This window comes from Thalassophryne amazonica, chromosome 3 (genome assembly GCF_902500255.1).
Source record: "Thalassophryne amazonica chromosome 3, fThaAma1.1, whole genome shotgun sequence".
Classification (NCBI taxonomy): domain Eukaryota; kingdom Metazoa; phylum Chordata; class Actinopteri; order Batrachoidiformes; family Batrachoididae; genus Thalassophryne; species Thalassophryne amazonica.
The window spans coordinates 70314586-70366867 of NC_047105.1; the positions used below are offsets into that span (position 1 = coordinate 70314586).

The window sequence follows — 52282 nt, forward strand, 5'->3', positions numbered from 1 at the left end:
AAGTTGCACAATCACCGTCTCCTATTCCCTGTATTCTAATTTACTAATTACAGTAACATAAGCACCAGTTGCAGAAGCACATGCCTTTCTCACTTTTCCCGTCACATTTTATCACAAATATAGTTTGAGGAATGATAACACAAATCTGCATATAGTCTACAATTAAGGCTTTCATAACCATTATGTGTGCATCTGTAGGGACTATTTATTACATTAAAAAGACACAATAATACATATGACATTTTTTTTAATTATTATTATTTTTCAAGAACAAACCACATCAGTCATGAATTAATGCAAACATTTGTCAGGGCACTCGCTCAAGGTAATTCTCAAAGCAATCCAGCAGATGTCACCCTTCAAACTGTAACAAACGTGTCGAAGCAGTGGGTCGATTTTCAGCCAGTTGTGTTGCAGTGGCTCATTGGTTCATGAGGCTTCGAAATTGCCATCACTAGGGATCTCACAGAAAGAGGTGTTTAGTAGTGCTGAAACAACTAATCGATTTAATCAATTATTAAAATATTTATCAACTAATTTAGTCATCAATTAGTTGTTAAATAACTTTGTTTTACCACAAATGTTTTGTTTCTTCCATATAAATCAACCGTTTCTGCAGCGCCGCTTTGCTTTGAACCTTGAACCAATCGAAGCAGTGCTTCTGATCTGATTCAGTATTTTATTTTGCTTAATCTTAATTTTTCCCCACTAAAACCCCAAAGAGCATATGTCTGTAAGTCATATTTACCTTTTTATGTTAATCTGACCTGTTATGGTCTTCTGAAACAGTTGATAGATGTATTTTATAACTTAAAAACGGGACTGACGCTAACACGTTAGCATGTCTATGGCGTTTTCAATGTTGAAGTTAGCATTAAGCTGTTGCAGCTGTCAGCACATTTGTTTTCTGTATAATAATTCATGGCTCAGCGTTTGTCGTAAAAGAGTCACATGTATTACAAATTGTAATATTTTATTCATTTATTTTTATTTATATATCAATAATAATAATAGCAACAACAACAATAATAGTAACAATAACTAACAATGACACAATACAGTTTTAGAGAAACGGACAAAATAATCTGATAAAACAAAACAGAAAAGATTAAACCAACTAACAATGAACATAAATAAATAAAGAAATAAGTATTTCCTGTGAACACCTAGTGACGCTTACACCTCCACTTCATCCCTGTTTTATTTAAGTTTAATGACAATTTGTTTTGGTCAAACCACATCTAAGCTGTGTTTTTATACAAGAAAAAAATAAAATGCAGTAAACTGCACATTTGTGTCTTTTTTCATGAAAATATCTTATTAAATATAACATATTACACTTTTGTCAGGTCTTTAAAATACTTTCGTGGACTCTTGCTGTAATATGTTGTCAGTGGTTGCGATAGTTGCTGTAGGCATCTAAAAATGCTCATAATCGGGTGAAACCTGATAGAAATCTCTTTGTGGTGTGTCGGTGATGTATATGTGCAAAATAAAACAAAACACTACTCGAGGCATGTTTTTGACAAGAATATAACATCATAACTTTGTTACAAGCTCAAACATTGATGCTGTGTGAAGAAGCCTTTTAATAATAACTCACTCAAACAAATAATGGCAAAACTCACATGAAAGTAAAAAAAAACCCAAAACGATTAATCGAAAAAAATAATCGACTGATGAACTGATTAGTAAAATAATCGTTAGTTGCAGCCCTAGTGTTTAGGCTGGAAGAAAATATGTCTTTCCTAAAAAAATCAAAGTCCGGATTTCAAAAAAGAAGAGAAAAAAGGACAGGGAAAGAAAACTAAATGAGGGAAAGCAGCTGCTTACCAAATTCTTTGAAAAGAGAGGTGAGCTTGAAAGCTAGTTATATTGAGTTGGTGGGTCTGGGGCTAGAAAATGGCGCAATTTGGTCCCCCAGACCCACCAACTCAATATTGCTCCCCGAACTTTAAAAAGGGTTCTGACTCCCAGGTTTGATCTAAGGTATACATGATTTAGACCTGGTTTGACTACGCATTAGAAATTTGGTGTTTGCGTTAATAAAAAAGAACGGGGGGGGGGGTCTTCAATATGGCTAGTACCTTGGTGCTACGCCCCTGGGTAAACCCACAAATATATCTAACAAAACCTTTTTCATGCTGTCATTATGGGTTTCTGTGGGTAGAATTTTTGAGGAAAAAATTAATTCACTCCATTTTAGAATAAGGCTGTAACATACAATGTTGAAAAAGTGAAGCGCTGTCTTTCCGGATGCGCTGTAGTTTCTGCTTTCACTACACAATGACAGCTTTTCTGTTTCACTTTGTAGTTGCGTTACTTTTTTCTTTTAATCTCACAGAACATTTAATTAATTGAAACTATCGATCGATATAATTGAATATCCAATACAGAAATAAGTACGTTTTTAAAAAAACTGCTTATTTGTTGTTTTAGTTGAACTCTAAAGTTCGAGCTCGAGGCCCAGTGGAGAGCCCGAGCGGCGGCTCCGAAAAGTTTGTTGTTGTCACGTGACGTGGAACGAATGTGTGTCGATAAAAGTTTGTTTAGATTGTAAAACCGGGTGGCGCTATCGTTTTATCGAAACTTCTTCAGCACCGTTTTCACCGCAATGCCTCAACCAAAACACCGAAAGATTGCTGTATTAGGTTACCGGTCTGTGGGTAAGTCATGCACACCAGCTCGCTGATTGCTAACGTTAGCTGGCACACGGCTAACGTTAGCCCATGCTAATGTCAGGGCTTTGTTTTCTTTGTGAGTGTAGTAGCAGAATGTCAGCGGCAGAGCTAGCACACCTTTGTTCATGCTTGCGTGTTTTGTGTGTCTGTTGGGCAATTGACTGCGAAACTACACGCCTTTGACTTTGGTGGATGTCTGTAGCCACATGTCAGAGGTCGTAACGTGTCCTGTGAAAATAAAGTTAGCTAAAGTTAGCATTTCTTAGCCGCTGTTAATGGTGCCTCGTTTAACGCGTAACAATGCACAGAAAACCAGAATGTTGTCAGTGTATAAAGCGTCTCACTCCTTTTAGACTTTTTGTTTGATCAGTTATTGATGTATGTATGTATATATATATATATATATATATATATATATATATATATATATATATATATAGTGTGTCCATATAGTAAATGGACTGCATTTATATCCGCATTTATATCCATCTCCATAGACTCTCAAAGTGCTTTACAGTTATACCTCACCCATTCTCCCACACTTCAATGTCAGAGTGCTGCCATGCAAGGTGCTCACTACACACCTGGAACAACTAGGGGATTAAAGACCTTGCCCAAGGACCCTTAGTGATTTTCTGGTCTTGCTGGGTTTTGAACTGAGGAAAGCCCAACGTTTAATCATTAGAATAGTATATTGCATCATCTGTCAGACATGGTGGAGGCAATGTTATGGCTGCCAATGGAACTGGGTCATTGGGGTTTGTTAATAGTGTTATTGATGATGGAAATGGCATAATGATTTTTGAAGTCTATACAGCGACGCTATCTGCTTAGATTTTGCCAAATGCTGCCAAATTCATGGAATAACTCTTCACAGTGCAGATTGGTAATGATGTAAAACATGGTGTTAAGGCAAATTTGGCTAAGGAATGGAATTTTTTTCAATGGTTAAGATAGTCACCTGACTTCACCCCAATGGAGCATTCCTTTCACTTACCAAAGACAAAATTTAAGATGGAAAGACCCAACAAAGCAGCAACTGGAGGAAGCTGCGATAAAGATGTGGTGAAGTATTTCAAGGGAGAAACCTCAGCTTTTGGTTTGTTCATAGGTTCCAGACTTCAACCAGTCGTTGCCTATAAAGGATTTTATGCCCATACAAACCTCAAGCCTTATATTTACAATTATTTGTTTTTGCAATTACTTTTGGTTTCTGAAAATGGAGGGACTGATTAAAAATGTCTGTAGTTACTGGTTCTTCTTTTTTATCTCTTCCTTCTTTTGGCTGCTCCTATTAGGGGATGCCACTGCAGATCAGCTGTCTCCATCTCACCCTGTCCTTTGCATCTTCCTGTATCACACCAACCACCTACATGCCCTTACTCAGCAAACCTTCTCTTTGGCCTCCTTCTTCTCCTCTTGCCTGGTGGCTCCATCCTCAGCACTCTTCTCCCTAAATAACGTCATGTCCCTCCCTCATCTGTCCATGTCCAAAGCTGAAAGACTACACTTAAAACACATCTTGATGTGTCCCTTTCATATACAACCCCAATTGCAGTGAAGATGGGACGTTGTGTAAAATGTAAATAAAAACAAAATACAATGATTTGCAAACCCTCTTCAACCTATATTCAACTGAATACACCACAAAGACAAGATATTTGTTTTTGTGCAAATATTTGCTAATTTTAAAATGGATGCCTGCAACACATTTCAAAAAAGTTCAGATGGGGCAGCAAAAGACTGGGAAAGTGGATGAATGCTCAAAGGACATGTAATTGGAAACAGGTGAGTGTCATGATATAAAAGGAGCATCCCCAAAAGGCTCAGCCATTCACAAGCAAAGATGGGGTGAGGATCACCACTTTGTTAACAACTGCATGGAAAAAATAGTCCAGTTTAAGAATAGTGTTTCTCAACATTCAATTACAAGGGATTTTAGGGATTCCATCATCTACAGTCCATAATATAATCAGAAGATTCAGAAAATCTGGAGAACTTTCTACACGTAGGCGACAAGGCAGAAAACCAACATTGAATGCCTGTGACCTTTGATCCCTCAGGCGGCACTGCATTAAAAACCGACATCATTGTGTAAAGGATCTTGCCGCGTGGGCTCAGGAACACTTCAGAAAACCATTGTCAGTTAACACAGTTTGTCACTACATCTACAAGTGCAAGTTAAAACTCTACCATGCAAAGCAAAAGCCATACATCAACAACATCCAGAAATGCCTCTGCCTTCTCTGAGCCCGAGCTCATTTGAAATGGACAGACGCAAAGTGGAAAAGTGTGCTGTGGTCTGATGAGTACACATTTCAGATTGTTTTTGGAAATCATGGACGTTGTGTCTTCTGGACAAAAGAGGAAAAAGACCATCCAGATTGGTACCAGCGCAAAATTCAAATGCCAGCATCTGTGATGGTATGGGGGTGTGTCCTTACTGGCGTAAAGTGCCTTGATTCGACTTTCTTATGATCTGGTACTATATAAATATAATTATAAGTGAATAGTATATTGATGTGTATGTCTGTGTGTCGACATGTAGTAGTGAATTTATATTTATGTAAATATGACTGATTAGAATTGTTGGACTTGTACTAGCAGGGGTGGGCGCTAATAAGCTTTGCTTCAGCCCACACCCTTTCGGACTCACTAGTGTTTGTTTGTGGAATTGTTCATTTTTTTCTATTTGAATATTTTGTGTGCCGAATTAAAAAAAACTTTGTCACTTGTCACTTGTTAGTGCCCATGGCATGGGCAGCTTACACATATGTGATGGCACCATCAATGCTGAAAGGTACATCCAGGTTTTGGAGCAACACATGCTGCCATCCAAGCAACGTCTTTTTCAGGGACGTCCCTGCTTATTTCAGCAAGACATTGCCAAGCCACATTCTGCACGTGTTACAGCAGCGTGGCTTTGTCGTAAAAGAGTGCGGGTACTAGACTGGCCTGCCTGCAGTCCAGACCTGTCACCCATTGAAAATGTGTGGCTCATTATGAAGCACAAAATACGACAACAGAGACCCCGGACCGTTGAACAACTGACATCCTACATGAAGCAAGAATGAGAAAGAATTCCACCTACAAAGCTTCAACAATGTGTCCTCAGTTCCCAAATGCTTATTGAGTGTTGTTAGAATGAAAGGTGATGTAACACAGTGGTAAACATACCACTGTCCCAGCTTTTTTGAAAGGTGTTGCAGGCATCCATTTCAAAATGAGCAAATATTTGCACAAAAACAATAAAGTTTATCAGTTTGAACATTAAATATCTTGTCTTTGTGGTGTATTCAATTGAATATAGGTTGAACAGGATTTGCATATCATTGTATTCCGTTTTTAATTTATTTTACACAACGTCCCAACTTCATTGGAAGTGGGGTTATATATGCATATATATATATATATATATATATATATATATATAAAATAAAAAATCACACAGAGATGTCATTGCATGTTTGACGATTCTTTGTTGTGATTGGTTTGCTCTGAGTCTACTTTTACTGAGGTTACTTTCTGTAAATCAGAAAATGCATTGAGGGAGTTTTTCCTTGCCACTGTTCTCAGTATGCTTGCTCATAGGGTCGACGGTTAGACCATGCTCTTGTGAAGTGACTCATGCTGTCATTTGGCACTGTATAAATAAACTGAATTGAAATTGATAGAGCTGTGTGTTTTCATCAGTTTGACTGACTGTTTTTAACACGCCATTGTTTACAGTATTCATACATTGCATTACACTAGATCATTTTTAGAAAGGAAGTGCTTGTTTAATGTGAACAAAATATTCAAAAGAAAAAATATAATGTATGTTCTCCCTGAACAGGAAAATCATCGCTTACAATACAGTTTGTGGAAGGACAGTTTGTTGACTCTTATGATCCTACAATTGAAAATAGTAAGTGCCGTTATTAATAATAATAAAAGTCACTTTTTTTCTTTTAAGAAATGCTTCATGTTATATCAAACATTTTTAACTTCTCCCCAGCCTTTAATAAAATGGTCAGTGTCTGTGGCCAAGATTTCAATCTTCAGCTGGTGGATACAGCTGGACAAGTAAGTTTTTCATTCACTATCACAACTGACACACAAACTTTTTTTTTCCTTCCATTGAAAGATTCACTGCACCAAATTTCAGCTGAAATTTATATATACAAGGGGCTATTGAGAAGTTTTGAGCCTGACCCAGAAGAAGTAGGTGGTTCTCCAGCTTTTGCATTCTGAGAAACCAACATTTCTCAACATTGCATCCAGTGAGTCAAAACTACACACATTCTCAAGAAATATTGGAGAATGCAAAATATGGAGAACCACTCCCTACTTTTTCTGCCTCAGGCTCAAAGTGGCTCATTCGCCCTTTGTGTGTGTGTGTGTGTGTGTTGCTATTTGATTAACTGTATGCTGTGTTTCATGTTTAATGACATTATAATATTTCTCTGTAGGACGAGTACTCAATTTTTCCACAGTCTTACTCCATGGACATCCATGGCTATGTCCTTGTATATTCAGTGACCTCTGCGAAAAGGTGAGGGGAATGATAAATTCACATGGAATAAAGTTACTTGATTCATCAGAACAAACATCTTACTTCATTCTGTGTGAGGCACTCTTAATACAGCATTGTCTTACAATTGATATTGTTTATGTTTTTGATGTACTAGATGTACACACGGGTGGGTGATTGTAATCACATTACAAAAGGTGCTTTTTTTCTCTCTTCAGTTTTGAAGTTGTGCAGGCTCTACATGATAAATTGCTAGACATGGCTGGAAAGTAAGTTTACTCTGCTCTTTAAGTTTAACTTTGTTGGTTTTGTGATGTTTTCTTTTTTGGGAGGGGGTGGTGCTGGAGGGGTCTATGTCTTTTTTCCTTCCCTTCTTCCTTTAATCGGGATGATTTACTTTTTAGGGTTCCAACTGTTCTTGTTGGGAACAAAAAAGATCTCCACATGGAAAGGTATTCAATTGAAGTTAAAGTCTCCATGAGTATGATTGTGCAATGAGAATTCACTTTTCTTCATGTGAAGCTTCCATTCATATTTTTTTCTGCAGGGTTATCAAACCAGAGGAGGGAAAGAAGCTTGCTGATACTTGGGGTGCTGCATTCATGGAGTCCTCAGCTAAGGAGAATGATGTAATGATAGATACCTGCTCACGTAGTTGCTCATCTGTATAATGTACAGTTGGGGAAATAAGTATTTGACCCACTGTCAGTTTTGCAGGTTTTTCCACCTACAAAGAATGGAGAGGGCTGTAATTTTTATCATAGGTACACTTCAACTGTGAGAGACAGAATCTTAAAAAAAATCCAGAAAATCACATTGTATGAATTTTAAATAATTAATTTGCATTTTATTGCATGAAATAAGAATTTGATCCCCTAGAAAAACAGACCTTAACAGTTGGTACAGAAAAATTTGTCTGCCATTACAGAGGTCAGACATTTCCTGTAGTTCTTGACTAAGTTTGCACACACTGCAACAGGGATTTTGGTCCTCCTCCATATAGATTTTCTCCAGATTTTTCAGGTTTGGAGTTTCAGCTCTCTCCAAAGATTTTCTATTGAGTTCAGGTCCGGAGACTGGCCAGGCCACTCCAGGACTTTGAAATGCTTCTTATGGAGCCCCTCCTTAGTTGTCCTGGCTGTGTGTTTGGGGTCATTGTCATGCTGGAAGACCCAGCCACGGCCCATCTTCAGTGCTCTGAGGGAAGGAGGTTTGCCAAAATCTCACAATACATGACCTCATCCATCCTCTCTTTAATACAGTGCAGTCGTCCTGTTCCCTTTGCAGAAGAGCACCCCCAGAGTATGATGTTTCCACCCCCATGCTTCACGGTTGGGATGGTTTTCTTTGGGTTGTTCTCATTCTCTAAACATGATAAGTGGAGTTGATTCCAAAAAGCTCTATTTTGGTCTCATCTGACCACATGACCTTCTCCCATGCCTCCTCTGGATCATCCAGATGGTCACTGGTGAACTTCAAATGGGCCTGGACATGTGTTGGTGTGAGCAGGGGCACCTTGCTGCCCTGCAGGATTTTAAACCATGACAGCATCATGTGTTACTAATGTAATCTTTGTGACTGTGGTCCCAGCTCTCTTCAGGTCATTGGCCAGGTCCTCCTGTGTAGTTCTGAGCTTTCTCAGAATCATCCTTACCCCACGAAGTAATCCCAGACCGAGGGAGATTGACTACGTTTACATGCAGCCAATAACCCTTTCATAACCAGAATATTAGCAATAACCCGGTTGCGCACGGCCATATAAACACCCGCAAAAACCCGAATATGCTCATATTCCGGTTTTTAAAAACCCGAATAAGACCCCTGGGTTACTCCTTTTCTAACCCGAATATCAGGTCAAATAAATGCGCATCGGGATATCCCCATAGAAAGGAACATTATTTTGTGTTCTGCGCATGTCCTATCCGCAAGGAATCTTGGTCTTTTGAGTACGGCAATTACTTGTATGCGCCGCGTGCAACCCACTGGACACCACAGAAGCAGATGTAAACGGCGCATTGTGTTCTGCGTCCTTATCAGGCGGGCTGGTCGCTGGCACCGGTCAGCATATCACCGCGATTGCTCTCACTACCTCCGATGCGCTTACCGTGTCTGTGGGTTCGGTAAACGCCGCAGCGTGCCACTCCCACCGCCCCCCTCTCTGCTGTGCGGATCTGCGTGAAATCTGGCAACAGATCCAGAGACTGCGGTCGCTGCTTTGATGCGGAGGCAGCCCGCAGGAGAGAAAAGTGAGAAAAATGTTAATGCCTGTTTGAGAAAAGTGTGTAGTGAGGGGTTTTACACGAAGCAGGATTTGCACGAACGCCAGACCAAATCAAGCACCGGTAGAAGACGTGCGTCGCTGTTTAGATGGGGATATTACAAATGATACCAATGACCATGTATACAGGAGTATACATAACTCTGTCTGCTTAAGCATGTAAACGGGTTATTCCTAATGATTCAGAAACCGAAATATTGACCTTAACCCGAATATTAACGGCATGTAAACGTAGTCATTGACAGTCATCTTGTGTTTCTTCCACTTTCTAATAAATAATCATAATAGCTGTCTTCTCACCAAGCTGCTTGCCTGTTGTCCTGTAGTCCATCCCAGCCTTGTGCAGGTCTACAGTTTTGTCTCTGGTGTCCTTAGACAGCTCTTTGGTCTTGACTGTGGTGGACAGGTTGGAGTGTGATTGATTGAGTGTGTGAACAGGTGTCTTTTATACAGGTAACAAGTTCAAACAGGTGCAATTAATACAGGTTAAGAGGGCTTCTTAAAGAAAAATGAACAGGTCTGTGTGAGCCAGAATTCTTGCTGGTTGGTAGGTGTTCAAATACTTATTTTATGCAATAAAATGCAAACTAATTATTTAAAAATCATACAATGTGATTTTCTGGATTTTTTTTTTTAAGATTCTGTCTCTCACAGTTGAAGTGTACCTATGATAAAAATGACAGACCTCTCCATTCTTTGTAGGTGGGAAAACCTGCTAAATTGACAGTGGATCAAATACTTATTTCCCCCACTGTATATATTATGTGCTCAAAAAGACTCACTTATTCTTCCCTTACTTTCATTTGTTTTTCATTTTGCAATAGACTGCTGTTGAGGTTTTCAAGAGAATCATTTTGGACATGGAGAGAGCTGATGGAAATGTACCTTCAGAAGAGAAAAAGTGTGCTGTGATGTGAAAAAGAAAATATCCGAGACATCAGTCAACTCATTTGTTGAAGACAGGAGACCCAACCTCACCAGCCTGCCATTTGTGACCTCGCCAACACCAAAGCACGACTGTGGAAATGAACTGCTCCATTGTGATTCCAGATCGATTTACATACTAAAGCACCTCTCCCCACAATTGATAAACTGGCCTGGGATCAGATTATTTTATCTTTAGACAAAATAGTATCTTCATTTGGACATTCTTTTTTTCAATGATAAAGTGTCTGTCTGTGCATTGGAAAAAAATTGACATTCATACTTAAACCAAATGTTCAGAAAACGGTGTCAAATATTAATCCCTTAATATGTCCACTCTCCTGTAACTATTAAGATATTAATTTGACTTTTTGGATATATCATTGGCTTACACCTACCATCTTAGAATAGTTGATATGGTTGAAAACACCATTGTTGCACACTGGTCTATTGACTCCAGCATGTTTTGTTTTGTTTTTTTTATTATGTGAAGCCCAGTCAGCATTCACATTGCTTTAAAGATGGTGTTAAAATATGACAAATAGTAGATTTGTTATACCCTGGACTGAGATTTCACACAAAAAAAACTTCAGTAGCTTGATTTATTTTGACTGTAATATTTATCAAACCAGCTTCAGGTACCATTCAATAATGAACCATCTTCGTGCTTGAGAAAGTCATTTATAAATGAGTCTTCTTCCATTTAATTTCTCCAACTTTAATGAGCTTCTTTCAGACGACCCTGAGGGAAGTTTGGTATAGAGCGGAGTGGAGCTTTGGTATTTACCAGTGGTGGCCTTTTTATGCCACCTGAATGTGCTTAGAAATAGGTTTGATACTTTTTGGTTGTATGTTTTGAGTTATCCAGGTTTTCTCTTTCAGTGAACTATTTGAGTATATGCTAAAAGTGTATTATAATTATGAGCATTGTTCACTTGCAATTTTTAAATTGCATTTTAAAATTTGGCTATGAAAATGGCTGAGGGCCACTGAATTAATTTTGTAATGTATTTGAACTGATCTTGATTAGTATGCAGTCAGTGTACAGTTAAAATGAACCACTATCAGACATTTAAAACTTTTTTTTTTCTTTTGGTAGCTGCTGTAGTAAGTTCTAATTGGATTTTGCTGCATAATTCTCATGTTGCACCTCTACTGGTAATTTTTTTTTTTTAATCAAGTGCTTTGCTGAGTAGATTTATTAGATAATTAATGGTGGTTGAGCAGGAGCTGGTGTTGCCGTTTCTGGTGCCTTACAGTTCAAACTCCCTCTTCACTTCGTCACGGTTCTCTTTAAAAGATTTATTTTCCCCTCACCCGTCTATTGACTTGATTCTGTGGTTGTAGCTGGTGGCGTACACCTGAGCACCAATATTTTCATGCTGGTCAACTTTAATTCAGAAATATTGCTGTAAACAGTTTTGTACATAAATAAATCTGTCACTTAGTCCGGAGTCGAGAAGTTTGTCACGTGCACATTTATGCATGTATTCACTTAAGTGAAATGTGTCAATGCTCCTGAGATTGTGATTTGCTTAACTAACTGTAAATTTAAAACTAATAATGTAATGAAAAATGTAATACTGCAGTAACTTATTTGATGTCATTACTTCACTGATTTCAGATAAGGGTTAGTGAACTAAAATGGTCAAAATTACTTACAACAGGATTAGTGGTGCAGCTTTGCTAAAATTTCCAAAACAATTCTTCACTTTGTCACTAGCATGAAATTTGGCACATATGGGGAGGTGATGGTCTCATGGTTAAGCATTGGGCTTTTAGACCAAAGGAGCCTCTGTTGAAAACCCAGCCAGACCGGAAAATCACTAAAGGGCCTTTGGACAAGGTCCTTAATCCCCAAGTTGCTGCCTTGTATGGCAGCACCCTGACATCGGTGTGTTGAATGCGAGGCATAAATGTAAAGCGCTTTGAGCTTCTAATGCAGATGGAAAAGCACTATATAAATGTAGTCCATTTACATATTCTAGATTAACTAATACTTATTTTCAGATGTGGAAATCCTGGAACTGACCTCTCATGACCTACAGGGGTCAATGAAGAATTACACAGGGGTCAAAATTTAAAAAGTTCCCATCATATTGAGAGGTATATCACATTATTTGTCTGATCATAATGATTCCAAAAAGGTGTAGTTTAGACTGTCTTTCACCAAATGTGGAGTTACAGGGTAAAAACAGCAAAAATGGTGGCAAAGGTCAATTTCAGTTTGTACAGAGGTCAAAAGATAAAGTTCCAATTTTGGCAATAAAGTGATGCACATTATTGGTTAACAGGGTTTCAAAAAGGAATACTTTGCATCATCTGTCATACTTGCTTCGTCCATCTCTAGATTGGACTACTGTAATGTATTTTCTGGTTTACCGCAGTCTAGCATTAGGGCTCTCCAATTGGTTCAGAATGCTGCAGCCAGACTTTTGACACGAAGCAGAAAGTTTGACCACATTACACCCATTTCGGCATCTCTTCATTGGCTTCCTGTCCCAGTGAGATATTTTAAGGTTCTGCTACTAACCTATAAAATTATTCATGGACTGGCACCTCCCTACCTAGCTGACCTAATTAAACCTTACGTACTGGCCCGGGCTTTACGTTCTCAGGGTGCAGGACTACTTTGTGTCCCTAAGGTGAATAAGAAGTCTGCGGGTCACAGAGCTTTCTCTTATCATGCCCCTTCTGTGAAAGGATCTCCCTGCATCAATAAAACAATCAGATTCTGTGGAGACTTTAAAGTCCAGACTTAAGATGCACTTACTTTCATATGGCTAGCATAGTGGTGCAGTTTTGTTTTACGCTTTTTACTCTTTTAATTTATGTTATTAGTAATTGAAGTGGGCCGCGGCCTCAACTTCACCTAAATTCTGGGTCTTTTAGTGAAGCTTAGGGCTAGCGGCCGGCATCACCTTAGTATTTCTTCTGTTTTTTTTGTTGATTAATGCTGGCAAATTATACAGTATTTTTTGTCTTTCTGATGCCTGATTCTGTTTTTTCTCTAAGGTGCAGCTCCATCCAGAGATGGGAGTTGTATTCGTGTTGGCGATCCTCTTGTCCTGTGCACCAACAGCAATTCTTGTATATTCGTCCCTGAATTGTTCTGTGAATTATTTCTGTATTTTATGTTTGTAGCATGGCCCAAGCAGAGGGTCACCCCTTTGAGTCTGGTCTGCTTGAGGTTTCTTCCTCAGAGGGAGTTTTTCCTTACCACTGTTGCTCTGGGGGTTGGTAAGGTTAGACCTTACCTGTGTGAAGCGCCTTGAGGCAACTCTGTTGTGATTTGGCGCTATATAAAGGAAATAAATTGAAAAATAAATTGAAATAAATTGCTTACTTATAGGGTAACATGTCAGAATCCAATGGACATCGATCAACCTTTTTTGACCTTTACTTTGGAGACCAAGCATTCAACACAGACAAAACTATTCTGTTTATTAATCCTATTAGCTCAACCAATAATCTGCATCACTTTATTGGCAAAATTGGTGCAACTTTATCTTTTGACCCCTGTACAAACTGAAATTGACCTTTGTCATCGTTTTTGCTGTTTTTACCCTGTAAATCCACAACATTTAATCAAGGATAGTCTAAACTATACCTTTTTGGAATTGTTATGATCCACCAAATAATAATATTGGAACATTTTTAAATTTTGAGCTCTGTGTAATTCTTCGCTGACCCCTGTAGGACATGAGAGGTCAGTTCCAGGATACCTCCACATCTGAAAATAAGTACGGTATTACTTAATTTAGAATATGTGTGCCAAATTTCATGCTTTAGGCACAAAATGCACAATCATTTTGCCTATCTGCTGGACTATATGTGATATGACTTAAGTCAAAATACACACTGACCCGAAGCTCACTATTGAGAATGAAAATTCTGCAACAGTAACAAATAAGTAAATTTTGACTTTAAAATGATGATGTATCTTACTGCTGTCTGCATGATTACACCAGGGTATAATCATAAATTAGAGCGCTTTTCTCTCACATGGTTTACTTTTGCCGATGAAATGTTTGACTTCTAGATATTTTTAAACCAATCATAGAATAATTTATTCCAACCAGAGATGTTAAAAGCTGAGCTTCTGAATTAACTGTAAATTGTGTTATTTTTTACTCAAACCTACACAGAATCTCATTTTATCTTGGAAAATGTTAACTTCATCTAATTTTGGCTCATAAATTTTAAATGTAAACTTCTATTAAATAATTTCGATTTACTCGGATTAAAACAATCAAGTCACTTAACTGTTTCTAACATCAAACGGGCTATTTTTACTAAATTAAAGTCTAAAAGCCTATAACACATTAACATGGGGGGTGTTAACAGTCTTGGATCAGATTGATCAGAAAACAGTGTTGCCAAATTCGTGAGTTCCCGCCGAATTGGGCTGATTTGGAGAAGGGTTGATTTATGTCAACACGAAGTGGTTTTGTTGGAAGCAAGGTGAAACCAGTGTTCGTGAACTGTCTTTCACTGAAGAAGATTTGATTGTTTTCGTGGCTTTGTATCGGGTGTGTGTTTCACAATAGAGAGAAGTGACATTTTAAGACAAATTCCGTATGTATAATTACAGATGGTTTTAATTTTAATTTAACCTTTATTTAACCAGGTTAGTCCCATGGTGATTAATTCTCATTTGCATGTGTAGTGTGGAAATATTTAGCGATTACTCTTCTTGTCCGGTGTTTATTAAAATAACCAATCAATGATTACCACAGGCATGTTTTTCGTGAGTTTATCCAAAGTTAAAGCTTTAAGCGGTAGATTCTGACCCCAATCTGGCAACACCGGCGCAGTACAGCCATTCAGCTAAGGTGCCCATTGAAAACTGGACCAGAAAAGTGCAGCTAAAACTTGAATTCACATAGGATATCGACACGGTGAATGGACTATGGACTGTGTAAGTTAACTACGTTAGTTTTGTTTTTAAGACATTTAGACTTTCCCGAACGTGCTAATGTTAGCAGCAGAATTTAAGCTAGCTCAGTTAGAACCACAGTTCAGTCACACACATCTTTTACTGTGAGGAGTGTTACTGTGGGGTCAGTTCTGGTTAACTGTGAAAACCAAAAAATTAGCACCATGACACTGTGTCAGAAAGAGTATTTGATCTCAAAGCTAGGTCCGACATGAAACGCCATCCTCGACTAGTCTGTTAATGTAAACAGTTAGCTGCAGTGCTAATGCTAGCGCTAAGCTCGCACTTACATTTCATTTCAGCGTTAAGTATGAATTCGAATGACGTTAATTTCACATTAAAGACACTTGGTAACTTTTTATTAGTTTAAGCACCACTTGCAGCACGGGCTTCACCTTGCTATGTTTAAAACCGTTTTATAATGACGTTGCAACCTGTAATTTTCTCGATTTGATTTAAATGTATGAAATGTCTGAAAATAAGAAGGTTCTGAAAACTATAGCGGTGTGTAATGCTTTGAATGTATTCAGATGAGTTGTATGTCAAATGTGTATGACCCACTGTGTATATTCCAACGTTGAATGAGATGTATAACCCCTAGCAAGATGGCAGCATATCCTTTCCTTACTATCCTGTCATCTCCTTTTTTCTACTTTACTACTTTACTTTGCACTGAATTGTTTGACACTGTAATACTGCCATTTCTAATAAAAAAAAAAAACTTAGAAAAAAAAAAGATTTAAATGGATGATCCATCCATACCTCACATCTGTTTTTAAACACATTGGCATAGGTGTACCTGCATGATTTTTGGCAAGGAGTTCATTGACATGGGGAGAAGCTGTGTTGACGGTGTAGTGTTCAACATTGTCTTGTGCAACTTCTGACTGGATCCTCTTGCAACACTTGACAAATCACCAATGTTTACAGTTTTGTATAATTCAATAACATCCCCCCAAAGTCTGCTGAAGAGCAGAGTTGGCAAGCCAGGTTTCTTGAATCTTTCATTATACAAAAGATTTAGTGATACCATTAACTATCTTATAGCCCTCCTCTGCACATCTGTTAGTTTGATCTTTGTATAAAATGGGCTCGAAACTGATGAAGCATACTTGCCCATCATTTGATTTGCCTTCGTGTCTTTAGAAGTGATATGCTCTCCAAAGTTTAGTTCCTCATGTATTCAATTCAGTTTATTTAGATAGGTTGTGATTTGGTGCTAACTCCCCCAAGGCGCTTCACAAGGGTAATGTCTAACCTTACCACCCCTGAGTAAGGTCTGTTAAGATCTTAGTGCCTATAGGGATGGCAAGGTCTTTTTTTTTTTTTTTTTTCCCCATTGGTCTTGAACAGTTTAGGAAATGGCATGTTCATGTGATGCCTTTCCTATTTGCAATACTTTGTATTTACTTGGGTGAAATTTGAGCATATTGCAGCATATTATAATTCAAAGGAAAAATAATGGGTTTGGTGTAAATTGGGGATCTCAGTTCTCTGATTTTTGTTGTTGTTGTTGTTGTTCTGAGAGATACAAGTAAGGGCCAGTAAAACTCCTACTTTAAGTCAGTTTGACATGTTTCACATGAACAATGACCATAACCTAAAATAAAGACAGGCAGGCCTATCAGGTTGCTTGTGACATCTTGTTGACTACTTGCAGGGTCTTGAGGGTATTCCATCAGTGTGCTTAAAGTGAAATTCAGGCTTATTTTGATGTCTTGCTTGCATATGTGAGGCTTCAGTTCCGTCATTGTGGCTTACAGAAATCCCTGCTACATATCAGTGGTATCTTATGCTTCTGAACTACTCTGGCCCATAGCAGGCTAACTGTGATGCTTATCCCAAAGACCAGTTTTTATACCCCACTGGTCAAAGCCCCAAAGGGGGATTATGAAGTGGCGATTTCATTCCATCCACCCATCTGTTTGTTTGTCTGTCTGTTCATTCATCCGTCTGTCCCAAAAAGGGTAGAAGCATTCTGAATTCGACTCCTCTCGCACTTTTAGGAGACATTTTGTGAAACTTGGTGCAAGTCCTTGTTATAGGTTGGTAATATGCATATCATCATGTAGTTTGAGTTGGGCCTATCTTACCAGAGCTATAGCCATTGATTAACAAAGCTAGACTACATCAGTTTCATGCGTGGGTGCCTGCATTCTGAAATCAACTCCTCTCACATTTGTAGGAGGAATTTTTGTGAAGCTTGGTACAAGTCCTTGTTATAGTTTGGTAATATGCATAATTCTGTCATTCGAGTTGGGCCACAGTTTTAGCACAGTTATGGTCCTTTATGAACAAATCTAGACTCAATAATTTTCATGAGTGGGTGCCTGCATTCTAAAATCAATTCCCCTCATAGATTTAGTAGGAATTCTGGGAGCGTTATGAGAGTTATGGCCCTTGATTAACAAACATAGACACTGCCAGTTTCATCATGAGTTGGTGTCTACATTCTGAATTCAACTATCACATACCATGAAATGTTATCAGAATGTAGCAAGCACTTGTACCAAAGCAGCATTTTTCAGTGGGGGATATTGTGCTCTCAGAGCACTCTTGTTTCCAATTTTATTATACCCTCCTCCTCCTAAGCATCTTACCTCAGCTCAGTATAAAAAGAACTGGACCGTTACACATTGGTCCAACTACCTTCCAGATTAAAGTCAATTTTGCATTTCATTTGGAAATACACATTTCAGAGCCTAGAAGAGTGGAGAGGCACAGAATCTGTTGCTTGAAGTATAGTGTGAAGTTTCACCAGTCAGTGATCATTTGGGGTGCATTGTCATCTCCTGGTGTTGGTCCATTGTGTTTTATCAAGTCCAAATTCAATGCAGCCACCTGCCAGAAGATTTTAGAGCACTTCAGGTTTCCATCTGCTGTTACACTTTATGGAGATACTGATTTCCTTTTCCAACAGGGCTTGGCACCTGCCAACAGTGTCAAAAGAAGTGATAATTGCTTTGTTGACTATGACATTATTGTACTTGATGTACCCCTTAGATTCTCTGTGGGTTGTTGTCAATACCAACGTGAGAGACGCCTAATGAAACAGACTAACTGAAGGCCTCTATCAGAGCAAGCTGGGCTTCCATAAAACCTTAGCAGTGCCAGAGACTTATCACCTCCATGCCACGCCGCATTGATGAAGTAATTAATTCAAAAGGAGAAACAACCAATTATTGAGTGCATAAATCAACATACTTTTCAGAAGTTTGACATTTCAGTGTTATAAATCCTTTTTTTAATGTTCTAACATTTTGCGATACACATATTTCAGATTTTGGATCTGTAGGCCTTTTATCAAAATTTAAAATTTGCTTGAATCATTTGTGTGTATCTAATGAGTGTAGAATACGAGGTCTGTTAGAAAACTATCTGACCTTTTTATTTTTTGCAAAAACTATATGGATATGAATCATGTGTGCTTGCATCAGCCAAGCTTGAACCTTCATGCGCATGCGTGAGTTTTTTCACGCCTGTGGGTTGCGTCATTTGCCTGTGAGCACACTTTGAGTGAGCACTGGTCCACCCCCCTCGTCGGATTTTCATTGCGAGGAAAATGTCTGAACAATTTGGAGCTTTGCTGCATCAAATTTTTCCAGAAACTGTGAGAGACAGCTAGGTGGAAACCATTCGGAAGATTCAGACGGCTTTCAGGGACGATTCTGTGGGGATCACACAGATTAAGGAGTGTTACAACCGGTTTAAAGATGGCGCACAATGGCGGAGGGCGCGTCGCACTCCGAGCAGCAATCGACAGGCTGAAATGACCAGATCATTTCCAAACTGAACGCTGTGTTGATCCGGGACATCGTCTGACTACTACAGAAATGGCAGAAGAGGTGGACATACCACTTTTTCGGCACATTCCACTGTTACAGGAGTTTTTGTCATGGAAAGAGGAGCGGAGGAATTCGCCACGGAGCTGCTAATGGTGCGGGACAAAAGCACCTCCGTGTTGGCCTCACAGGACATGTTGTAACATGCCCAGCTCTTGCACCATTCGGAAGATTCAGACGGCTTTCGGTGGCTTTCCAGTTGTGTGACTGAGAAATTGTGGACGAGCTGGACATGCCACAACATGTCCTGTGAGGCTTCATCATGGCGTTGCTTTTGTCCCGCGCCATTAGCGGCTCCGTCCCGACGCGTGAATTCCTCCGCATGTCTTTTCATGACAAAAACTCCTGTAACAGTGGAATGTGCCAAAAAAGTGGTATGTCCACCTCTTCTGCCATTTCTGTAGTAGTCAGACGACGTCCCGGATCAACACAGCATTCAGTTTGGAAATGATCTGGTCATTTCAGCCTGTCGATCGCCGCTCAGAGCGCGGCTCGCCCTCCGCCATTCTGCGCCGTCTTTAAACCGGTTGTAACACTCCTTAATCTGTGTGATCCCCATAGAATCGTCCCTGAAAGCCGTCTGAATCTTCCGAATGGTTTCCACCTGGCTGTCTCTCACAGTTTCTGGAAAAATTTGATGCAGCAAAGCTCCAAATCATTCAGACAATTTCCTCACAATGAAAATCCGATGAGGAGGGTGGACCACTGCTCACTCAAAGCGTGCTCACAGTGAATGACGCAACCGACAGGCGTGAAAAAACTCACGCATGCGCACGAAGGTTCAAGCTTGGCTGATGCAAGCGCACATGATTCAAATCCATATAGTTTGTGCAAAAAATAAAAAGGTCAGATAGTTTTCTAACAGACCTCGTATATACAATTTTCATTTTGTGAAATACCTGACAAAAAAAAATCTAACTTTTTCCCGATACTTCAGTTTTTTGACACACACCTATACATGTTTAGTCCTTACAGTTCCATCAACAGGATCTGCTGTGCTGCTGTGAAGAACACAGCTCTTCTTTTCATTCGTCTTTTGATCATACTTTTAAATTCCTATCATGTTTTTGTTTCATGTCCCTTTGAGTACAGTTGAATGATCACTGAGAGAAGGAACGTGTTTGGCAAAGCTGCTTGGATCTGGCCATCATCAAAAACTTTGACTGTACATGAAGACAACTATTGGGGGAAGAAACCAAGACATGCATGACAATTCTGTAGGCGTTGCAGGAGTTTCAGTGGCTGTGATTGGAGAAATGCATTGTGTATATACAGCAACTTGTGTCTGTTTTACCGGTTACAACTTTGTTAGACTGTCATGAAGAAAGCCTTTCTTTGAAAGAAAACATGAGCTCTAGGCACAGGTTTGCTCAAATGCTGGTGGCTTCTTCACTGTTTAGTGTTTGTATGCACTGGTTGTTTGGTAGAGTTGTGGAGACTAGCGGCTTACAGTAGGCGCCTTTGTGAACAAGGAAAGGTTTACTGACCTTGACTTCATGGACGATGCTGTGATCTTGATACCAGCTTTATCTATCCATGAAGCCAGAGGACACACACCAATTAGCTAAACTGCAGGATTGTCTTACAGACATAAAGACATGGATGACCTCTAATTTCCTGCTTTTAAACTCAGATAAAACTGAAGTTATTGTACTTGGCCCCACAAATCTTAGAAACATGGTGTCTAACCAGATCCTTACTCTGGATGGCATTACCCTGACCTCTAGTAATACTGTGAGAAATCTTGGAGTCATTTTTGATCAGGATATGTCATTTAAAGCGCATATTAAACAAATATGTAGGACTGCTTTTTTGCATTTATGCAATATCTCTAAAATCAGAAAGGTCTTGTCTCAGAGTGATGCTGACAAACTAATTCATGCATTTATTTCCTCTAGGCTGGACTATTGTAATTCATTATTATCAGGTTGTCCTAAAAGTTCCCTAAAAAGCCTTCAGTTAATTCAAAATGCTGCAGCTAGAGTACTGACGGGGACTAGAAGGAGAGAGCATATCTCACCCATATTGGCCTCTCTTCATTGGCTTCCTGTTAATTCTAGAATAGAATTTAAAATTCTTCTTCTTACTTATAAGGTTTTGAATAATCAGGTCCCATCTTATCTTAGGGACCTCGTAGTACCATATCACCCCAATAGAGCGCTTCGCTCTCAGACTGCAGGCTTACTTGTAGTTCCTAGGGTTTGTAAGAGTAGAATGGGAGGCAGAGCCTTCAGCTTTCAGGCTCCTCTCCTGTGGAACCAGCTCCCAATTCAGATCAGGGAGACAGACACCCTCTCTACTTTTAAGATTAGGCTTAAAACTTTCCTTTTTGCTAAAGCTTATAGTTAGGGCTGGATCAGGTGACCCTGAACCATCCCTTAGTTATGCTGCTATAGACGTAGACTGCTGGGGGGTTCCCATGATGCACTGTTTCTTTCTCTTTTTGCTCTGTATGCACCACTCTGCATTTAATCATTAGTGATCGATCTCTGCTCCCCTCCACAGCATGTCTTTTTCCTGGTTCTCTCCCTCAGCCCCAACCAGTCCCAGCAGAAGACTGCCCCTCCCTGAGCCTGGTTCTGCTGGAGGTTTCTTCCTGTTAAAAGGGAGTTTTTCCTTCCCACTGTAGCCAAGTGCTTGCTCACAGGGGGTCGTTTTGACCGTTGGGGTTTTACATAATTATTGTATGGCCTTGCCTTACAATATAAAGCGCCTTGGGGCAACTGTTTGTTGTGATTTGGCGCTATATAAAAAAATTGATTGATTGATTGATTGATCTTCATCGAATCAATGGATACTGTGTTTGAAACACTTTAGAAGCTGAGTGAAAATTCTTGTGTGTGAAATTTTTGTCACATCATTTTCAGATATATAAGAATACATAGTAAAAATAGGAAAATGATGGATGTCGACATGGCAAAATGAAGACACGAAAGTGCCCAATTTTGAGGAAATTTAAAACTCGAGCTGGTTTTGAAAATTATTCTGACATGCTTGTATGAATCATAAATATGGTTCATGCGTACACATGGCCTAATGTCATAAATGTCGAGGGGGGAACTCAGTGCTTGATCTAGCACTGTTTTGAGTGAGAAGCTCCCAAAGGGGACATTAGCTTACATTTTGAATTTTTGGCCATTTTTAGACCCTAGTAAGAAGTAATGTACATAAGATGCACCTGATCTTAATACATTTTTTGAAATCTACAGAACAAGTTAGCCCCAATCAGAAAGTTTCAAAGCTGTACATGCTACATTGAAGGATTGTGTTTTCTTTTTTTAAAGCCAAATGAATAATAATGATCTTTTACCCTTCAGATTTCAACAAATCTAGAGGATTTGGAGTGCAAAAAAGAGGGACTCCTAGAAGGCAAGTCACTTTTCAAAATCCATGGCTTAGAAATGACAACAAAAGCACAGTTAACTCGACAGGTGGTCTGAATTGTCACTATTTAATTTATTCAGATCCAGAGCACAATGTGTACACCAGGTTTATGAAGTCCCACAAGTGTTATGACCTTGTACCCACAAGCTCTAAACTGGTTGTGTTTGATACATCTCTCCAGGTAAAAACAAAATGTTCAAGTGTTAGTCATTTCACTTATACCTTTTATTATTAGTAAGATGATTATGTTGCCATTATTTTTCACAGGTGAAGAAGGCATTTTTTGCACTTGTGTCTAATGGGGTAAGAGCAGCACCTTTATGGGACAGTAATAAACAGTGTTTTGTTGGTAAGTGTAATTTTCTTTGTGCTAAGTGTCTGAGTAAAACAAACAAAAACATAGACTTATTCAGTACTATTTCTCCTCCTCAGGTATGCTAACAATCACAGATTTCATCAACATCCTTCATCGCTACTACAAGTCTCCTTTGGTATGATGAAAGAGACCAAAAATATTTCCCTTGAATTTTAATTTTGGGTGCCACATATGACATGTTTATCTGAAAGCTTGAGTTTGTCATGGATAGGATTTTAACTGCAGTGATCCACCTGTATTTGCCCTCTCCTCACTTTGTACACATAATCTTGAATTTTGTCCTTGTCACTTTTAAATTGAAGTTTTCTGTCATTGCAATCTTTCAGGTTCAGATATATGAGCTGGAGGAACACAAAATTGAAACGTGGAGAGGTGAGAATGTTTACTCAATGTGTAATGCATTACTATTTACGCCATTACTCTTCAGAGTACACTGAAATGGTTCTTCTTGTTTGCAATAGAGGTTTACCTTCAAGACTCATTCAAACCATTAGTAAGCATATCACCAAACGCAAGGTGAGATGATTTTTTTTTTTAATGTCTGTAACACATGCAACCATCTCTATATTGTATACAGTTATACATTCTGTTAAGTGACAGTGTCTTTATATTGTGGAAGCACTGTGACATGATTTGCTAACATAGCACAAGATGTTTTTCATGGTGTTAATAACATAATAAGAACAAAAGAATTAATTAATAGTTGGTATACACACTGTTTTTGGTCTGTTTCTTATTTCATTTTTAATACTTTTTAATGCATTTAAAAATAAAATGAAACAGGCTGTTTGAAAGAAGTGCCAAGTTCTGTAGTTTTGTGTATAAGAAGTAGCATACCAAAGCCCTAGGCTTATTTTTGCCTGTCTTATACAATCCATAAGATAACAGAATATCAGCAATACAGCAAAATAAGGAAAGGGAGGACCTTTTCATTTTCTTTACCTGGTAGTCCTTACATATGTTATATTTGGATCATCTTACATTGTAATCCTCACATATTTTGCATATTAAAGCTTTTTTTTTTTTTTTTAAACGCAACAGACAGCTAGACAATTTCACCTCATCACTAAGTAGGGTGTAAGACAAAGTAGCTTTGTTGATTGATATGATTCATCAAAGTTCACTACATCTAATCACTTCATCTTCATTATGTACTGTTTTAATTTGGTGAGTTACAAGATGAGAGCATTTATTGTTTATACAAGGTGGCTGGGATGGACTAACCTAGTCACTCGTCTACATTTAAGCTGTAAAAGCCATACGCTGTTACCAGTGCAGAGAGTAGAAATGCTGTAATGCTTAGAAGTTGCTAGTAACTGTTACAGTGGTTTGTATATGTTTTCGCTTTCATAACGCAGTCACATCGGGTGTACAGCCTCTGGAGTCTGAATACTCTTCTCAAGTCCAGATAAACAAGGAGCATTGAAGCAGGAAAGGCATAGACTGTAAACTCTGTAAAATTGGATGCACAAACAAGTGAATTTGCAGTGCCGTATCTGTTGGTCATTCAGCTGCTCCTGGAGGAGGAGGAGAGTGTGTTTGGAGGCAACACGAGAGGAGGAAAGTTAGATGGGTGGAAGTGAGTCTGATCTTTGAATGTTGGTGTATGACCTTTAAAGGGAGAGAGTTGGCTGATGTGAGGGAGGGGAAAACTGTAGACATGCTGTGTGTACAAGAGACCAAGTTGGAGTGATGTAAGGCCAGAAGTGTCTGAGGTGGGTATGGATAGTGTTGGAGTCATTCTGAAGGAAGAATGTTTCGGACCCCGTTCAAAGTGGGGTTGGCAATCTGGCTGGAATCGGATTTGGGCCGTATAGGGTTTTTCTGAATCTGAACTGCGCAAATCAGATTTAAGCTTGCTTTCTGTTTGTGCGGCTTATAGAAATGGCGATCAGTAAAACGGACTACGTTCTTTCTCTGTAGTGGCATCTTATTGGCACCCACACTCTTTGAGATGTCAGCTGTCATCTGCAGCATCAAATTGCAGGTCGTGAGGCACTCATTTTTTTACCCGAGGCCAACATATGGCCATCGGGTATTGTGAAGACCTGGCCTCCTCTGTATGTCTTTGTACAGCATAAATTCAGTTGTATTACTGCCACAGTCTTCAAATTTACAGGGAACATTCTTGGGACACAGACCTTGAACAAGTTCAAAGATGACTAACCTTAACTTTTTTTTTTTTTTTAAGAGGTTAAAAAGTCACATTCTGTTTGAATCTGTGCTGCTTTGTTTTTGAGTGGCGGGGGATGACAGTTAATCACAGTAGAGCTGCACCTGCTGTGATGGTTTTTCTGATGCCTGCATCTGAATGCAGCACAAGTCCAGATACACACACGCACACAAACATTGGTTAAATTTGGTTTGTGATGGATTGAGTTTGGATGCGTGTGTAGGATGAGCCGAATTTGAAAAACAGGTGTCAACACTATCCAACTAGAAAGCAATCTGGATTTAATCCAGCTCAAGCCAGATTCCCAACTCCAGTTTGAACAGGGTCTCAAGAATGTGTTTGCGGTGAAGTGAGTGTCTGACAGGGTGTTGGGGTGTGAAATTGGAAGTTGAAGGCATGATGATGAATGTCATCCCACTACCGCAATACTATAACATTCACGAGCAAACTTCGAACATTTCAGCATTTCTACTCTGTGCTGGTAACAGCATACAACTTTTACAGCTGAAATTGTTTGTGAGTGAATGGGCTAGTCCATTTCCAGCCAACTTGTGTAAACAATAACTCAAAAATAGTGAATGCTATAATCTTATAACTCACGAAATTAAGAGTACATAATGAGGATGAAGTGATATGGTATGCAGGTAGGTTGTGAGATAAAGAAGATTTCTGGAGTGAGTTCGGTGAGGTAGTGAAGAATGTACCCAAGGATGAAAGAGTGTTGATTGGAGTAGATTTCAATGGGCATGTTGGAGAAGAGAACAGTGGTGATGAGGAAGTAATGGGTAGATGGAGTATCAAGGAGAGCAAATTGGAAGGGTATATGGTGGTGGATTTTGTGAAAAGGATGAAAATGCTGTTGTGCACACTCATAAAGAAGTAGGAGCACAGGATGACCTATAAGTGTAGAGGAAGGTGCACACAAGTGGACTATATCATATGTTGGAAATGCAACCTAAAAGAAATCGGAGACACTAAGGTGGTGGTAGGACAGAGTGTAGCTTGACACCATCGGATAGTGGTTTGTAGGGTGACTTTGGAGATGAAATGAGGAAGAGTAAGAGCTGAACCAAGAATCAGATGGTAAAATCTAAAGGAGCAAGGAATGTGTGAAATTCAGGGAGGAGGTTAGACATGCACTGGATACAGGTGAAATGATTTTGGACAACTAAGGCAGATGTGGTGAGGGAGACAGCCAGGATTGAACTTGGTGTGACATTTGGACAGAGGAAGGAAAACAAGGAGAATAGGTGGTACAATGAACATGTACAGGAAAGTGTGAAGAGAATGAGCTTGGTAAAAAAGAATTGCAAATGTCGGCGAGATGATGAAAATAGACATGAATACAAGGAGATATAGTGCAAAGATTAAGGAAAGGGCAAATAACGAACTGTGCATGAAGTTGAACACTAAGGAAGGAGAAAAGGATTTGTGCCAATTGGCCAGACAAAGGGAATGAGCTGGAAAGGATGTGAATTCAGGTGAAAATTTCTAAATTAAGAAAATAGGAGAGATAAAAGGCTGGATGATGTAAAGAGAGTAAATCAGGCAGTACAGGGGATTAGTAAAGGTGCACTGACACTGATTCACGCACTTGCATGACACGGGTCATGCAGGAGAGTAAACACATCTTTAACAGGTGTAGACTGAACGTGAGAGGGGCACATGCAATTGCGCAAAGAGAATTTTGAAATGTTCAAAAAATCCTTCATGCATAAATGTCGTGCTACGTGGTGCGATCTGCTCGCCAACGCGACGTGCAGCTCGTCAAATGGAGTAAAGAAGAAGCGAACAGAGCGAGTGGTTGCCTCAGCGGATCGCATCAGAGCACAGCTCGTCTGAATGATTATAATAGGATATTAAATCTATCATAAACATACTTTAACAGCTGCAGACAAGAAGGAAAGAACATGCAACTGTTTTATCAAGCCATGACAATGTAAACATGACAAATAATTACCTTTTTCGATGGCTCCAAATGCTTTCTCCAGTTTATTCAGCATGTGCGCATGAATGGTGCTGCTGGAGTGGTCATCTGTGATTCAGGAAGTGATTAGAGCTGTTTTCAACAGACAAATTTCAGAGAAAATGATTAATCCACTACAAAATAATTATTTTATATACGCAGCGTCCAGCACAGAGCACATGGCAGGCGGTGGAACAAAGCACGGCGTCCAGCTGGGAACACAGTGGGTGGGATCATCATGACAGTGCGTGCGTGCAGCTAGTGTCAGTGCACCTTAAGGATGAAGTGAGGACATCTATAAAGAGGTTGAAGAGTGGAAAGGCAGTTGGTCCAGATGACATACCAATTGGAAAGGTTTAGGGGGGATGGTAGTGGAGTTTCTAATCAGATTGTTTAATGAAATCTTGGAAAGTGAGAGGATACCTGAGGAGGAGAGAACAAGCATACTGCCTTCTGATTTTTAAGAATAAGGGTGACGTGCAGAGTTGCTGTAACTACAGAGGCATTAAGTTCATCAGCGACAGCCTCCAGTTATAGGAAAGAGTAGTGGAAGTTCGGCTTACAAAAAGGCAAAGATTTGTGAGCAGCAATATGGTTTCATGCTGTGAAAGAGCTCTATAGAGTCAAAGATTGCTCTAAAAATGTTGCTGGAGAAGTGTAGAGAAGGCCAGCAGGAGTTGCGCTGCGTGCTTGTGAATTTGAGAAAGCTTATGACAGGGTGCCAAGAGATGAGTTGTGATATTGTATGAGGAAGTCTGGAATGGCAGAGAAGTGTGTGAGGGTGGTGCAGGATATGTCTAAAGACAGTGTGACAGTGGTTTGATGTGCAATAGAAATGACAGATGCATTCATGGTGGAGGTGGGATTACATTGAGGATTGGCTGTGATGTCTTTGTTCTCTGTAGTCTCCATTGACTATGATGTTTGCAGATGACATTGTCTTTTGTAGTGAAAGTAGGGAGCAGGTTGATACAAATATGGAGAGGAGGAGATATGCTCTGGAGAGAAGGGGAATAAAAGTAAGAGCAAGACAGATGTTTGTGAATGAGGGTGCCTGGTAAGATAGTGAAGTTATAAGGAGTAGAGGCAGTGAAGGTAGATGAGTTAAAATTCTTGGGGTCAACTGGCTAAAGTCATGTACAGTGTGATAGAGGTGAGGAAGAGTGTGCAGGCAGGGTAGAAAAAAAGTGGCAGGATTTGTGACAAGGATATCTGCAAGAGTGAAAGTTTATAGGACTGTAGTGAGATCAGTTATGTTGTACAGCTTGGAGGTGGTGGCACTAATAAAAAATGACAAGGATGGGCAAGATTAGGAATAATCATATCAGAGGGACAGTGTAGGTAGGACACTTTGAAGACAAAATCAGAGGTGAGATAGAGAAGGTTTGGACATGTGCAGAGGAGTGACCCAGAGTGTGTATATATAGAGAGAAGGATGCTGAAGTTTTCTGAATGTGCTGAGGGAGGACATGCAGAGGACAAGGTAAGATGGAGAGAGCAGCCAGAAGAAGCTCTACGAGGTCTATTAGACAATAAACCGACCCTTTTATTTTTTTTTTAACTATATGGATTTGAATGACATGCCATTACACCAATCATGCTTGAACCCTCGTGCACATGCGTGAGTTTTTTCACGCGTGTCGGTGACGTCATTTCCCTGTGGGCAGGCCTTGAGTGAGATGTGGTCCCGCCCTCTCGGCTGAATTCCTTTGTTTCGCACGCTGCTCGAGACGGCGCGCGTTGCTTTATCAAAATTTTTTCTGGACCTGTGAGGAATATCCGAGTGGACACTATTCGAGAAATTAAGCTGGTTTTCGGTGAAAAGTTTAACGGCTGATGAGAGATTAGGGGGTGTTTCTGTCGGTGTAAGGACGTCCCACGGACCGGGACGTCGTGCAGCGCTTCCAGGCGCCGTCGTCGGCATGTTTCGACCTGAAAACATCCTAATTTAAGGCTTAATTCACCTAGGACGTCGTGAGAGAACAGAGAAGATTCAGAAGAGGCCGGCATGAGGACTTTATGTGGACATTCCACTGTTTAAGGACATTTATTAATGAAAGACGTGTGCGCAAATTCGCCGAGTCGTTTCCGTGACGACTCGGCAAATCTGTGTGCGCCGCGACAAGAAAAACACCTCCGTGTTGAAAACCATTTATAAAATTCAGGTGGCTTTTGATGGCTTTCAACAAGTGAGTAACTGAGAAATTGTTTAACAGCTTGGGCATGTTCCAACTTGCCCGTTAAGGTTTCCAACGGAGGTGTTTTTCCTGTCGCGACCCCCCGCGGTCGGGTCCCGCCCGACATGCGACTCTGCCCACACGTTCTTTCATTACAAAATGTCCGTTAACAATGGAATGTCCGAATAAACTCCTCATGCCGACTTCTTCTGAAAGTTCTCTGTTCTCTGACGACTTACTGGGTCAACAGAGCCTGAAATGTGGAAGTTTTCAACTTGAAACGGCGAGACGCTGCCGCCTCGAAGCGCAGATCGCCGTCAGGCGCCATGGGCCGTCCTTACGGCGACACTACCAGACCAAAATCTCTCATCAGCTGTTAAAATTTTTACCGAAAACCAGCTGAATTTATCGAATGGTGTCCACTCAGTTGTGCCTTACAGTTTTTGAAAAAATTTTTATCAAACAAAGCAGCAGTCTCTGAGCCATTCCTAAACAATGAAAAAACGACGAGAGGATGGGCTACTCCTCTCTCAGACTGCCCACAGGCGAATGACGTAACCAACAGGCGTGAAAAAACTCTCGCATGCCCACGAGGGTTCAAGCATGTCTGATGTAATCACACGTGATTCAAATCCATATGGTTTTTAAAAAAAATAATAAGGTCGGATACTTTTCTAATAGACCTCGTATATTTTGTGAAGGATCAGCTACATTTCTTTTGAAAGCGTAATGAAGCACAATGAGAATTAAGATTTCTCATAGATTAAGCTGCTGGACATTTTATATTTTGGTGTCACCATTTGTCACATTGTGTGGGTGTTGAAGTCATTCCATGTGATGCATCTGACAACCTGGCAAATATGACTAAAATGGATTTATGTAAATTTTCCACACATCCTTTTCTGTCTCAAATAAAGTGATCAAACTGCTCTTTCAATATCTCTGTCGGACAGTTTGTATGATGCAGTATCATCACTACTGAAGAACAAGATCCACAGACTGCCTGTAATTGACCCTTTGACGGGGAACACACTCTACATTCTCACACACAAGAGGATTCTCAAGTTTCTCAAGCTTTTTGTAGGTCCACTTTGCTTCTCCAGTCATGAATACAACACATTTTATTTCAGTTTTCTGTATTTATTCATGACGTCATTTTGTAGAGCTCCAGAACGCTACAAAGATTATTATTTTCACATAGTGAAACAATTAAAAAATAGACATCCAGGAACTTGCAATTTCATCTGAGTGTGCACAATCTGTTGTTGTTTCCAGATTTCAGACATGCCAAAACCCACATTCTTGGGTGAAACCTTAGAGGAACTGAACATCGGAACATTCAAGAATATTGCTGTGGTGCGTTCAGATACACCTCTGTACACTGCCCTGGGCATATTTGTTGAGCAGAGAGTGTCAGCTCTGCCTGTTGTGGACGACAGAGGTGCGTGGGCTGGACAAAATGTGTATGGATAAATTACTGAAGTGCTCCTTCCATTTTGTGCATTTCTCTAATGATGTGCTGCTTCTGTTATGCAGGTCGAGTCGTAGACATTTACTCAAAATTTGATGTTATAGTAAGTATAATTCAGTTTGATGTTATAGCTTGATATTAGGTGAAACATAGTCGTGTGTGTTGAAAGATATAAAAGCATGCAGCTTTTTTTTGAAACTGCTGTTTTAAATGCGAGGCTTTGCATTTCTCCAGAACCTGGCAGCAGAGAAGACGTATAACAACCTGGATGTGACGGTGACTAAAGCCCTGCAGCACCGCTCTCAGTACTTTGAAGGTGTGCTGACCTGCCACAGGCATGAGACCCTTGAGGCCATCATTAACCGGCTTGTGGAGGCTGAAGTGAGTTTAATTGTGCACGACACCCACAGTCCTACATATGGAGCTTCAGAATTCACACTGGCAGTATGTTGGTGCTTAATGGGCTGGTATTATGGAAAATTTGGTTGGATGAGGGTGCTGTGGAACAGAGAAATACAATTTTTTTTTTTCTTTGTTTTGTTAAAGAAAGTGTTATAGAAAGTAACAGACTTTCAGAGCCATTGTAGGTTTACAACTCAATTCCATAACAATCATAGGATAGTAATTAATGAATGAATTGATCGTGATGATGTTTTTATAGTTAACAAAAGATTTAACTTATAAATGTAGGTTTTTTTTTTTCTTCAGTTATTTTTATTGATTTTTCCATTTAAGGGAAGGGTACAGAAAAAAGAGACAAGGATGTTCTGACATGAACCAGTGGACGTAATCAGAATGTGATGAACATTTTACAGTAGACAATGTCTACATTAAGACAGCGTGTTGGGGGTGAGTTCCCCTTCCCTGACACACAATAGCCCTCTCACTCTTACTCATTCATACCACAAGAGACGGAACATACAAACACGGGGGGGTGGAATAATAACTAATACTTATAATTTAAAAGGGGAAAAAAAGAGAGAGGGGAAAAAAAAAGAGGGTCAACAACTCAGTGTTTCATTGGTTTTCAGCATCAATATGCAAGGTATCTATATAATGTAGAAAGGGCTGCCAGGTTTTATGAAAGGCCTGTATAGAGCCCTTAAGGGAGAATCTCATCCTCTCAAGTCTCACACATTTTAAAATTTCTTGAATCCATCTATTATGTGTGGGTGGAGATGAGTGATTCCATTTAAGCAGTATAAGCTTCCTTGCCAGCAAAGTGGTGAACGCAATAATGTTTTGTGAAGATTTGGACCAGCCAAGGGTTGGGGGCAATCCAAAAAGAGTGACAAGGGGGTCAGGGTTCATTGTGCAGCGAAGGACCTTTCCTAATGTAATGAAGATGGCACGCCAAAAGTCGTTAAGTCTGGGGCAGGACCAAAATGTGCATGTGGTCGGCTGGAGACAGTTGACACCTGTAGCAAGAGTCAACTCTGTCTGGGTAAATTTTAGCTAATCTTGCATTAGTGAAATGGCTCCTGTGTAAGATCTTGCACTGTAAAGGTTTGTGCCTAGCGCATATAGAGGAGGTGTGGACTAGACTAAGTATGCGATCCCATTGTTCGTCAGAGATTGTGATCCTGAGGTCCTGGTCCCAGACAGCCCTCAGGGAGTTCAGGGAGGTCGGGTTTATCTTAAAAATTGTATCATATAAGACTGACGTTAGGGATTTTTGTGTTGTTTTGATTAAGAGAAGTGAATCCATCAAGGTTTCCGGGGGGCGATTGGGGAAGTGAGGGAACTGATTTTGTACAAAATGACGAATCTGGAAGAAATGGAAGAGATGAGACTGAGGGAGAGTGAATCTTTTTGATAAGTCTGTAAAAGAGGGAAAAACACTGTCAACGTAGAGGTCATCAATAGTTTGCAGACCCTTGTTTGACCAGGATTTAAAGGCTGCGTCAGAACAGGATGGAAGAAATTAAGTGTTTTGGTAAACAGGAGCTAGTTTAGATGAGGAGTGTAGGCCATATTGTCTCCTAAATTGATTCCAAATTTTTAAGGTCTCCGAAACAATGGGGTTTTGTGCTATACGTTTGGTTGGTAGGGGTAGCTGTGAGCAGACCACTGACCATAAAGCGACAGGTGTGGATGCTAGCTCCATGCTGGCCCATAGTGGGCCATTATTGGGAGCAATCTTGACATTCCAGAAGAGGATTTTATTAATATTACTAGCCCAGTAGTATCGGCGGAAGTCAGGTAAGGCTAGCCCTCTGAGAGATTTGGGAAGTTGGAGAATTGATCTCTTAATGCGAGCTTGTTTGTTGCACCATAAGAAGGAATTAATCAATTGATCAAGTATGGAAAAAAGGATTTGTGGATAAACAGTGGTATGTGTTCAAAAATATAGAGAAAGCGTGGAAGTATTGTCATCTTGACCAGGCTGATACGGCCCAGAAGTGACAGAGGTAGAGTGGACCATCTAGTTAAATCTGATTTACATCGCTCTAACAGTGTATTTAAGTTTTTGCAAATAAATCGGGGAGTGATTTTGTTAGGCCTTGGGTTGCTTTTCTAAAGGAGAAAAGGGTGGAAGGGAGAGTCTCCGCTGAAGAATTAATTGGAAGATACTTGCTTTGAGGCAGGTTAATTTTATAGCCAGATAACCCCCTGAATTGTTCTAAGATATCCAAAATAGCTGGAAGGGATGAGGTTGGGTTACTGACGTAAAGCAAGAGGTCATCTGCATATAGCGAAACTTTGTGGGTAAGGCCAAATCAGGATATCCCTTCAAACATCCTGTCGCTATGTAGCCACAGGGCTAATGGTTCGACAGCGAGAGCGAATAAGGATGGAGAGAGAGGGCATCCCTGACGAGTGCCCCGGGATAACAAAAAAGGTTTCGATTTTATGCCATTAATATTGACACTAGCTACTGGGGAGGTATAAAGAAGTTTAATCCATGATATAAAGTTGGAGTCGAAACCAAATTTGTTTAAATTGAAGAACAGGTAGCTCCACTCTACACGGTCAAATGCCTTCTCGGCGTCTAATGACAGAATGATCTCAGCTGGGATGGAGTCTGAGGAGGAGCAGATAATGTTTAATAATCTTCTGGTGTTGTGAAAAGACTGTCGTCCTGGAATGAATCCGGTCTGGTCCTGGTTAATTAGAGTCGGTGTGACCTTCTGGAGCCGAGTGGACAGCACTTTAGATAGAATTTTTAAGTCAACGTTGAGAAGAGAAATGGGTCTATAACTGTTACAATGGAGGGGATTTTTGTCTTTCTTAAGCAATAAAGTTATTGAGGCTTCTGAGAATGTAGTAGGTAGTCGCTGATTCGCAAATGCATCATTAAATACTCTCGTCAGGATCGGAGATAGTATGTTGGAAAAGGTTTTGAAGAATTCTGCGGAATATCCATCTGGCCCAGGGGATATAAATATAGTTATTTAAAATATTTATTATTGGAGCATGTCTGGGAGCACAGCGTGTCACTGCATACAACATACTATGGAAGCACATTGGCTGCTGGATGGCAACCACCCAGCCTGACAACAGGTGCATCCCCACATCTTGAAAGTAGCCGTCTATCTACAGTAGTCAGCCAAAGTGTGGGTGTTCCCTTGACCTTTTCCAACTAGAAAAGTAGGTATCTGCATGCTGGTTTGTGCACAGAGAACTGCCCCTCGTGGCCTCAACATGCCAGAGGTAGGCCCAGTTCCAGTGTCACAGACTTTGAAGTGCAATTCTGCTAAGCGTGAGGGTTTGTATGTAAAATCATCAAGTGCACAAGGGCTATCGGGTTGATATTTTGAGCCCTTTTTAACCACTTTCCATAAGTCATTTGGCAGTAATTACCCACAGTTCAAAGCGTTGTGACATAAAACACAGGATTACCAGGGGTAACCCAAAACCTAAGAAAGGTTAACATCCAGCTTCAGTCACAAACCCACAAACTATGCTTGTTCCAAAAACAAAACAAACAAAAAACAATAATTAAGAATGCTCGGCATACTGGGTACAGGTGTGCCTAAATTTACACACAAAAAAAACAAGAGTTAAAAATGTAATATACATGAAATCAGAGGAATCATTTTGACCCTGCTCAGGATGGGAGTGGACTATTTCATAGTTATGTGAAAGGCTGTGAAATTTTGCTGACTTTAGGCAGAAAAGCACTAAATAATAATTTTTTAAAAAACAGAAGAAACGTGTGAACAGCCACTCACTGACTTACAGAATGATGTCCACTGAGCTGCATCTGTCAAGCTCCATTGACATTGTCACAGACAATGAAAATACTGTGCGTTCACAGCTGTGCCAAGCATAAAACTGCATCCCATTAGATGGCACAGTTCTGCTGTGGTCAGACAGGACTTTTTGGTAACCTTTTGGAAATGCTCCCATTAAAATAAAAAGAATGAAGCCAGAGTGCTGACGTCGTCCATCCAGCAGGCTGTGCACAGCAGGTGTGTGCTGTCCAGGAGCATTAAACTTAAATTCACTTCTGTCCTTGGAATAATAAATAAATAAACAATAAGCCCTGTTTGTACAGGTTGTCCATGACCAGACAGAACATGTCTGGCTTCACCTGCACGTGGGGTGCGTGCTGACCAGGAGCATTAACCTTAAATCCACTACTGTTCTCAGAAAAATAAATAAATAATGGTAAACACAATGGGCCTCATTTATCAAATGAACGTACGGCAGAAAACATGCGTTCGACCATTTTTACACAAACTTCGGTATTTATCAATTTGGACGTGAGCGGAGGCTAAGACGAGTCTCACGACAGAGCTCACGTCTGTTCTGAGCTCGTGTACGCAAATTTGAGTCTGTGGATTTGTGGCGCAGCACTACAAAATCTGTCTGAGTCTGAAAATAATTATGAAACAAACCTCAGCTGTCATCCAAGCATAAGCAGTCACATACAGCCCCTGGCAAAAATTATAAAGGAGTGAAAATAAGTAAAACTTATTTACTCCCACCCCTTGTCCTTAAGTAACAATCAACTTACACACATGCTATAGTCATTAAATATAAACATACACGCATTAGCACATGTACAGTCCAACATCTAAATCCACATGTACCATACAAACACCACAAAAGAGAAAAGCAAAGTTAGCCAAAGCAAGGAAAGAAAAAAATTGAGTAGAAACAACCAAATTAAATAACTAGACATTTGATTATTTTACTGATATTTTATTCAGAGATATTTTAAAACATTAGAAAAAACGTTTCTTTACCATTCATTTTTATCATTGAAGATCAAAAGTCTGGGTGTGGGACAAGCACAAAACGGCAATATTTGCATATAATGATGCTGAAAAAAGGTGAAAAAGTCATCAGACTACTAGAACAAATTTCTTAACACACTTTCATTGTAAAGATAACTATAAAAGTGTGAAATTTCCCCTTTTTTCTGTTTTTCATACAATATGATCAAAGGACATAATAAGTGCCCGTAGTCTAAGAATCACCCATATGCCGGTCCAGAGCATCCCAAACATGCTCAATGGGTGACATGTCCGGTGAGTATGCCGGCCATGCAAGAACTGGGACATTTTCAGCTTCCAAGAATTGTGTACAGATCCTTGCAACATGGGGCCGTGCATTATCCTGCTGCAACATGAGGTGATGTTCTTGGATGTATGGCACAACAATGGGCCTCAGGATCTCGTCACAGTATCTCTGTGCATTCAAAATGCCATCAATAAAATGCACCTGTGTTCTTCGTCCATAACAGATGCCTGCCCATACCATAACCCCACCGCCACCATGGGCCACTTGATCCACAACACTGACATCAGAAAACCGCTCACGCACACGACGCCACACACGCTGTCTGCCATCTGCCCTGGACAGTGTGAACTGGGATTCATCCGTGAAGAGAATACCTCTCCAACGTGCCAAACGCCAGCGAATGTGAGCATTTGCCCACTCAAGTCGGTTACGACGACGAACTGGAGTCAGGTCGAGACCCCGATGAGGACGACGAGCATCCAGATGAGCTTCCCTGAGACGGTTTCTGACAGTTTGTGCAGAAATTCTTTGGTTATGCAGACCGACTGTTTCAGCAGCTGTCTGAGTGGCTGGTCTCAGACGATCTTGGAGGTGAACATGCTGGATGTGGAGGTCCTGGGCTGATGTGGTTACACGTGGTCTGCAGTTGTGAGGCTGGTTGGATGTACTGCCAAATTCTCTGAAACGCCTTTGGAGACGGCTTATGGTAGAAAAATGAACATTCAATACACGAGCAACAGCTCTGGTTGACATTCCTGCTGTCAGCATGCCAATTGCACGCTCCCTCAAATCTTGCGACATCTGTGGCATTGTGCTGTGTGATAAAACTGCACCTTTCAGAGTGGCCTTTTATTGTGGACAGTCTAAGGCACACCTGTGCACTAATCATGGTGTCTAATCAGCATCTTGATATGGCACACCTGTGAGGTGGGATGGATTATCTCAGCAAAGGAGAAGTGCTCACTATCACAGATTTAGACTGGTTTGTGAACAATATTTGAGGGAAATGGTGATATTGTGTATGTGGAAAAAGTTTTAGATCTTTGAGTTCATCTCATACAAAATGGGAGCAAAACCAAAAGTGTTGCGTTTATATTTTTGTTGAGTGTAACAGAGATCCATCGTTTTATTGTGCCTTATTTGCAATTGATATACTGAGTGAAACCTCCTATATGTGGGCCCAAGTCCACATGATTGAAATCTCCAGAGATAACAATCAGCGCATCAGAGTGTTGACACTGGATCCCTGCCACTGCGTCATGAATGACGTCACACACTATGGAGGGGTCAGAGCGCGGTGGAATGTAAACAATATTGGCGGCGATGTGAGAAAATTTTTGCGGCACATAATAAGGTCTTAAACTCACCACTAGCATCTCCACCTCCCGGGAACAGATCTTCTCCTTCACGGTTATGTGTCCGGGGTGGCACCACTTACTGTTTACAAGCAGCACAAGTCCACCTCCTTTCATTTTCCCAAACCTCTGTGCCTCTCTGTCCGCCCGCACCAGAGTGAAGCCGGGCATATTGATAGCTGAGTCGGGAATAATGTCCGTAAGCCACGTCTCAGTCAAAAAGAACAGGCTACACTCACGGTACGTCCTGTCTGTTTTCAACAGTGCCTCCAGCTCCACACATTTATTGGAAAATGAGTTGACATTCCCCATGATGATCGATGGCAGGAAAGGTTTAAATCTCCACCACCTAGCCTTCAGCTTAGCCCCGGCTCGGCAGCCACGGAATGGTTTTCTCAGCTCACGAGGGATCAGATGCGTGGTTCCTCTTGGTTTACTCTGTAATAGAAGGAGCTCCTCACATTTGTATGTTATAACGCACATCTTGTTTCAAACACTACAAATACAACATTCATCCAGTGCTAACACGGAGCTACACGGGCCTGCAGCCTCTACAGCTGGTGCATACTCACAAGGATTTCCAACCAAGGGTTGGAAATCTGCATGTCACTGTGGCTCTGGTTGATCTATATTCTTACGGGTAAGTTATTTTGCAGTCTGCACAGCTGAAGTACATATGTTCATGATCTCCATTTTTGGCCTTCAGGTGCACAGACTGGTGGTGGTGGACGAGCAAGATGTGGTGAAGGGGATTGTGTCCCTCTCCGATATCCTCCAGGCATTAGTGCTTACTGATAGAGATGAGGGTAAGCACATCTGGATAAGCATAATTGCTCTGAAGATACACATGTCACAACAGAGGCAACGTTACTGCAAATATCATAGGACATTTTTACATAAGAATAAAGGTTAAAAAAAAAAAAAAAAACCTCAGTGTAATAATTTGATGTTTGTTCACAGGCACTGCATAACCAAGTAACTCAAAGAAGCAAGGAGACATTTATCCATGAAAAGGAGACAAGAGCAAATGAAGAACAGATGTGTGATGGGAAATCTGACCAGGGTATTAATGTCATAAATCCCACAGTAACCATGTGTCTGATAGTCACGCAAAGACTCCTATCTCTAGAAAAAATTAATTTGCTTACATTTAAAAACTCAGTACTATATGATGTAGGACATCCATAAACTATAAACCAAGCCATCGTCCAAACCACCAGAGAGCCAAGAGTGGTGCCCACTCAGTGTGGCCCAGGATATCCCAAAATTAATTGTAAACTCATTCATTAATTTTCTGAACATGCTTATTACCAATTAAGGGTCATAGGAGGGGGGATGGAGCCTAAGACTGTGTGTGTGTATAATATATATATATATATATATATATATATATATATATATATATATATATATATATATATATATATATATATATATATATATATATATATATATATATATATATATATATATATAAATACAAGTGAATTAGTAGGTGCAGCAAGTTTTTAGTTACCACGTAACAACACTGTATTTAAAAATTCCCTTTTCCCCCATTGGATTGTCCTTCTGTTTGTGTTTATGTTACTGTAGTGTGATGCATAAACAATGTTAATATTTGTGTTTCTTTATGAATGGACAATGTTCCATGACAAGACTGAACTCTAGAGGCACCTCAACCTTATGAAATGTTCACTTTAAATGGTTCAGTTGTCTCAGATCACCTTTTGAATTCGTGTCACGCTGGCACGTTTCAGCTCATCATTTTTGTTTGTTTGGAGTTAGTGTTATTACACTGATCTTGTAGAACTGCTCACACATTTTGAACATTTAAATGGTGAGATGTTTTTGTTTTTTCTTCATAGTATCATGCATGTTGTGTATACAGTACAGATGCAGTATAATTATGCTGTAAATCTGCTAGTGTTTGTTTCAAGGTGGACATTCATGGAGATGAATGTCATGGCAATATTAGTCTTTGTTGTATCTTTGAACTGTTGTTTTATTGGGCAGAATGTTTATAGCACATCAGTCTTTAATTTAAAAAGAGTTTGTTGCACAGGCTCCAGAATATGCATACAGCACAGGTAATACTTGTTTGGATGTTTTTAGCAGGTTTCGTCTTGACCAGATGCTTGTGGTAGCCAGCATCAAGCTTCTGGTAGATTTCTAGCAGATTTGGATATTTGACCACTCCTCTTGGGAGAATTAGTACTTCATTTGGTTGGTTTCCTGGATGTGGACCCTTCCTTTAAGCACAGTCTAGGTATTTTCAGTAGGATTGACATCAGGACTTTAGGAAGGTCATTCCAAAAACTGAATGTTAGTTTGCTTTATTGTTTTCAGTTTTGGCTTTGATGTCTGTCTGGGCTCAATTTCCTCTTGGAACACCCAGTTGTGCCCATGTTTCAAATGTTGAGCTTATGTTTGAGGTTTTGCTGAAGAATACTGAGATAGTCCTCTTTCATTATCCCATCCACTTTGTACAATTAGCCAATTTCAATGGCAGTAAAACAGCTATAATTATATAATAATAATTTATTAATTTATATAGTGCCAAATCACGAGTAATCGCCTCAAGGCGCTTCACAAACATTTAAAAGCAGAATAAAATGAAATAAGATTAAAACACAACAAAAAAAAATTAACCATAAAAAGGTAAAAGTAAAATAAATAAAACAAAAGACACACAATCATATAAAATACTAATGATAAAACAGGGAGAACAAATGTGTCTTCAGCATGGCTTTAAAAGTCTCCACAGAATCCGACTTGTATCAGCGCAGGCAGATCATTCCACAGAGCTGGGGCGTGGTGATAAAAAGCTCTGTAACCCGCTGACTTTTTCTTCACTCTCGGGACACGTAACAGCTGCAGAGCATGGTGGTACCATCATTGTGCTGCAAAGGTTAATCAAAGTGTCTATTTTTGAGCAGGTGCGTCTTTCTTAGATAGCATCCTCTCAGTCCATGGCAATGTGAAATCTCACTTGACGAAAAGGAGACACTGGCATTCCACCAGCTATCAGTTCATGGACTGACTTAGTGATTCCTGACCATAGTAACTCCCTTCGGCTGCTCCCTTGTTTTCACTCAGGGTCTCCACAGCAGATCCAAGGTGGATCTTGTTGCATGTTGAATTGGCACACTTTTTACGCCAGATGCCCTTCTTGATGCAATTCCACATTACATGGAGAAATATGGCAGGGTGGGGTTTGAACCAATTTCCTATCAGGCTTTTTCCAGATCATGGCAAAGTGGTTACACTTACCAATAACCTGTACTCTGCAGTTGTGTAGAAATGGCTCCAAGAGATACTCCTGACTTAACTCTTGATTGGCTGAGCACATCTGAATGCACTAATCAGCTTTTGGCAATGCAGCAATAGATGAAAAATGCAGTTTAGGGAGTCCCTGAGGACCAGGGTTGGGAACCAGGATCACAGAGCTCCTTGCACTTTCTGTCCAACAAATCATTTAATGTTGTCACAGTATAGTTATCAGTTGTAGTCGGTTATGATCAAAGGTTAAGAGGCCTCAGCAAGTTTAAGACATCTAGGAAGTTTGATCACTCAATTAATAATCGAAGTGAGTGTATGTACAACCCCTGGCAATAATTATGGAATCACCGGCCTCGGAGGATGTTCATTCAGTTGTTTAACTTTGTAGAAAAAAAGCAGATCACAGACATGACACAAAACTAAAGTCATTTCAAATGGCAACTTTCTGGCTTCAAGAAACTATAAGAAATCAGGAAAAATAATTGTGGCAGTCAGTAACGGTTACTTTTTTAGAACAAGCAGAGGGAAAAGAATAAGAACTCACTCAATTCTGAGGAATAAATTATGGAATCACCCTGTAAATTTTCATCCCCAAAACTAACACCTGCATCAAATCAGATCTGCTCGTTAGTCTGCATCTAAAAAGGAGTGATCACACCTTGGAGAGCTGTTGCACCAAGTGACCTGACATGAATCATGGCTCCAACACGAGAGATGTCAGTTGAAACAAAGGAGAGGATTATCAAACTCTTAAAAGAGGGTAAATCATCACGCAATGTTGCAAAAGATGTTGGTTGTTCACAGTCAGCTGTGTCGAAACGCTGGACCAAATACAAACAACATGGGAAGGTTGTTAAAGGCAAACATAGTGGTAGACCAAGGAAGACATCAGAGCGTCAAGACAGAAAACTTAAAGCAATATTTCTCAAAAATCAAAAATGCACAACAAAACAAATGAGGAACGAATGGGAGGAAACTGGAGTCAACGTCTGTGACCGAACTGTAAGAAACCGCCTAAAGGAAATGGGATTTACATAAAGAAAAGCTAAACGAAAGCCATCATTAACACCTAAACAGAAGAAAACAAGGTTACAATGGGCTAAGGAAAAGCAATCGTGGACTGTGGAGGACTGGATGAAAGTCATATTCAGTGATGAATCTCGAATCTGCATTGGGCAAGGTGATGATGCTGGAACTTTTGTTTGGTGCCGTTCCAATGAGATTTATAAAGATAACTGCCTGAAGAGAACATGTAAATTTCCACAGTCATTGGTGATATGGGGCTGCATGTCAAGTAAAGGCACTGGGGAGATGGCTGTCATTACATCATCAATAAATGCACAAGTTTACGTTGATATTTTGGACACTTTTCTTATCCCATCAATTGAAAGGATGTTTGGGGATGATATCATTTTTCAAGATGATAATGCATCTTGCCATAGAGTAAAAACTGTGAAAACATTCCTTGCAAAAAGACACATAGGGTCAATGTCATGGCCTGCAAATAGTCCGGATCTTAATCCAATTGAAAATCTTTGGTGGAAGTTGAAGAAAATGGTCCATGACAAGGCTCCAACCTGCAAAGCTGATCTGGCAACAGCAATCAGAGAAAGTTGGAGCCAGATTGATGAAGAGTACTGTTTGTCACTCATTAAGTCCATGCCTCAGAGACTGCAAGCTGTTATAAAAGCCAGAGGTGGTGCAACAAAATACTAGTGATGTGTTGGAGCGTTCTTTTGTTTTTCATGATTCCATAATTTTTTCCTCAGAATTTAGTGATTCCATATTTTTTTCCCTCTGCTTGGTCTAAAAAAGTAACCGTTACTGACTGCCACAGAAATGAAATGACTTTAGTTTTGTGTCATGTCTGTGATCTGCTTTTTTTCTACAAAATTAAACAACTGAATGAACATTCTCCGAGGCCGGTGATTCCATAATTTTTGCCAGGGGTTGTATAACTGTTGATTTTAGAAACCCAAAATAAATTAAACTTATGTTGTGCAATTTTTCTGCTCCAGAACAAGAACAGCTCAAAGAAATCACTGAAAGCCCGGTATTGCCATGACATTCATGCACGAGTAGTGTATCTAAAGTTGTGACCACAACTATTGCTCTTTTCATTCAAACATGGATCTTAGAGAGTCCTTAATGTTTGTAACATTGAATTTATTTTTATTACACTTTTAAGCTTCATTTGAGTTGGATAAAATAATGATAAAAAAAATTTAAGTTGTTACACCTATTTTACACAATGCTAATTGTGTTACTAGTTTTAATAAGTAGTCATTTTCAACAGATAATCTTGAATGTAGCTGACATGGGAGATCGACACCCCCCCACCCCATTCATTCATTTTGTTTACCCGCATACTCCAATTAAGGGTCAGGGGGGCTGGAACATACACCTTGGACAGGACACAGTGTATCGCAGAGCGACATATAGACAGGCAAACACAACCCTACGCTCACTCACACCTGTGGTCATTGTAAAGTTTCCAATTCACTGAACCTGCATGTCTTTGAAAGTGGGAGGAAGCCCATGTGAAAAGGCCCAGCTGAAAAGTTAACCCAGGACTGTTGTGAGGCAATTGTGGGAACCACTACGCCATTAAACCCCCCACCTGAATATTTATGGGTTTTGTTGTTGTTGACGTGTAGCAGATGTGTTTATGTACATCTTACTTTGGATGCATTGTTAATCGCTCTGACTGTCCTAACAGCCATATCCATCTCATTTTTTTGCTCAAAGGGAATTGCTTATTGGTCATTATCTTAAAATGAATGGCCAGAGCTATACATTCACAGTAGATGTTTTCTGAGTCAAAGCTTGATGGTGTGTTATGTGTTAATGCTGATGTCAACATCTGTTGTCAGTCTGTTCTATTCATTCTGTTTATGGATCATTATCAATATAACTACTACCAGTACATCCTTTTTCATTCTATTTTCTAAGTCTGTTTTGATTCACTACTTCCAAGAACATGTGACATCATGTTTGTAAATATGAGATGAAATGTTTTACTATTTTTTTTTTCTATTCTTGAGTTGATCTGAGTTTGAAAGGATGAGCAATAAATGCTCTGTTCTGAATGCCAAAGATTTGAGCATGCATTTTATATGTATAGCTCATGAAGTTTAAAATATAAATCACACTGATGAGGATGCGACTTTAATAGCAATCTATTTAGTGATAATTGATTGTTCACATTACAAAGTTGGCAAGGATAAAGATGAAAATAACACATAGGATACAAACTGCCTTTATTTGTTAGAAGTTACATGATTAACATTTTGGAGGGTTTACAGAGATACAAACGTTTGCTGTGTCTCACAACTAGAATTTGTCACAATCTGTTTACACACCATTTCTTTAATGAAAGATTCATAGTATTCAACCTTCATTCATTCATAGTATTCAACCTTTGAACAGTGTACTAAAACCTTAAATTTAGCGTTTTCTTTTTAAACTGTAAGGCAGATACAATTAAACATCACACATATCTGTATGCTTGTCATTCAAATATGAAACAATCAAGCTCCCCAATTTTATATCCAACCAAAAACAAGTGCAGTCTTCCTTTATTTATTTACAGTGTATTCGCAGCACTTCAGTTTTTTCACATTTTATGTTACAGCCTTATTCCAGACTGGAGTAAATTGTTTTCCCTTGATATTCTACTCAAAACACCCCATAAAGACAATATGCAAAAAGTGCTTTTGAAATTTTAGCAAATTTATTCAAAATAATAATAAAAAAAACATAAGAAATCGTGTATATGAGTATTCACACTCTTTGCTCAGTACTTTGTTGATGCACCTTTGGCAGCAATTACAGCCTCAAGTCTCCTTGAATATAATGCCACAAGTTTGGCGGACCTATCTTTGGGCAGTTTTACCTATTTCTCTTTGCAGCACCTCTCAAGCTCCATCAGGTTCGATGGGGAGCATCAGTGCACAGCCATTTTCAGATCACTCCAGAGATGTTCAATCAGATTCAGATCTGTGCTCTGGCTGGGCCACTCAAGGACATTCAGAGCTGTCCTGAAGCCACTCCTTTGATATCTCGGCTGTCTGCTTAGGGTCATTGTCCTGCTGAAAGATGAACCGTCGCCCCAGTCTGAGGTCAAGAGTGCTCTGGAGCAGATTTTCATCCAGGACAGCTGCATTCATCTTTCCCTCAATCCTGATCCAGTTCCTGCTGCTGAAAAAACTTCCCCACAGCATGATGCTGTGGTTCAGTGATTACTTGTGTGACCTTAAGCATAAGGCTAGAGGTCTAGAATGGAAATGGTGTAGTTCAAAATTAGAAGTATTCCATCTCATGTGCTGTGATGCTATCTTAGTCTATAAGCATGCAATACTGGTTACAAAGCAGACCTATTCTGATTTGATCAATAAAAACCAAGCATAATTCAAAGTTCTTGTTTGTCATGGTGGCAATAATTATCCATGGACAACCACCTGTAAGTCGCTCTTCTTTTACAGCACAAGATTTCTTGGATAACTTCAAGAAGAAAATAGATAGCATTAGGTGAAACATATCCCAGCATGCCTTAACCCAGCCACTACACCCTGCTTTTGAGCTGGGCACCATTACTGAGGTATTACTTAGATTTAGACAATTTGATAGTATCTCACTAGACATGCTGACAAAACTCTTAACGTCTACAAAAAGCACAACCTGTTTATTTGATCCTATACCAAAAAAACTTTAAGGACCTGTGGCCCACTCTTGGGCCGACTGTGCTAGAAATTATTCATCTCATCTTCTGGATCTGTTCCTAAATGTTTCAAATCTGCAGTGATTAAACCATTACTTAAGAAATCTAATCTTGACCCTAGTGTACATAAGAACTATAGGCAGATATCAAATCTATCATTGCTCTAAAATTCTGGAAAAGGTGGTTTCAGGGCAGCTCGTAGACCACCTTACTGAGAATAATCTCTTTGAGCTGCTGCAGAAAATATCATTCCACAGAGATGGCTCTCGCTAAAGTGGTGAATGATCTTGCAATGGATTCGGCCACGACTACGGTTCTGGTACTGTTAGATCGTAGTGCTGCATTTGATACCGTGGATCATCATATTCTACTCGATAGGCTGCAGAATCATTTTTGGGATTACTGGGAGTGCCCTTGCATGGTTGACATCATACCTGTCAAGTCATTCTCACTGTTTTGTACAATAACACTACTGCTAACCTTAGTGACATGAAATTTGGGGTTCCACAGGGGTCCCCTGCTTTTCTCCATTTATATAGCACCCCTTGGGCACATAGTGCAGCATTCTGCGATTACCTTTCACTGCTATGCTGATGATACTCATACATGCCGATAACTGCTGGTAATCTCATCCACATAAAATCCTTAGAAGATTGCCTTGCAGGAGTGAAAAGCTGGATGCCGAGCAATTTCCTACTTTTAAACTCTGATAAGACTGAAATGATGGTTCTTGGTCCAGTGAGACATCGGCATCAATTTGACCAGCTAGAGCTTAGTCTAGGCTCATGTGTCATACATCACGCTGACAAAGTGAGGAACCTTGGGGTAACTTTTGATCCTTCGTTGTCCTTTGGCCTCCACATTACAGATATTACAAGGACTGCTTTCTTCCACCTGCGAAATATAGCGAAGATTCGTCCGATTCTGTCTATGGCTGATGCTGAGACCCCGATTCATGCATTGGTCTCTTCTAGATTGGACTACTGCAACGTTCCATTTTCTGCTTTACCGCAGTCCAGCATTAGGGATCTCCAGTTGGTTCAAAATGCTGTTGTCAGACTTGACAGGAAGCAGAAGGTTTGACCACATTACACCCATTTTGGCATCTCTTCACTGGCTTCCTGTCCCTGTGAGATCATATTTTAAGGTTCTGCTACTAACCTATAAAATTGTTCATGGACTGGCACCTCCCTACTTAGCTGACCTAATTAAACCCTACGTACTGCCCCGGGCTGTGCGTTCTCAGGGTGCATGACTACTTTGTGTGAGCAGAATATGGTCCTATACCCTTCCCCAGATTTGTGCCTCAAGACAATCCTGTCTCTGAGGTCTACAAACAGTTCCTTTGACTTCACGCTTGATTTGTGCTCTGACAGGCACTGTTAACTGGGACGTTATATGTAGACAGGTGTGGGTCTTTCCAAATCATGCCCAATCAGCTGAATTTACCTCAGGTGGACTCCAATTAAGCTGCAGAAACACCTCAAAAATGATCAGAGGAAAAAGGATGTGCCTGAGTTCACTTTTAAGCTTTATTCATGAACAAAAAGGAACAGAAAGAATGTAAATCTTATACTGTCCATTCCTTGTAACAAAATTCAAAAGAAATCCATTTGTTTCCTCATTTCCAACACCAATGTTTTCTGCTCGTCAAATCACCAACATAAACATAAGCTTCATGGCAGAGGCTGTGAATACGTATGTACATGTAATTTGTCTTTTTTTTTAATTTGTAATAAATTTGCAAAAATCTCAACTTTTTTCACACTGTCATTTTGGGGTATTGTGTGTAGAATTTTGAGGGGGAAAAATAATTATCCATTTTTAAATGAAGCTGTCACGTAAGATGAAAAAAGTGAAGTGCTGTGTATATATATATATATATATATATATATATATATATAGATCCAGTGTTTCCACCTTAAAAAAACAGTGCTGATGCATGTCAGTAGTATTTATCACTTCTTTTTTTATGAGGATTCTTTCAGTGATCCAATGAACTATCACATTCTCTTTACAGTCCCCAGATCATACTGACATGATTTGCTTCATTCAGTTTTCAGTGATCTGGATCTTATGGCCAGAGAAAATGTTGGAAAGAATTACGTTCTGGTACTGTGAGGTCAGTAGTAGTGCACCAACGGCCGTCATAGGGACTCACCAATATAAACAACATGGTAAAGATAAATGCATACACGGTACCTTTTGAAAACAAATGTGCAGATTTCCAGAAAATTAATGAAAACATTTAACAGTTGGATTTTTTTTTTTTTTTTGTTTAACATCCAAGAAACAGAGTTCACACACAGAGGAACCACAGTACAACAAGCAAAAGGGTATGAGGGAGAAGTGATTAAAACACTGCTGTTGTGTGTGTTCTTTTAGAGGCTTTTGTTAAACAAATGGCCAGAGAGAATCTTTTTAGTCCCAACCAACCAAAAGCATCAAAAACTTTAGGGGAGGTGATGGTGTCGTGGTTTAGCATTGGGCTTGAGATTCGGTTCAAACCCCAGCCAGACCACACAATCACTAAGGCCCCTAGGAAAGGTACTTAATCCCCAAGTTGCTCCTGGAGTGTAGTGAGTGCCTTGTATGGCAGCACCCTGACATCGGTTGGTGTGTGAGTGAATGGGTGCATGTGACGCATCACTGTAAAGCGCTTTGAGCTTCTGATGGAATATTGTTATATGAATGCAGTCCATTTACCACTGTGCAAAAAGATTAGTGAGGGGCAAGCACCAACACACCCATGGTGACTCTTGCTGGAGTTACAGGCTTCTGTGGTTGTGATTGGAGAGACTGTACAATCCAAGTTTTGTCTGTTGTTTCACCCATTGTAAGTCTTAATGGTTAAGTAACACGCACGCAAAAAATATTTTTTCGTGTGAGAAAATCTCTTCTACACTCCACCATAACACTGGTGGTTTTGAGAAATGCCTACTCCAGACAGATTTACTATATAGTAACACATGGTGGTACAGCTTAGCTAAAACTTCCATATCAATCATTCAGTTTATGATAAAAGCATGGAATTTGGCACACATATTCTAAATTAACTAATGTTTATTTTCAGTTATGGAGCCATCCTGGAGCTAACCTCTAATGAGCTACAGGGGGTCAATAAAGAATTACACGGGTCAAAATTTAAAAATGCACAAATCATGTTGAAAACTACACCACATTATTTGTCTGATCATAAAGATTCCAAAAAGGTATAGTTTGGACCATCTATGACTGAATTCCATAGATTTATGGTGACACAAATAGTGACAAAGGTCAGTTTCAGTTTGTACGCAGGTCAAAAGTTAGGGCCCTTCACACATAGTGCGAATTTGGTCGATTTGTGCATAAAGTGCACATTAAGCAGGAATCATACACAAAACGTGTAGAATCGTTTTTTGTTGTTTTTAAGAAAATACATTTCTCTGCTTGTTGATTTTAGCCATTTCACACTCCTGTTACAAGACAGTGATTGTTGCGCAGTGGTAAAGTTTCTGTCTGGTAATCAGAGCGTGCAGGTTCAAGTCCCATGGCATTTTTTTCTTTTTATTTAACCAGGGTTATTTAACTGTGGCCTTCTGTATTGTATCCCCTTTTATGTATTATTTATAATCAACCCAGTGATATTCACTAATTATACAGCTATTTTTATTTTATTTTCCTCCACATCAGCGGCACGAGGTGGTGCACCTCGTCCCATGTGTTCCTGCCATGAGGTCAGCTCCAGGATGGCTCCATATCTGAAAATAAACATTAGTTAATTTAGAATATGTGTGCCAAATTTCATGCTTTTATCACAAACTGAACGATTGATTTGGTTATCTGCTGCACTACATTGTGTATTTCTAAGATGTTCTTGTATCCACCCTGAGTCCTGACTTGTTTAAAGGGGCTGCAAGTGGTTATTTCTAGGAACAATAGTCTTCATACTTAGCTTGTCCAATTACTTATGCTCTCTGAAAATAGAGGGACTGTGTATTATAATAATGGCTGTACTTCAAAAATGGTTAAAGCAATAATTTTGTTAAACCCTTTCCATTAAACCAGAATTTAACACAAGCACAAGTTCATCATTTCATTGGTGTACTGAGGTGACATCTGTCCAACTACTTTTGGAGCTTAATATATAATATACTTCTGGCTGCTTGAGGTAAGCACGGGGTTATGTAACTGCTGTATGCCATCTTATCTATGGGACTAGATCAGTGCTCACAGCACAGCAGCTCTATTCTAAAAGAGTTACCACCACACAGTAAAATATACTACATACTTTGAGCACAATTTACACAAGTGTTGTCCCAGTGTGTGTGCCGGCTGCGAATTTGAAGAACAAGACACTACCACGCAGTTACTGCTGTTACTCCACTCAAAAAAAAAAAAAAAAGTACGTAAGACTTGTCACTATACTGAAGACCTGAGGTTTACGACAGCTTACAAGAGGAACTTCAGGGAAGTGGTGCAAAGGTGAAATCATGTTTGGCAGGGTGCTGTAATGTTCCAGTGTCTGAAGGTGAAAGAATGTGCTGCATTTACATCAAGTGAATCAGCAGCTTTGTACATGCATACACTGTAATCAGCATTCAACTTCATCATGCTGCTGCAGCAAAAACAGATAACATTTGATTTATAAGTAATTTTCTATTTGCCATAAAAAAATCTACGATGTTCACACAAACATTGACATACTGATAGTGTCTACTAGCCATTAAAAAATTAATAAATTAAAAGCTATTCTGTCCCATCACCCCCTTACTAACTGAAAAATGTGTTTTTAATAATTTATTAACCACATTTAGATAGCAAGTGCTAAAACTGTAAGAGGTGAATTACATATCCTACTGCTGATTGCATACAAAGTACAGAGGACATTCAAAGATGCTTGCGTGTGCAGTGTTTACAGGGGGTTCAGGTAGGGCAGCAGTAGCTGAGGATAAGAGAGCAAAGGTAGTCTGGCTAGTTTGGCTGGGTATGCGAGGTAGGGTTTGTCAAAAATTAAGTGGCTTTACGGTGCATCTTAAAGTATTCACAGCACTTCACTATTTCCACATTTTGTTATGTTACAGCCTTACTGCAAAGTGGAGTGAATTCCTTTTTTTTTTTAACTCAAAATTCTACTCACAACACCCCAGAATGACAACATGAAAAAAGTTTTTTTTTTTTTTATTTTTGCAAATTTATTAAAAATAAAAACTTAGAAAGTCACGCCAAAGAGTTCAATCTTTGTCTCATCCAGAGGTGTCAAGTAACGAAGTACAAATACTTTGTTACTGTACTTAAATATAATATATAATATAAATATATATATATTTCACGTCATGTGCGCCTGTAATCAACTTTTCTGCAGCACGGCTTTGCTTTGAACCTTGAACCAATCGAAGCAGTGGTTCGCAGATTGAAGCAATGCTTCGACCTATTGCTTCGTTTATTCTTTCTTTCTTTCGCTTAATTTTCCCCCGCTAAAACCCTAAAAAGCATACTTCTGTGAGTATGATTTACCTTTTCTATGTTAAACCGACCTGTTATGGTCTTCTGAAACAGTTGATGTATTTTATAACTTAAAAACGGGAGCGACGCTAACGCGTTAGCATGTCTATGGCATTTTCAATGTTAAAATTTAGCATTAAGCAATTGCAGCTCTCATCACGTTCGGGTGCATTTGTTTTCAAATTGTAATATTTCTTAAATTTATTTTTGTTTATATATTAATAATCTAATGATTATTATAGACAATTTTAGAGAAAGAGACAAAAAGAACCTGAATAGAAACACAACAGAAAATATAAAAGTAACTAACAATGAACATACATAAATAAATACATACATACATAAATAAGTGTTTCCTGTGAACACCTAGTGACTCTTACACCTCCACTTCATCCCTGTCTTATTTAATGACAGTTTGTTTTGGCCAAACCATATTTTCAATTTAATTTCCTCCAGAACTATCTGCCAAACTAGAAAACTGCTGCATCCTAGTAAGAGCAGAATACTACTGGAATGAATTTGAATAAGGAAAGTTTTGTTGTTTTTTTTTTCCTTCACTAAATGGATGCTGCACTCACTGCAATTTATTGTCTGGAATAGTCCCAGATTGCATTTCAGAGCTTCTACGTAGAATTGAAACATTTTCGTGCAGGTGGTGTTGGGGGGTAATTTTGGGTTTTGGGTCTTGGGCCACATGTAGAACGAATCAGTTTTTAAAAATCAAGGAAAAAAATGAATTTCATCCATTTTGGGATAAGGCTATAACATAAAATGTGGAAAAAGAGAAGCGTGAATATTTTCCAGATGCACTGTATAACTGGCAGGAGTGATTATGGAGTTAAGAGCCAATATTTTTAAAGTTCAGGCAGGTTTACATTAGGGTGTGATTCAAGCCAACTCGGATTTCAACAAAACTTGGCTCAGAGGTGGAATGTACCAAGAAATAAACTTTTCCAAACTTTCTCAACCAAAAACCAAACAGTGACCTTGCCAGGGGTCATCAAAGTTCAAGGCAAAAATAGGCAAAAACAGATATTTCATTAAATTCCCATCTTTCAACTGGTGTAACATTCAGCGCCATCAAGTCCCCAAGCTAGTTTAACTATCAAATGACATAGGAAGGTAAACTCTTTCATCTTATATACATATTTGGTTGGGAGATTGTTGGCGCTGAATATAGAGGGTGCTCAAAGTCTGGTCATTTTGTGAAGTTGGCTGTATTTAAAGGCCCATAACCCTCTGTGCCAT

General features: G+C 39.6%; 2 protein-coding genes across 2 annotated transcripts; both read left to right on the forward strand.

The window, feature by feature from the left end:
* Positions 1-2408: 2408 nt before the first annotated feature.
* rhebl1 (Ras homolog, mTORC1 binding like 1) lies at positions 2409-10659 on the forward strand. The gene is made up of 8 exons (XM_034166676.1): positions 2409-2666; positions 6517-6588; positions 6679-6746; positions 7133-7215; positions 7413-7463; positions 7599-7646; positions 7742-7823; positions 10297-10659. The coding sequence occupies exons 1-8, from the start codon at positions 2615-2617 to the stop codon at positions 10387-10389; spliced, it is 549 nt and encodes a 182-aa protein (XP_034022567.1). The 5' UTR covers positions 2409-2614; the 3' UTR covers positions 10390-10659.
* A 4523-nt stretch (positions 10660-15182) lies between these two features.
* prkag1 (protein kinase, AMP-activated, gamma 1 non-catalytic subunit) lies at positions 15183-38599 on the forward strand. The gene is made up of 13 exons (XM_034166675.1): positions 15183-15317; positions 22495-22546; positions 22642-22742; positions 22829-22910; positions 22994-23052; positions 23264-23309; positions 23399-23453; positions 30207-30333; positions 30529-30694; positions 30790-30827; positions 30959-31105; positions 38258-38357; positions 38512-38599. Exons 1-13 carry the CDS (start codon positions 15309-15311, stop codon positions 38520-38522), a joined length of 993 nt encoding a protein of 330 aa, XP_034022566.1. The 5' UTR covers positions 15183-15308; the 3' UTR covers positions 38523-38599.
* The last annotated feature ends 13683 nt before the right edge of the window (positions 38600-52282 follow it).

Coding starts and splice junctions, on each gene's coding strand:
- rhebl1 (XM_034166676.1), top strand. CDS start 2,615: ATGCCTCAACCAAAACACCGAAAGATTGCTGTATTAGGTTACCGGTCT. Junction 6,589..6,678: donor TGATCCTACAATTGAAAATA/GTAAGTGCCGTT, acceptor ACTTCTCCCCAG/CCTTTAATAAAATGGTCAGT. Junction 7,824..10,296: donor CCTCAGCTAAGGAGAATGAT/GTAATGATAGAT, acceptor ATTTTGCAATAG/ACTGCTGTTGAGGTTTTCAA.
- prkag1 (XM_034166675.1), top strand. Junction 23,454..30,206: donor AGCATATCACCAAACGCAAG/GTGAGATGATTT, acceptor TCTGTCGGACAG/TTTGTATGATGCAGTATCAT. Junction 30,334..30,528: donor TCAAGTTTCTCAAGCTTTTT/GTAGGTCCACTT, acceptor TGTTGTTTCCAG/ATTTCAGACATGCCAAAACC.